The sequence below is a fragment of the Rhea pennata genome, chromosome 13, assembly GCF_028389875.1.
Source record: "Rhea pennata isolate bPtePen1 chromosome 13, bPtePen1.pri, whole genome shotgun sequence".
Taxonomy (NCBI): Eukaryota; Metazoa; Chordata; class Aves; order Rheiformes; family Rheidae; genus Rhea; species Rhea pennata.
In genome coordinates this window covers 8568384-8640019 of record NC_084675.1, presented here as the reverse complement: position 1 = coordinate 8640019, position 71636 = coordinate 8568384, and the positions used below count along the sequence as shown (strand labels likewise).

General features: G+C 38.9%; 2 protein-coding genes and 1 long non-coding RNA gene across 6 annotated transcripts in view; 2 read left to right on the top strand and 1 right to left on the bottom strand.

Annotated features, from left to right (window-relative positions):
* HEATR3 (HEAT repeat containing 3) overlaps nucleotides 1-5955 on the top strand; it is an 18713-nt gene extending 12758 nt beyond the window's left edge. For 3 of the 4 annotated variants that reach the window (XM_062586205.1, XM_062586202.1, XM_062586203.1), the window contains exons 10-15: nucleotides 242-324; nucleotides 575-711; nucleotides 3087-3175; nucleotides 4049-4192; nucleotides 4299-4475; nucleotides 5417-5955. In XM_062586205.1, the coding sequence (XP_062442189.1) occupies nucleotides 242-324; nucleotides 575-711; nucleotides 3087-3175; nucleotides 4049-4192; nucleotides 4299-4475; nucleotides 5417-5536 (750 nt within the window). In that variant the 3' untranslated portion in view covers nucleotides 5537-5955. The remainder of the gene's footprint in view (nucleotides 1-241; nucleotides 325-574; nucleotides 712-3086; nucleotides 3176-4048; nucleotides 4193-4298; nucleotides 4476-5416) is intronic. The other variant, XM_062586204.1, reaches the window with a different exon arrangement.
* A 6996-nt stretch (nucleotides 5956-12951) lies between these two features.
* TENT4B (terminal nucleotidyltransferase 4B) lies at nucleotides 12952-57619 on the top strand. Its single transcript, XM_062586307.1, has 12 exons — nucleotides 12952-13621; nucleotides 35449-35572; nucleotides 41212-41258; nucleotides 44029-44149; nucleotides 45136-45243; nucleotides 48494-48622; nucleotides 49411-49624; nucleotides 50441-50567; nucleotides 50654-50757; nucleotides 52383-52570; nucleotides 53148-53312; nucleotides 54616-57619. Exons 1-12 carry the CDS (start codon nucleotides 13068-13070, stop codon nucleotides 54793-54795), a joined length of 2061 nt encoding a protein of 686 aa, XP_062442291.1. The 5' UTR covers nucleotides 12952-13067; the 3' UTR covers nucleotides 54796-57619.
* LOC134146109 (uncharacterized) lies at nucleotides 53557-69043 on the bottom strand. The gene is made up of 2 exons (XR_009959777.1): nucleotides 68861-69043; nucleotides 53557-54963 (listed from the first exon to the last, which is right to left on the bottom strand). It is a non-coding gene; the product is annotated as an uncharacterized LOC134146109 (long non-coding RNA).
* Nucleotides 69044-71636: the final 2593 nt, after the last annotated feature.

Sequence of the window (71636 nt, the reverse complement as noted above, 5' to 3'; positions counted from 1 at the left end):
ATACTGTGCTAAACCGAGTCTATAATTGCATCATGTATGAGTAATTGAAGAAGTTTCTGACATTTTCAGCAGGTGAGACTTATGCTACCTGGAGAGCTTTGAAGAAAACATATATGAAATATGTAGTTTGAGGTATCTGTTTGACATTAAACTAAAATTTCTAACTTTTCCCCTGTGTACTTCAAAACCAATCCAAAACCCCAAAACTTTGTTGCTAAACCTTCTTTTTTTCCCCCCCTAGATTCTTGAAAAAACTGCTTTTCCGAACAGTGTTGCTCTAGACATCTGTATGCACAATCCATCTTGGAAACCATTAATTAAAAAGTAGGAATTTTGTTGTCTCTTACTATTTTTCATGTGTATTCAGTTGTTACAGAACTCTTAGAAGGACTGTCCATCTTTGAGTTACTTTAATACTTGGATAATACAGATCTGTGAATTTCAATAAAGAGGTACAAATATTTGTGTAAGTTGCACACTTGTTTGGTCTTACTTAATTAAAGATTCTTGTTTGTAGGTTGGCATTCGTCTATGAAGAGATCTGCTAAGTGTATTTTTTGTTGGTTTGTTTCAGACTGAACACAGTGCAGTGTAGAGCTTTGACATGCCTTCACAGCATTTTATTAGTATCAGATGTGGATTGTCTCGGTGGAGCTTCAGCACTTCAGTCACTTGCACAGCATCTCTCACAGCTAGTCTTTTCTAAAACAGGTAAGCCATTTAGTAAAGAGGGCTTGCTGGCCTATATTACGTGGATATAAGATGACCTTGCATATTGTTAAGTGGTTTTAATGCCACTTTATTAAGTTTATACCATTGGCCTTCAAAACAAGGGTACTGAACGGTGGAAGCACGCTGACAAGACAGTATATCCTGATGTAATCTGTTTATCCAGATTGCATCCTGAGCAAGAATGCTCCTAATGCAAGGATATGCTTTACATCTGGGTGTGCAAACAGAAAGGTAATTGATGAACCCTGCCTTGCTGTGAGACCAGAACTGTTTTGCTTGATATCATATTTGTGATAATAGTTGTTTCCAATCAATGATTTTATCATGAAGAAGGCAACACATTTTCGTTTCATGCTGACTAACCTAAACAGCCACCTGAAATGAAGCGTATCCAGCAGTCTTTTAAACCACTTTTTTCTCAGTCTCTTAGGAAATTGTCAAAAATGATTGCTTTAAAAATCTCCAGAATGTGCATACTTACTATAGTGGAAAAGATAGCAGCCTTTGTGTCTTATGGCATGCATTATGCATATGGTTGTTTAACTTTATTGAAAATATACATATAATAAGAAAACATGCAAAATTCTTAAGACTAAGTATCAGAGCTGCTTATCAAACTTCCTGCTGTAATGTTGATCTGATTTGAATAGAGAAGGCAATAAATTGGATAATTTTATTTTTCCAAAAATGACATGTTTAGGAATATCAAACATATCCTTAGTGGATGCTATAAAGCATCCACTGTAATTGCTCTAGTATACATTACTTCACAGAAATATTGTGATGGTTTCCCCATAGATCTACTAGTATCAGTACTAATGAATGCCGTAGTACAGATAGGCAGCAGTTTGTTTTGCCAGCTACCTCCTATCATCTCATACATGAGATTAGCATACTGGTACTAAAAAAATGTATATACATATGTATTCCTACAGGCTAGAAAAGTCTGCTGATTCTCAAAACTGAAAAACAAATCTTTTTTTGTAAAACAGACCTGTTGAAATCTCTGTGTACACATATATATATATATATATGTATGTATGTATATATACATACACACACACATATGTATATGCATTACTCTTTCATTTCCAATCTCTGAGAAGCTTGAGAAGTGGGATTTTTTTCCACTTTTTCAAGTGCCTTCATTTGTAGCCACAAGTGTGGTGTGTATATTGTTCTTACTCACTGTAGTATAGTTCATCATGGCATTAATAGATGCTTGAAAATGCATCTGCCTGCAAAACATACTCTTTTCTCAAAAAGTCATATTAAAAGCATATGATCTCTCTATGGGAACATTATTACTAAGAAAGCATATTTCATGAGAGCATAGTGCTTAAAGAACTAAAATGCAGGAAATTAAAATAAATATGAAGACATATGTGAGGAAATCTATGCAAAATATTTGCTTATCTCATGCTTGAATAGGACTACAAGGGCCTACATGTTATACTTAGCGAGTCTGAAAGTTCTTAGGTGAAACTTGAGAAGTGGCCAGCTGAAGAGAGAGGATAATAATAAATTAGTTTAATGACTCATGTCCATTTTTGTTAACACTTTCTTTTTTTAATAGTTAAATGCTATCTGACAAAGTACCAGATATAGCAGATAAGATACCAACATGTGATTAGAAGGAATTCTGTGGTTTACAGACAGGTCAACAAGAGGCATAAAGACTTAGTTGATTGAATGAGAAAGAGGGAGATATACTTTAAATTGTCAAGAGTTTCTGCTTCTGAAATAGTCTAGAAAATAAAAACCCATTAGAAGAAAATAAAAAGTTTCAAGAAAGCTAATAAAAAATGATGGCTGGTATTGATGAATAGTAATTTGTTGCTAAATGAGAATAATGCAGTGTTTGAATTGTATGTTTCTGAAAGGTTATTGAAGCATAGGAAAATGTTCTTTACACGAACTGTAAACAGTCCGGTGTTCTAGAAGTCTAAAAAAGCCTGCTTGCAAGACATAGGGAATTAAGTACCCACTTAGCTACAGTAGTTTTCTTAGTTACAGTATTATGGCCAAGGTGTGATACTCAGTTTTTAAGCTTCTATTCTGACTGTGATCGTTTGTATTATATGTTAGGCAACATAAGTGTCTTAAGCAGGGATGTGTATGAAATCAAGGATCATAAATAACTGTGGTGTAAGCTCCAGGTAAAATAAGTACTGAATTAAAAAAAATTGCTATGGTTACAACCTACAGAGATCAGTGTCTGAAAATCTAGCTTTTCCTGTTCATTGGTAGTACCTGGGGGAGCAATTAAGGGATTAAGGAATTCCTATTTCTTTGCTGCTTATATCATTTATCTTCCTGTTTAACTTTTAGCTTTGGGTTCAATTCTTTGACAGAATTCCCTAAAGATACAGAATACCTGGAAGCTGTAACTAGTGCTTTGAGGGCTCTCTTACAAACAATGGCATCAAAGAACATCTCCCAGGTAAGAGTTTAAACTCATATGTTCTGGTAGATTCAAATTCATGTCAGATTGTGCTGGAAAGTTTTTTGAAACAAAACTGTTTAAATGAAGTGCTAAACTCCTGTAACTAAACATGAAAAGTACAGATTTAACAGCATTCAACCTCCATGTTTTTCATGGATCTACTAGGAACAGTTTTATATATATATATATATATATATATATATATATATATATATATAAAATTTGTATGTATATATATATGTGCGTGTATATAACTTTCAGCACATGTAAACAAGTGAAAGGTATTTCAGAAGCAAAATAGCAATACATACCATGTAGCATCTTTAGGATTTTTTTTTTACTAGATTAGTGTCTAAAATACTAATTCTTTATCTGCAGATGACATGCAGTTGAAGTTGGTTTTCTTTCTAGAATCTTTATTGGACATGTGAATTAGTGAGCTAAATATAAGAGTGCGGCATAATAGTTTGTTACATAAGATGTAATAATCGATAATCTGCTGGTCCTTTTGGCTTTAAACTGGGGGAAAATGAGTTTCTGCATTGTACTTTGTAGTGAGCTGAAAACAGCTATTGAACTAGGTAAATTTGTGAAAACACCTTTGAGCTTGGAACTGTTTTCCTTTGGCTTTGTGACAGCCTTGGTTATGTTCTGGAGGAAATAGTTTAAGAAGTTGAAAGGGAGAGTTTAGCTCTTTTTCTTATTCATTAGATTTTTCAGGATTCATGGTTTTTGTAGTACAGGTTTCTGTAATACTGCTTCTCTGTTACAAGTTTGCCTGGTTTTTTTGTAGAAGCAAATGATCCTAATGTCTTACTTGGAAGTTTCCATGGAGGTGTAAATATATATGTTTTCTTCCTTATTAAACAGTGTATGACCCCTGAGCAGCTAATCGCTTTATGTGAAGCTGGTATTCACAGCAGCAATTCCAATGTTAGAGTGAACGTAGTTAGCATCCTTGGAATTTCTGGCAGTGTCCTGGCAAAAGCAGAAGATACAGCTGAAACGCTCAAGGTGAAAAAGCAAACTTTTCATTTCAAGCCTGAAACTGCTTTGATGCTTTTTTTCAAATTTTTTTAAACACTGTTGAAAATCAAAAATTTTTTTTTTTTTATTTCAGATGATTGGAAAATTTCTTCTTGAGGTTGCTATGAAAGAATCTTCTCTTGTAGTAGCAGGGGAAGCCTTGGATGCACTTTTTGATGTGTTTGCAGATGGTAAAGAAGCAGAAAAGGCAGCAGTTCAGATTAAGTTGCTCCCAGCACTGAAAGAATTTCAACCAGTGTTCAAAATGAGGGTAGGCATCAAATGCAGCCAGCTCAGGGTCTCAGCACACAACATTGAGATAAGTTTTGAGATCTGGGCTGCTAAAAGAGATAATTAAGCAGGAATACGTGCCTCTGTAAAATGGTGGAAAAAAGGGAAAGCATTGAAATTCCTGCTATCATGCTTTAGAGCCAAGCAAATACACTTACTTTGCAGTTTGTGTAATTGTTTAAGGTTACAGTGTAACATCTGCATTACACCATCACTGTTAGTGATGTCCAGATCACAGTATTATTCTGAAATCGTTGTAAAGTGAATCCTTTAGATGCCTCTGGAGGAGGACCAAGTACGGCTAATTTGGATGGAAAGAGAAAAGGGCAAATCCCTTCTGAAGTTACATTGACATTTTTTGTTTTAAGCTTGCTTATAGTTATGACTGGGCACTTTTGTTCTGTTGCTGGTTAATTAAAATAGATCATGTATTCTATATTTTCAAGAGTTACATAACAAAACTTCTAAGCTATAATTTTAAATATGTCTTTGACTTGAAGAACAGCCTTTAGTACATTGTTTCTTTAGTCAGATGAAGTCTGTGGACTGACTTTCGTGGTCTTAAAGTCACTGTACAATGCAAATACATAACGGACAGTGCTACGGTTGTTGAATTCATTAGATATGCCAGGTCTTCTATTAAAGTGGATACAGAAAATAAGTGTATGTTTCAGATTTATGACTGAAGTAGGATGCCAGCAGTATTATGGCCAGATATAGGCAGCGATGTTGTATTACAGTAAAATGCCTTGTGGAAATTTTAATCTGTGTATATGCATATTAACATGTTATTTTGGAGTTCTCAAGAGGGATGAGTGTCATGGCTTGCTAGAGGACATATACCCAATTATTATAAACTTAGATGATCTAACAGAAAAAAAACTTCTGTATTAGTTAAGTACATATGTTTTGGTTTTACAGATGCGAAAAGAAGGCAAAGGAGAATATAGTGCAGATCAGCTCTGTGTTCTTGACAATGTGAAGATGAATTTGAGAAGATTCATTGCGTATCAGGAGACACTAGTGAAAAACCCAACTTGAAACATCAAGGAACTTTAAAATAAGGTTTTCTTTATTGAATAATATTTTCCAAAAATACAACCATTTTGGCTTCTAAAATTTGTTGAGCAGAGCAGTTTTGCTTTCATGTTAATATTGATTATTTTTTTTTTGTTTACATTTAGTATTTTTATACTTCTGGGTTGATGCAATATGAAAGTAACATCAGCATAAAAAAAACAGCATTACTTTGAGATTAAATGTTAGGAGTGATAAGAATGTGCTCGTGCAGTTCTGAGATCTGTAAATAGCACTACTGACAATGTTTAGAAATCCTCATGTATCCTGGCGGAAAATTACCGTTGCATGAAAAAAGTAATTTAAGGAATGTCCTCAGTTATGTGCCAGATCAAGAAAAAGAAAACAGTAAAAAAAAAAAAAAAAAAAAAAAAAAAAAAAAAGCACCTCCGAGATATTTTCAGGGAATTTATCAGTGGCAGAAGCTCATATTTGGTATTTGTTCTTACCTATTTCTAGAATTGCACAGGCACTTATGGCAAGTTTCCCAAGAGAAGTGTATGACAAGTGTGTAGATTACTGTCAGCACTTGGATCTATTGCTCCCTGAGGTTTATCAAAGAGAAAATTGTCCAAGATTCATTTATGTTAAATTCAGTAGGGTAGGCTTTTACTGTGGAAATCAGTTTAAGAGGATCCTACTGTTAAACACAGTTCAATTCTTATTATATTTTGATTGGTATTTCAGAGAATCAAGTCTGCTAACTTACCTTCTTCCTTGTAATTCTACATTAGGATAAGTGTGAATTCAGGGAAGTAGTAAACCGAGTAAAGTAAGTTATTTTTTTATACTGAGTGATTATCTAAAATACTTTTATAATTGCTTAAAGTATCTTTTCAAATATTTGTGATAGACACTTTTAAAATATAAAAGTAGCTTTTTCAAAGAAATGTCACTGATTCATGAAGATTATATGTGGACTTTATTGTATCAAAAGTTTCACTTGTTTCTATAAACAAAATATTGCATCAAGTACACTGTTTTTAGAAAAAAATATAAGATGGAAGAAACTGAAGCACAACAAAATGTTGTAGTTGAACTTCAATGTTGATGGAAAAAAATGAACTTGCTTACAATTATTTCCTCTGTGTTTTTTCCCTTTAAAATCCATACTGTGGGGTATACAACCAGAACTGTTTTCTTGTGACTTCTGAAATGGGACATCCTTCCCCACCCTCCCCGTTAACCTGCTGCAGTAGCATAGGCATTGGTTTTGGGCAAAACTTTTGCTCACAATGTTAGATATGAAACTAAAAAAATCAAGTTTGTTGATTTTGATTCAAAAAAATCAAAAATCAAATTTGCTTGATTTCAGATCAAGAGATTTCAGTCTCTTTTGGACTAAAAGCAGGCTTAAGGACTGACTGGATAAAGCCATTGCCATTATTGGCAAGTTAAGACAGTTGAATCTGGGCATTGAAAGCACAAGAGAAGTCCTGAGAAAATGTAGCAATTGAAAGATTATCCTGGGGATTCATTGGGGGCAGCCAGAGAAGAGGGTCAGCTGAGGAAAGAATAGCTAGGTGGATTATGGCATAAGACTGCATAGTGTGTGGATTTTAATCCCAATGTTAGTAATATTTGTCATATTCTGAGGGTAGTATAATATTTAGCCTGATTAAAAGGAGCTAAAAAGAGCAGGGCTTCCTTCTGAGTCAGATCTAGTCCTGCAGGCCTTGTCCTGACCAAGTTTGAGCATGTCGAAGGATGGAAATTCCACAACCTCTCTGGACAACCTTTTCCAGTGCTTGACTACCCTCACTGTGAACATCTTTTTTCCTTAAACCTAGCTGGAATTCCCCTTGCTGTCAAACGTGCCTCTCCTACTTTGACTGCACAGCATGAAGGAGAGTCTGGCCATACCTCCTTTTATAAACCCCCTCAGGTAGTTGAAAACAGCAATTATAATCACTTTTCCTTGTGACTGAACAAACCTAGCTCTCTCAGACATTCTTTATACCTCATGAGCTCCAGCCCTCTGACAGTCTTGGTGTCAATGTCTGTCCTGTATTGGAGGCTCCAAAACTGGGTGCAGTGCTCTACATAGGGTCTCATGAGCCCTGAACAGAGGGGAATAATTACTTCTGTTGACCTGCTGGCCATTGCGCTGCAAACGCAGGCCGATATCTGTTAGCATTCGTTGCTGCAAGGATGCAGTGCTGACTTCTGTTCCCTGTGTCCACTAGGAGCCTTAGATCCTTCTCTGCAAAGCTGCTCTTTGGTCATGCAGTCAGCAGCCTGGCCTGTTTTGTGGGATTATTCTGTGTAAAACATAGGCATTTTACGTCAGGTACAGCAGTCAGAATCTGATCCTTTGGGAACTGTCACAACATAATCATTGTTTTTTTGGTTGCCATTTAGGTCACTAATGGGAAGAAATTTTTCATCTTCAAATACAAATCTTAAAGTTGCAGATAAATACATAGAAGATAGGGCATCCACTAGAAAGTCTGTTTTTTTTTTTTTTTTTAATATCATCTGTCAGGCCTTCTTTTTTAAATTCAAGCAGAAAGACTGTCATTTAGAACCTGTACTACTACAGCAATAGGAATTCCTGTTCCTTATTTATTTATTTATTGCTATGCAGTAATCAGTTGAATGGCTTACCAAAAAACCCCCCCCTCAAAACTAAAAACTTCATTTTTATCATAGAATGAGAGATGTATAGTATTACAAACCATATCTCTTGCAGAAGTAAATGATTTAATGTTTATGTATTTGTTTCTATCTTCTGGTATGCATGCTGTTTCTAGCTAATAACTAAAAGAGTAATGAGGACATATGAAGGCATTTTTGTTTCTTGTGAGCTTGTACTAAAACTCTAATGTAAAAAAAAAAAATGAAGTAGTCCCTTCACCCTTGGAGCACTTTGCTGGACCTATTCCACTGAGTGTAGGTGAAGACTGGCAAGTTGGCTGTGCCATCTCCAGCTCACCAGATGTATTTTGTTTGATAAGGGAGTTACTCTTGGGGTTTTCTTGTTGCTTTATGTCACTTCATCACTAATATTAATGAAAATTATATGTCATTTCTTAACATCCCATCACAATGTAAGATTTCTTTTTAGCAGTCTGCCCTTGCCAGTGTTCCATAGCAAAATGGAGCCCTGACCTTCCTTTAAGATTTCTGTGATGTTGCAGTTATTTAATAATATTTAGCCAACTATGTGTCTTGGAGTACATATTTTTGTTTTTTTGTTGAACGGAGAAAACCTTACTATACTACTTGCCTCGCTACCAGCTTTATGTAGCTTGCTCTTGGTGTCTAATGGAGGGCTTGTGACTGAATACGAGACAGTAATTCTGTATGTTAATTTAGAGAGTATGTTCTGCTCATAAGGGGCAAGATGCAAGATAACAGGATAAGTATGCAAGACAGTGAAGAGGCTAATTATCAGTGATTAAGAGAAGTGTCATATCATGACCTAAAAAAAAAAGAGATGTATAAGTACAGAAAAACTAAACTGTAAGATAGGGAGTATAGAAATTGTAACACAGCTGGGAAAATGGAAGCAGTAGAAGAAAAGATGACAAAAATGAAGTGTTTGAAATACACTTTTAACACTGACTTATTTAAGTAGATTTAAGGTAAGTGGGAGATGGATAATTTAAAGACAAGATTTTTGACAGCCTACAGAGCCAGTTCATGAAGATTTGGGAGAAGCCGGACTGATCTAGACAGTGCAGCATAAGTAAATAGATGCTGTATGTGCAAGTATACGTCATCAATTCATGTCATCACACAGATTAGACTGATACCAGAATAGGTTATCTGAAACAGCATTTGTTTACTCATCCTGGCTCCTAAAACATCATCTGTTTGAAGGGGAAAAAAACCCTCAAAAACACCACCACCACCAAAAACCCCCAAACGCAATCCTTTTAAAATATGGATTGCTACTTTATCGGTTTCCCTGTCTGACATCTAGCACAACAGTCTTGCACTGGATTGAGATTTTAATGCTTTGTTTGTAGTTGAGTGGGTTTATGACATTAAGTAAGGAGTTAAAGGAAGACAGGCTCTCTGCTTCCTCACCTTTTCAGAAGCAGTAGGACAAGTAGCATTCACAGCTTTTGTCCTCTTTGCAGCCTGCAAAGTGTTGAATCATAGACTGCAGGTAAGGCACTATGTTTGCTAGGTGGTTTTTTTTGTTTGTTTTTTGTTTTTTTTCTCCCTATGAAAAGAAACAAGTGGCAACATTTAAACATGTCATGAAGCACCATTTGTTTGTCATGCATTGACATTCAAATCATATAGTTAATAGTTTAACTATTTGACATTTGTAATGTGTTAGTTTTTTTTTTTAATGTGACCTTTTGATTCTGCTCTCTTAGATGAACAAGAATATCCTAAACTACAAATTGGCTCGTTTTTTCTTCTGTATTTTAAGCAAAAATTTTTAAAGAAGGGGAAAAAGCACTGTAGAATCACAAAATGATAACAGATCTGAGGAAAAAAATAATCTAAAAACAGTTAGTAGTTTAAGTATTGTAAATTAAATGTATATCTTATGTAATGTTAATGTATAACAACCAACCAAAAATGCACATAAACTCATGTTCTCCTTCCCTAGTAAGTAATTTTCACTGAAAACATTCTCAGAGGGTTGGTTAGAGACATCTAGCCTTACATTTTCTGTTGCAAATTAAAATCCCAACAATGTTAGTGGTAATCGAAAATCACATAATTGTTCCTTTCTGGCACACATGAAATGAGCTAATGCTCCAAATACAGTTAACACTGGACTTACTTTCAAGAAATGACATTGGTAAGATAATAGGCAAAAACTGAAAACTGACAATCACAGTAGATGAGAGAACTTGAAATTTTCCCACACAGGCTGAAATACGGCATTTCTGTGTGAAGGAACTTGTACTTGAATGTTTTATTGTCTACTCTTCTAATAAATTCAAACTGTTAACTTTTGTACGTTTCAGGAAAAATAGCATACATTTAAATCAATTCAGAACAATTTTACTATAACTTCATTTTGTTTCTCAACTGTTTTTAGAATTTCCTTGTTTCTATGAGAAGTATTTTGTCAGACATAATTCAGTGACCACGTAAACTAATCTGAGACTTGTACACAAAGGATATGGGTGTCAGGAGCTCCTTGTTTAAGGGCTTAAAATCAAAATTCTTGAAAACTGAAATAAGCTGTCATTGTAATTATTCTGTATGCTGTTAGAATTAGTGTGGTTGTTGTGTGAGACTTTTCAGCACAAAGGAATGGCTCTGATCCAGCCAGGGGTGCTGTGAGGGACCCTGTCAGAAGGGATGGTGGTTACATGAATGCCTCTGTCACTTTTAAAGACTTGGCTTCTCCTAGTTTTGTGGGTTTTTATGAGAAAAATCTCTGCTGGGATTCTTTGTTTTCTTTCTCCCAACACATGATTTTTTTTTTGAACTTTTAAGGGAAAGCGCATTGGCCTCTTTTGTCCCCCACCCCTCCTTTACTGGACAGTGAAGGGCACTTCCAGAATTTAACTAAGTAATAGCTGACTCAGCTAGAAAAATGCATGTTTCTAAATAACCTGAGGAGTTGTCTTTAAGTAAAACAGTTAAAGTTCAATATTATGACTTAACCCTCCCCTTCTTTTTTTGCTTTGTCTATGCTGTAGGTCCTAATACAATGCCTTCATGATATTACACTGCGCAGGGTTGTCCTGGCTTTATTTGCTAGGGACTAAGGTTGCTACTGAGAAATCCTGTAAATTAGTAAACCTCAGTCCTACAATGAAACTTGTTTATCTTTATATGCTAAGTGTAATACAAGTCATGCTGTATTCAGATTTTGTGGCATTAACTTAATTTTTCAATCCTAGTTATTATTTATGGTACTATTATCTCTGGGGTAACCTTTAAATCTTTTTTTTGTTTGTTTTTTGAATTAGGCTTTTGCTTCCCCCTTTTTTTTTTAAAAAAAGTTTATGAAATGAAACCTTTTTTCTTGCATCTTTTATGTAATAGGAATATCAGTCTTCATCTTTTTCTAATATGCCTATAATTCTCAGAATAATTGAAGAATGTGAGTATTGGAAAATAGGGGATGTTTGGGATGTTCTTTCCCAATTCCAGGCTGTGAAGTCCTACTTGCCATTTAGCTTTTGAGGGTGGTTCAAGGTACAGATGCTCATTTGCAAACCAGTTAGTGGGTTAGTTGGCCGGACGCCAACTTTCACCCTAGCGTAGGTGGGTTTCTCCTGGACGACCCGACCGGCTGTCCTACAGCATGAAAGGAGAGAGCCGAGGACGAAACGTTCCTGGGTGTCCTGCTCTTGGATGCTGGGGAGCGGCTGGCCGGGACAGCGTGCAAGACCTGAGCCTTGAGCCGCCATCGGGACGCGCGGTTAAGGCTTCTTTGCAAGCGTCCCGCCTCACGCGCTGGAGGAGACACGTTTTCCTCAATTCCTGAACCTCCCCAAGCCCACCTCCCTAGCAGGAAACCTTTCTCAAGTCAGAGAGAGGGAAGCACTGGCCTGGCCTTGCCGCGGGCTGGAAACGTGAAGGCTGTACTATGAAAATACTAGCAATAAAACCAAATCTGCCTAGAATTTGTTCTGCTGAATTTTGGTCTCTGCCGTGCTGTGTGGTGGTGTGCCCGCAGAAGCACGGGCTGCGCGGCTGTGGCGCCTCAGCTATCGGCCCCGAGAGGTTCACAGCCACCACAGAAGTGGGATTTCCAGGGCGCTTTCGAAGGCTGCGGCCAGCCGCGAGAAGGGTGACGGTGGAGGGGCGCGTGCGGCGGAGGGGCGCGCCGGACGCCCGCCGCCGGGGCGGCTACCTGGGCTACGGGGCCGGGCCGGGCCGGGCCGGGCCGCGCCACGGGGCCTCGCCGCGGCCGGCGCCTTCCAGCACCTTCTCGCCGCGCGGCCGTTGCGCCGCGTGCGGCCCCGCCCGCGCCGCCGCCTCAGCGCCGCTCGCGGGCGCCCCCCGGCGGCCGGGCGCTGCGGCGCCGCTGCCCCCCTGCCGCCCGCGGTGCCGCCGCCCTGCGCCGGGGCCGGGGCCGGGGCTGGGGCCGGGGCCGGGGCGGGGAGCGGCGGCGGCGGCGGGAAGCCCCGCTCTGGGGATAACGGTCCGCAGTGAGGTCGCCAGGGGCCTTCCCCGCGCAGGTGGCGCTGCCCCGGGCCGGCGCCGGGAGCGGCAGCGGCCGCCGGCGGTTTCCGCGCGCGGGCCGTGACAGCGCCGGGGCCGGGAGCGGCGCGGGGGCGCCGCGGCGGCGGGCGGGGGGCGCCGCGGCGGGGCGCAGGCTGCCGCCGCCGCCCCCCTTTATTACGCGGCCCGTGCGGCGGCGGCCCAGCCGGGCCCCGCCTCGCCGCGCTCGCCAGGAGGGGCGGGGGCTGTGGAGCGACGGCAGCGAGCAGGCAGGCGCGGAGCTGCCCTTCCATAGGAGCCGCCATTAGCGCTGGGACCCGGTGACAGGGTCTCGGCGTCGGCGGCCGCGGCGCGGCGGGCGCGGCGGGGAGCGGAGGCGGCCGGGGTGGGTCCCCGTTTGATGGATCCCCGGATCGCCTGGTTCCAGCCAGAGCAGCTCGGCCCCTCGAACCGCCTGTGGATGCAGATCTGGGAGACCACGCAGGGGGTCCGCAACCTCTACTTCCAGCAGCAGCAGCAGCAGCAGCAGGAGCAGCAGCAGCAGAGCGCCCCCGCCGGGGCCGGCCCGGCCTCCCCGCCCGGCATGTACCGCGCCCCCCGCGGCGACCCCCAGCCCGACTTCCTGCCGCTCGAGAGCGCCAACAACCAGCACAACCGCAGCCACCACCAGGCCTCGCCGCCCCCGGGGGCCGCCGCCGCCTGGGCCCGGCCCGCGCGGGGGGCGCCGCCCGCCGCCGCCGCCGCCGCCGCCTCGGCCGCCAGCAACAAGAGGAAGCGCGACAACAAGGCCAGCACCTTCGGGCTCAACTACAGCCTGCTGCTGGGGCCCCCCGCGCAGGGCCGGGCCCCCGCCCTGGGCGACGGGCCGGCCGCGCGGGCCCAGCCCGGCCTGGCCGAGCCGCTCTACACCGGCACCCCCTGGAAGAAGCGCAACTACAGCCAGGGCGTCGTGGGGTGAGCCGGGGGGCCGGGCCGGGCGGGCGGGGCGGGGGAGCCGCGGCTGCCGGGCCCCAGGCGCGGCCCAGGCCCCGCCGCGCCGCCAGTGGCGCAGGGCGGCCGGGCACGGCCGCGCCGCGCCGCGCCGCCGCGGGGCTCCGGCCTGGCGGGGGCGGCGCCGGCGCGGGCCCGGCGCGGGGCGGGCGGCGCGGCGCGGCGCTCGGCGGCCGGGGCCGGGGCCGGGGCCGGCTCGGCGGCTGTCAGGGCGGGCGCACGTGGCGCCTCCCGGGGTCGGTCCGCGCAGGGCAGGCGTGTGCCGGCGCGGCCGTGCCGCTCGCTCTGTCGGCTTCCCGCGTCCCTTCTCCCTTAACTCGGCGGGCAGCGACAGCCTTGCGGCTCGCGCGCACGCTCCGGGGACGGACGAGGCGCCCTGCTGGGCTGTCGTCCGCCCCGGTGGCTTGCGGTGAGCTGGGAGGGGGACGCCGGGCGCTCGGGGCGCGGCGGCCGCGGCCGGGGTGCGAGCGCCGGGCAGGCGCCCGCGCGGAGCTCTGCGCCCGGCGGGCGCGTAGTGGGAGCCGGAGCTCAGAAGAGCAGAAAAAATCTTCCGCTGTTACAGAAGAGCGCATACGTTGGGCAGATGCATGGGGAGTGCGTTCTCTGGGGTGTGACGGAGAAGGCGTGTGGACGTGCTGACGCCCTTTCTCAGAAACAAACCTGCGGGCGGGCGGGCAGCGCTACGGATTTCAGTATGGGGTTATTAATGGTTTTCATGGATCTGTGACCGTGGAATGTGTGTGCTGATCTGAGTGTTTTGTTCTTACTCTTTTTGTGTTTTGTGGGTCTCACCGGTTGGCGTTGTATGAGCACACAGCGATCGAGGGCAGGCAAGCGTGTGTCTTCTGTCGTGTTTACTCGAGAACTATTTTGAGCCCCTTCTTCTATGGCTTCCGTAGCTTCTATGGCTTTTTCTAAGTTTATGTTTTTCAGAATATAACCTTTGGCTTTGACCTATTGCTTTCCACCCCCCCACCCTCGCCCTGGACAAGAGCTTGTTGACCTGTGTTTGACTTGTTAAATATGGGTTTCTGCAGGGGTATATGCAGGTGTAGTACCCTTTCCAATCCTTCTCCTTTACAAAAAAGTCTGGCTTGGTCCCAGGGTTCAGATGGCTGAGGTGTATGGTGACACTAGAAGGCCAAGAAGAGCTCATTTTAGAAATCAGTTATGATTTGGGTGCGTCAATTTTTGTGTGTCCAACTGGAATCTAAAGGTCTTTCTGCCCCCTGCCACCATAAAGCATTGACCTCTTGTCTTCAAAGCTGCCAAAGTAAGAACTGTCAAAATGAATGTTCAAAGTTGCTGCTCGTTTTGGAAAACAAACTCTTTTAGCCTCTGGCTCCCTATTTTCTTGCCAGCTCCTATGTTACCTTTACTGCTGGGGTTATAATAATTCATAAAATGACACTGCAGAAGTGTACTATTTTAAGTTCTGTAGTCACTATACGTTGGAAGCTTCGATAACTTTCTTTGCAAGACTTGAATGTAATGTGATACAAACATACTAAATATTGAATTTTTGTAAGTTAGTTTTTGGACTCTGTTTATCTTCTAGCTTGTCATTTATTTACTTGGAGGTTGGGAACGTTTCTAAAAAAAAAAAAAAACTCACCACTTTTTTTTTTCCTTCTTTTGTAAATATGTGAATCTCTTCCCCATATTAAAGATATGGGGTGGGGGGAGATGAGCTTCAGCAAGAGACAAACTGTGGTTGTATTGAAGTATTCAAGGTGATGTCTGTCACAACTGGAGAATGTTAGTTGAAGAATCTGTTTCAAACCCCAGACGGAAATATGCTCTGGACTATATATATGTTTAATATGAATTAGTAGAGGTAAGCTTTAAACTATAACTAGATTAATTTTCAAGGTGCCAGTGATTTTTCTGGATCTTACTATATCAGGAGTAAAAACTCACTAATGAATCTATCAGAAAGTATTCAAATATGTAGGCCTACGGTTGGCTTGACTGTCAGGTTTACTGCGTGTGTTTACATGATGCTAAGGTTCTGGTTTAGGTATTTTCTTTGTTCTGAATGGGGTCAGGTCTCTGTTTTTAATCTCTTAATTTTAATACCATTTATTTTAAGATAAGCTTCTGAATTGCTGTGTCAAAATTATGGAAGTAAGCTGTGTTTGCTTCTTAAAAGCTGTTTATTCCAAAGGCTTTTAAGATTTGTTAGCCCACTATCTCTAACTGAAAAATTGTAAAAAACGATTTCCAAAAGGAGCTGAAGCCTCTTAGGAAAGCGTAGAAAACGTATAAATCTTCTGAAGATTGTAGTTTGACTAACTGGCAACTGGAAGGCCATGTGAAGCCTTTTGTGCAGCTACTTTATGCATTAATGAGCATCAGTCATTCAGTCATACGAGTTTATTTTTAATAACTGTCTGTTGTTAGGCATCTGTCTCAGGTCTTGAAACACTGGATTTTGATGATAGACAGAGATTTGTAACCTATCAAATGAGGTATTTGCTAAATTAAATGTTTTAAATTAGTTACTGCCAACATACGTTCCTGAATTTGTGTTGACTAGTTCTGATAGTCTTTGGAAAAGAGATGCTATTAAAAGTCATGCTTTTAATAGAACTACAGTGTGTTAACAGGTATGTGTTTTTTCTCTACCTAATTGTTTTCATGTAAATCATAAACAAGAGTAGTAAAGATTTGATGCTTTTCCCTATATAGTATCGTATATTTTTGTTCAGTTAATCACTTGAAATTTTGCGTCTGTTCCACAACATAGAGTAGTATTCAGAAGTCCCATTTGCGGAAAGGTTAAGCCTGACTTACTAGCAAAGTAACACAATTAAAAGTTGGCTTGTGGCATTCATATTTCTCGTGCAAGAATGTTACTTGTATGCACAGCTGTGCAGAAACAGTTCTGAACACACAATTATATTGATCAGCTGTCTGGAAAAACAAGCTAGTAATTCTTAGCTAGTTGAACAGTATATGCAAATGTTTAGCAGTATGAGAATATCTTAATACTAAGCTGTCTAAAGATTTAAGTAAGTTAAACATACGTGTGGAAATGGTAGAGATATTGGTTAAAAGCTAAGAATCTGTTCAGTCAATTTTTTGACAACTTTCTTTACAATTTTTTTAATTTTCATTAAGAAACGTAATATTTTCTTTGTTAATGATACTTGTGCATTTAATGCTAAACAAATAACTAAAAAATACAGTAGGTACAGAATACATATATACCCTGAAATGACATTTTTTTTTAATTTCAGGGTAGACTTACTATAAAATATGAACACTTAATGTTTATCAATATTGAAATTCTAGTATTCAACATGCAGCCAGTATTCACTTCCACAGAGTTTATAGTGCTATTGTATACATCTTATTGTAGAATATCTTTAGTAATTTTTCTTATGCTAAATGTTTTGATTTTCAATTCTGTTAACAATATAGATGCTCACATTACACATTCTGGATTTGGATTTATTTTGTTTTGGCATTCCTAACTCTGTAACTTCTGAAATATCATTGTAAATTAGCTATCTAGTGATATTTGCAAATTGCTTTGCACCAGGCAAATTCAGCTTGTATATCTTATGTGTTCTGTGGACTTTGTCAACACACTACAGTGCTGAAAAGAACAAACACCACAGAAAATGAATGGACAACTTTACAGAACATGTTATGATGTTGATGCTGACACAACACGTGCCTTTAATGACTTCAGTTGAATTTGCCTTGACATAATAATACTCTTAGCAGTAAAACTCAAAAGATGTAGAGGGATATGTGGCTGTGGGGTTTTCTGGTTCCTGGTGTCGTCCCCACTTCCCCCAAAGACAACAGTAAATAATGTTAGTACTGTGTCATACGTTTTTTAAAAAGTGTGGAGTGGTGGTGGCAGATAACGTTTGGGGTACTAAAATAGATGTTTTGTGGCGTTCACTGAGTTTAGACTGAGTCTAGCTAAAAGGCAATTTGAGAAGAGTTGCTTAAGCCAGATGCATGGGTTTTGATTTTTTAACTAAAACCAAAACCCCCTCAGATCTGAGTTTGGTCTGTCTTTTCATGTGCCTCCATGATTCTTGGACCAAAGGAAAGAATCTAGTTCATAAGTGGTTCCCAGGTAGAAGATGAGTATTTTCAAACTCTGTAGGGAGTTGATCAGTTTTTGCAGGAATCTAGAATCAGAGGGAAGAACACCATTTATGTATGAGTTTCAGGAGTACACCTTGCAGATTTTCCTCCTCAAGAGGAACCTGTGTCAAAGGGAAGATGACATATTTTGAAATATTGAATGTACCGTGTTTTGAAGTAGTAACAGAAGATTCCTCATGAAATGGTGAGAATCCTGCAACCCTGCCTCCCCCAGAGCAGTACATGCATGTGTGCCCACTCATAAGCTACTGAATTGGTTGGTACAGAATTCAGCAGGTGCTGTTATTTGATGTAAGTGTTTCTAGCGTGTCGTCCAGAATTACAGAGGATACCTTGAAAAAAGTCCTAGCTATTTCAGGAATAACATAGCATAAAGCCATACATGTTTGCTACAGAAATTACAGGGTTTGGGCTTTATTTTTTTGAGGGAGGGGGAGGTGTTGATGTGTAAATAGTTTGACTTCTCAGGTCATTTAATTCTTTTCTAAAAGATATCAAGTATGTTAAGGTGATCTTCCTAGGCAGGGGCAAGTTTATTCTCTTCAAGCTTTGAGCTGACCAGAAGACATGTAGCTGCACCAGTACAGTGTCCGGCCTGAGATAACTTACCCTGTGTCTCTGTAGGTCTTACGTGCCCAGCCAGGCCATGCATGTTATCAACCACCATAGCGTGATTTCCTTGGGGTTTGGAGCATGAGCAGGAAGAGCTGGACCTAAAACCAAGTGTCAGTAGAGCAAGTATGTCTACCTGTAGAGAAATGTCTAGCCCTACTATGTGCTAACTTAGGGAAATCTGATAGAATCAATAATCATGCATTTTTCATCATATACTGTTAAGTGTTAAAATCAAATGTGCTAGTGACATTGGTTTGCTCTTGCATTAACTTGATACGTACTAGTGCCACACACAAATAAATACTTTTATACCCAGACTTCTGCCTTCTGGTGAAACAACTATGAAGTATGTGCATGATTGTTTTTTTTTTCTTTCTTAAATACATTTTCAATTATATTAGTGACAAGTATTTTGGATCTAATGAAGAAATGTTCTTTAGAACATATGGTTGCAGTTGAATTCACTTTGTACATCATGCATAGAAATGAATTATTCAGGAAAATTCATAGCCATGAAACTGCTTGCTTGCTGAAAAAGCCTCTTAGAAGTATACCTAAGCCTCTTAGAAAATCTATTCACTCTGGAACTGTGTATGTAAATTTTAAGGTAGAAGTGCAAGAATTTGACTTGAATACAAGTTGTTTTCTTGCATACGTTTGGTAAGATCCACCTTGCTCTTTGTCTTCTCCTGAGTCATGCCATAACACAACTCTGGCAATACCATGTGATGATTTATGCAGATCTCAGTGGTGGTCATCTGGATTTTGTGGAAGTGAAATCAGATATTGCTCCACAGCTTAAAGTAGCAAGAAATTCTTCTTTTGTAGGGTGGGATGAGATAAACATATTTACTAGGAGATGCAAATGTTAGACTACAGGCAGTTTGAGAAGCCGTTTAGAAATACACTGTAAATATTATATAACAGTATTGTTTGATCTTGCAAAATCTTGGAAGAGTGCCAAAATTTCAGCATGTTTCATTTAAACAATTTAAAGAAGACTTCAGAGGCCTGCTGGTTTCTACACATGCAAGGAAACAGCATTTGAATGCATTTTATGAGCTGTTTCGTTTTCTCTTTTCCTTATATTCTGTGTTTGTGGCTTGGGCACCTGTTTACCTTGGGATGACTGTATAAGGAACAGAAGTTTGGTGAACTTTTTTGGTGGACAGGAATGTCTATATGCAGAGTATGTAATTCTCTAGTGTGTGTTTGCTGATTCCTGAGAGCTGATATATACTTCCCGTTAGCAGTATGCATTTGAAAAAGAGAATCTTCTCACCATTAATCTTAATTAGTATTGTATTAAACTGTGTTGGGGTTATAGCTCTGTTTTATTTTTTTAATTGGCAACCTCTTAGTATAAGGTTGATTTTAGGCATCTTGTTAGTTCTAGGGAATACAGGTGGATGGAGACCCATATCATAGAAAAATATTATTGTGTTTTCCTTTGCCTTTTTTTTTTTTTTTAACCATCTTAATGCTTTACTTTGCTCATTGGTACTTTTTATTCACTTACTAAAAGTCAGAGTTTGAGGTCTGTTTTTTTTTTTTTTTTTTTTTTTTTTTTTTTTTTTTACTTCAGAAATTTTTGAAACTTTGAAATACAGTTTTGAGAAGTTGTATACATAAGCTTACTAACAAAATATGCAGTTAAGTAATACTTAGTTTCTTTTTATTGACATAATGCCCTCATAATTTGATTCAGAATAAGTCTTTAAATATGGAGTATGTGCTCCAAAATAATGCATCTGCCAAACCTATAGATGGCTGCCTCTTGCTTTGTTTTTTTTATGTTGCATGTGATCTGAAACGGTGGTTCCTTTTTTCTTTTTGCTAGATGCCAGTGCTGGCAACAGGCAGCCTAGAGCCAGGTTATGTATTGTGTTGAGATGTCTGTGTGCCGTTAGTGATATCGCTGCATAGCTGGTGAAGCTCTCTTACAGGGAAATGTTTCTGAAGAAAACAGAGAAAATCTTGCCTAATGCATATCACAAGCAAATAGGTATTATTGCCATTCTTTTTCTTAGCAAGTGCTTTGCATGCAAATTGGTTGCTTGAATGTATTATGATCCTTAAATTGTGAAAGTTCATGTTTTTGGATGAACCACCAAAGAACCCTCAAGATGTTGGGTTATGTTTGAAACTTATTTTCTGCCCTTTTACCTAGAAGTGGGAGCTAGAGAAAATACTCCGTAACACAAGAAAAAGACAAAAACTAATGGCAGGATGATGGCTTGGAATATTTTCCTAGGCACAAGTAACTTCACAGAAGCAGAAATTTGAACTTTAATCATTTTGGAACTTTAACCTGCAATAGATAACACAGGAGGATGTTTTTCCAGGAATACTATGAACTTAACGATGTCAAAGCAAGATGGGTAGACCTGGATCAAATCAGCAAAATTCTTGTTCATGTGACTGTGCAGAAACCTTTCTAGTAGAATTCAACCTTGATGCAGGATCTCTAGAGCCTGCATAAATCTTTATTTTTTTTAAAGAATAAAAGATTTAAACTTTTTAAGTATATTTGTATCAGTGGTATTAAATTGTTGTGCCCTTGCAATTAATGTATTAGTATTGCTGCATTCAGTACAGTTCTTCTGAAATTAGCTGTCCCTGTTTGTTACCTTACCGACCCTTAAAGCTGTGTGTCTGCCTGAGAACCACAAACCATGTGTCATGGTAACCTAAGGGAAAGCGGGGCTCAGAGTTGGCTCACAGGTAAGAGGCAGCAGCTCTGTAGCGGTTCTGGCACTCGGTGCAGTATGAGGATGAACTGGACGTGTAGCTGGAGCTGAGAGTGTCTTACGCTGCTACCTCAGCAGCATCTCTTCACTTGCTTTCTCCTGTGGTTACGGCTAAGATTATTTGGCAACCCTCATTCCGGAACAGCCTGACAGTCTCTTAATGTCCTCCATGGCATGGGAGCTACATTTGAATTATTCAAAAGCTCTGTGCAGCTGAAGAGTCACAGTCTTGCTACAGTGGGTTGGAGAAGGCTTTCCAGCATGCAATTGCTCTGTCACTGTACTGTGCTGCACTGCGTGCATCTTGCTTTTTTTTCTTTTTTGCATTGCATTTTACAGGATTTTTAGATTTTTAGTATAAAATAATGGCAGTAGAAGACTTAATCTTAAAGCAAATATTCATGAATCTTGACTTTTTAATCTTGTCAGCATGTTTTCACTTATTAATTTATTGAGAGCCAACACCATTTCAAAAATGCTGTTAGGCAGCATGGCTGAAACCTTGAGTGCCGTGAGCCTACAAGTAGTGGGATGTAACAATGAGCAGCTGCAAGTGTTAAAGTCCTTTAGAAATTTCCAAATGGGGAAAATAAGGGCAATATAAAAAGAGATGCAGTTGCAGATGAAAAGGAACCTGTGCTCATCATCTTCACTCAGTGTAGATTTACATCCAGTTAGATTTAAGTACACGTGTTGATCACGTGTCTATTACAAATCCTTTGTTTATGGACAGAGTAAATTGTGAAAGAACTTGCATTAGCCTGTCACAAACATTAAGTATAGATGGGCCCTTTATGTAGCATGTTACTCTAATTAGATTATCACTAGAATGTGGCATGCAGGAATATCTTTCCATAAAAATACATTTTCTGATGATTAAGGTGTCAGTCTCACTGTTAAGTGTAAATGTGTAGTCTGAAAAGAACAAGTCTTTAATCAAAGTGTATTGACCTTGCCTGACATCTTGATTGAGCTAGACTGAGGAACTGTGATAACGTAACTTTTCTTTTAATTTTTTTTCACTATGTTGATTTAAAGCTGTTCACTACCTCTGTTACTTCAGAAACAGCTCATACATTACAAAAGAGAGCTTTTTCAATTTTTCTGGTTACAAAAATACATACATTTTGTATGCATCTACATTCCTCTCCCATCTCCCTTGCAAAGATTTTGGTTTTAATCTAAAATAAATATGTGTATTCTTTTAAGATTGTAAGAAGTTTTGCTATAGACTTGTATCTTTGTGCAGTGGCTCTCCTTTATGTGTTCAGAGATACTTCTAGTCAGCAAGCTTTCAACAGCTGTCAGTTAAAGTATGGAGCTAAATGTAGTGCAGTATTGGAACTATTTTGATCTGAATAATGATCCTGATCGCAAACTATTACACAGCCTTGGATCAACATTGAGTCAGGCTGAAAAAATCATGTTTTTTCTTTTTTTTTTCTTTTTTTTTTCTTTTTTTTTCTTTTTTTTTTCTTTGCTGTGTTACATCACACCGTTCTTTCAGTAGAGCTTTTCAGCTCATGTATTTGAGATTCCTCTATTTGCTTAACTTTCTGGTTGTGTTTTGGATACTAGTGTCTTATTCTGACCCATCCATTGGGATTTTCCTTATAGTCATGCTTGGCATATGTTCATAGGGGAAGAATATTTTCGTGTTGATTCTGCCTTGAAGAGCTAGTTAATTATCTGAGGTAAACAACTTCTTTACATGTGCCTTTGCTTCCAACATTAGGTGGAGAAGTTTGTCTCGCTGAGCTGCTGATTTCCTCTTACTTGATAGCTTTCAAAGATTGGACAGGAAGAATAATGTTGTCCTGCTTTTGTTGCTGTCTTGTCATTATGCTGTCTGTCAGCTGCAAACATTTTTGGCAAAATTTATCTAAATTTGAATTAACTAGCAAACTTTGGAAGCTCTTGTTACAGTTTTTTTTCATATGTGACACTGCATATATAGATAGTAAAAGATATTATTCCAGTAGCAGTAAGTAGCAGTATCAGTTCCCAGGTAGCAGTATCCTTGAGCAAATGAAGAGAATAATAGTGTGATAATAAAGTTGTATAAGCTAGTGTTTGCCCGTAGGCATTAAGTCACCAAACGTTACAGGTTTGAATAGTTGATTTTAGCGTTTGCTGCTCTGAAGCATACCTGCTTCAGGCATGCTGAAACATACCATTTTTTGTTTCTACTGATTCAGCAATTTGTAGAGCCTTCAGTGACCCTCTTAAGTTTCTCTGATAGCTGGCCAGCTAGTCTTTTTGCTGCATCTTCTACTTGCTTTTCTGGTACAGTGAACAAGTTTGCTTCATCTCCAGATTAGTGATTATTTTGAAATAGCGTTTTCAGTAAATTACTGGAGGAATCTTGGGTGTGTATTCTAGGAGCTTTGAATATCCTTACTTTCTATTCGCTACATCTATCAGGAGACAATACAAATTTGGTACTGTGCAGTATGTGCAAAGTGTGAAGAGGTGTGCCAGACGAGGACAGTTGCACCCTAGAATGGGTTCCAGTGCTGAATTAGTTGATATTATGCATAGATCCATTGTGAGGATTTAATTCTTTAATTATGAGAAGTCCATCTTTTATACAGATTTGTTTGTCCTTATGTCCATGCAAAATTCAGCAGTTGGTGTAGTTACATTAAATTTTTTATAAGTCATCCTTGAGCATATAATAGTTTTTAAGAATTTTAAGATTTTGGTCTCACTGAAAGTTAAGATATTTTCTAGGTTCGTATCAATAGGTTTCTGACAGACATACTGGCTGAATCTTCTTGGGATCGAAGTTATAAATCATGATTTGGCCCATAGAGTTAGGAGGAGGACAGGTTTCTCCTGGCACTTTGGAGGAGACTGGTAATCTACATCAGAGAAGGAAGCATTTCTTTCTGCTGAGGTTTTGTCCTTTTTTGGCAGCTAGTGTTTGAAGTCTTCTAGCTCAGAGTGATCAGGTGGATTGAAAGGAGGCTGGAGACTCTCGAAAATGTTCTGCAAGTCATATGCAAGTGTGGTGTGCTACTGCTCATATCACATACCCTTCTGATACCCATGCACTATGTCTTGCAAATTAGAGCATCTGAGCACATGGGAACAAACCAGAATATGAGCAGATGAGAATAGTTCCTAATATGTACCTTTAATAGAGCATATTATGGGGTAAATGAGTCCCAAAATGAATACTGAGTTGTTTAACCTGAGCAGAGTTCACTGCGCACACCCTTATTGTAAAGATAACAAATCGTCAAAGTAAAATGTTACATGAAATGTACCTTGCCATAGTGAGTGTGGTTCCTCCTCCTCCTCCTCCAAAATGCACCTGCTAGAGTGACTTTTGAGCATTTGGAAATTGAGAGGGGAATTACTTTTTGAGATTTGAGTTTTGTGTAGATGTGGCAGCATCACATCTAAACTCGTATTAATGTTGTAGCAGAGCGTCACCAAAGTGCAGTAAGAACTATTAAGTGTGTGATAAGCTGGTTCTGAACATGTGATAAACATTGGATAAGTTGATATTGTTGTCCATTCTGTTCAAAGGCTATCTATTTAACCTACAAATGCAAAACATTTTTCAAAATAATAAGTGATGACTTCCAATCTTTTCATAACAATCTTTGAATACTTCTAATATAGGAAGTGGAGCCATTTTGAGTTGGTGGCTCATTTCTGTATTCCTAGACTGGTCCAAAATGCTGTGCAGAATTCCTACCCCTCTCCCCCTGCCTGGAAATATAAGAAAGCTTTAGCAATTTTGCATTGACTTTCCAGGTGTCATAACTGCATTTCAGATTTTATTTGAAAATGTTCATTTGCTAGAGCAGAAAAGGCATCAACAAACTGCAACTGTATCTTGTTATCAGACTAAATAAAATAATTTGTAAGTTTTTTTGGGGGGGGGGGAATCTGACACAGAAAAGATCATCTTTGACAGTGTGAAGGCAACACAAGTTTAACTTTAGGCTGACACAATTGTACATAAACTTTTTTTAGTTTCAGGATTCAAAGTATCCTTGGTATGTGTAAAGAAGTGGACGCTTTTTGAATTTTAGATCTGTTCTTGGTTCTTTTGTTTATATGCTTATGCTATAAAACAGATCAGTTTGTGCCAGTGGACATGAAATGGTTTTCTAGAATTATCACAGTACCCTCTGAGGTGTGAGTTACTAATTTGTAGTGAAAAATGTGTGAGCAGTGCCAGCTTTAAGCAAGAACTCAGACTTTAAACAGCTTTCTGACTTTGCTTGAATCGCCTGAGCCTTAGATTGCAATTGTCTCTTTATTCTTAGAGACTGGTATGGATTTGTTTGGAGCGAATGCTTGAAAGTTTAAATCAACTCAGATGGAAGTGGACTGAAGTTAATAATTATACTGCTCTCCATACTTTCATTTAACTAATTTCTCAAGCATAATCAGTTATTCCTGTTTATGACTTGATAATTGTCAGGCAGAACACACTGAGTATGTGAAAGCAGAGGACTTTTCTCAGCTTTCTTCGGTTTCGGACAGAACCCAGTGTTTGGGGGTCCAGTTACAGGCTGTACTTCCACGGAGGTAGCTGGGCACGTGCGCAGCCGTTTGTGTTGCAAAATGCCTGTGGTGCCGGTTTTTAGCTCAGATCCAAGTCTTCAGATGCAGCTTTTTTTTTGAGCACGTTATTCCTAGGAAGCATGCCTCAGCGTTTAGGGAGCATGTTGATCTCTCCTCTGCCCTAATAGCATACAGTGTAATTTAGTGGCAGATCACAGATTGTTTATGTAATCATATGTACAACATTGACATAGTAGTAGCAATATACTGTAGAGGTCTATAAAGAACCTTTGCACTGAGGCAGCTTTATAAAAACAAATAGAAATGAGAATAAGCTAATCAACCATATACCTCTCTTCTGGTTTAATTGTAAACACCACTTTTGATATTGCAAAACTGATCTAATGAACTTCTTTAAAAAAAGAACTCCCTTCTCCTACCTGTTATATGTGATGTAGAAGGTGTCAGACATAAATCCAAACATCACTGTAAGATTCATCTAATCCAAGTTAGACTACTGCTAATAATCATAACAGTTACTTTTACTTATGATTAACCTCTTGTTTAAAAAACTTGGCTTTTTATCTATTTTAATGAAAACTTTTTGAGCAAGAAAAATCAGCAGAATGAGGAATTACTGATTCCTTACTATAGGAAATAGATATCTTTAACTTCTCTGTGGTTTTAGCTATTGAGAATTATACCTCAAGTTATAATTACACAATGTATAAAGTATACAATAACAATTGCACTTCAAGAGTTTTGTTAATATAAATCTGTCTTTTAAATTAGTTGGCCTCTATATGTAGCTGTATTCCAGCATTCTAATAGTTTTCTACAAACAATCTGAAGGAATACTTTGTGGTAGTAATATATCCTCACTAGAGGACATGGGGCAATTATGGTATGTTTCAAGATAAAAATACCTTATTTTTAGAAGTTGAAGCCTTTTTGTCAGTATAAAATAACAATTCCCCAGCTTTATCTATTCTTTCTCACTTTGTTTTTCCTGCAGAAAAACTTGCTCTCTTGCTTCATCTTGCTCCTCTGTTAATGCTTTTTCTTACAGCTGAGATAGCAATTTCTTCTAGTCCTGCCCTCCCCCCCCCCCCAACAAAACAATTTCTCTTTCCTTACTTTTGCATCCCCCTTGCCTGGGAGAGTAAAAGCAGAAGCCTCTGGTAGCCCTCAGTTACAGAGACGGGAAGGAGTGGCCACATGTGGCTGCTTTCCAGGGGAGAAATAGAAGGATCCATATGTATGGAGATCTGGCTAGGCTGTTGTATGTACAATATGATTAAAAAAAAAAGGGGGGGGGGAAGTGAAGATGCTTCTTAAAATGATATTTCTAGATACTTTGATATTTTTTGCTGCGAATGCTGTGAAAATGGAAATCAAAACCCAGCACGCATATGGCCTGTGTTGAAAAAACAGTCTGAACTTAACATCATCTTTCTAGTGAAGGTTATGAACTTGGTATTTTTTTTTTTTCAAAATAGAGGTTTAGAAATCTGTGGCAATTTGTGAACTAACTGCATGGCTTGAAATACTAGTTTGATTATTAACTAGAGTAAAATGTCTTGCTGTTTTTTAATACCTCTAAATCACTTGAACGTAGAGGGAAAAAGGAACAGTTTGTGGAGTTTTTGGATCAGTTTGTGGAATTATACTTCAGATTGCTTATAGGGAGGATGAATTCAAGCATTTAATTTTTATAATTAAAGTTCAATATAGACTTTTTCCTCTTAAAGGACAAATTTCTATAGAAAAAATGTTAAGGTGTAGTAGGGATGATGAATGCATGCATTGCCACATACAAGCAAACAAAAACCGTTCACTCTTACCTGGTCAGTGATAGTCTCTTATATTACTTTTTGAATAAAGAATATATCTGGACTTCTAATCACAAATACTGTGAGTTAATTTAAAGAAGATAGTACTCATCCTGATTGAGGCAAAGGATTTATAGAATAAAAACCTGAAAAGGTGGAGATACCTGTTAACATTTAGTATTTTTTAAGAAAAGGCCCACATTACTACTTCCTCCTCTGAATAAAATCTGGTGTCGTGTTTTCGTATCTTTCTCCTTCACTTGGCTATTTGCATAAGGCAGTGCTATTTTAGTGCTTTTTATCGTGTCATTAAAGTAATAAGTTAATGTTAAATCCAGAGCTAAATAGAAAGCTAAATTAATTAGAGGAGTTTGGGATAATCGTGTGGGGTTTGGGAGAGAGAAAGAGGTGGTTACACTATGTTTTCAACTATTTGCGCGTGATGGAAAACTTAACTCTTGTAAGTATTCTTTGGCATCTTTTTTGCCCCACCCCATTTGGGGAAATATGTGATCAGTTCCTCCGTGAATTGTTGAGGTGAACAAACTGACTCTGTTCAGGAAAGTATTTTCAAATTTAAAGTCAAAGTAATTAGATAAATCTTGAAAGACTGAGCCCTGCAAACAAGACCTGGTTCCTGAATGACTGAGGGGGCTGTGGAAATTCAACCTTCCTTCAGACTTAAAAGGTAATTCTGTGAATTACTCGGCAAACAACAAATGCTAGTTAAAAAAGTAAACTGTTCGCGGATAAATACCAAAAACTACTCAGATATCCGTTGTTTGCCAGCAGTGATCTTCTGGATTTAGCTACGCCAATTAAAGGTGTTTCTTCCTCTGGCTGCTTTTGCCCCTTGCCATGGGGAAATGGCTGCTCCCACAGTTCACCTGCGGGCTCCCTTTCCTGGCTTTGGGAAAAGATGGCTTGCTTAGCTTAACTGATTTAACTTAGCTAACTTTGCCTCAGGTGGATTAGGGAGGCCTATGTAATCCTCTTATAATAGACTCCCTCGAAGGGAAGCTGGGGAGTGGCAATAAACCTGGGTATAGTGGGAGAGACCAGAAGTAAGTCTAACTTGCCTAGCTTTTTGCAAAGTGAAGCTCCACGTGCGCCTTAGGAAACTGTTTTGTACATTACTAAAATCAGGATATCCAATGTGTCATAATCATAAGGCAGCAGAATACCTGCTTTTTCTGTGTCTGATTTGGGGTAAACAGTGAAAAGATGGCCTTGTGAAGCTGTGTTTCAAATAGGTGAACTCAGCTGAAGACAAATCTGAGTGATGAAGAACATCCCACCTGCTTAAGCTTTCTATTTCTACCAGATTAATAATATGGAAATCTTGTTGGATGTTTCATTTTAAAGTTCCCGTAGGGCGTATGTGGGCACAAAGTATGGTTACTATGTTACCTACTGATTCAGGTAGATGTTTTTTCAGTAGCTTAAGGCTTTAGTGCATGTTAAAAGAATTTGTCTGATACAGAGGCCCAGGTGGGAGGGAGAAGACCTCAGCAGATGCTTCATATTTACAGTTCCCTTTCCCTATTCCAAAGTTTGGCTTTGCTTGAGATTATAGGTGGACAAAATAATTTGTGATCTTTATAGTGTCCACTGTTCCTATTTTGTTACTCAGCACATGCAGATGGTAAGAACAGTAATCTAGAAATGGTTATTAACCTCTTGAGAGCTTAATCAAAATGGAGGTGAATTTGGGAAGCTGCTGGATTCCATAATCCTGTACAGTCAGTGTTTCTTTTAAAATTTTAAAAAGAAGGCGGGAGAGGGGTGGAAATGAGGCTCCCAGTGTCTTTCCTTTTCATTAGTTGCAACTTTATCTGAAGTCTGAATCCACTTCAAGACTAAAGAGCTCACTAACATGAGAGAGGCAAGCCTTGTTTAGTTCATAACACTTCTTAGGCCTCAGAATTCTGCTATAATTCTGTTTCTGTAGTTGCAAAAACAGTGCCTTCTTTTTTGAGTAGAGCATCTCTGGAAGCTTCAAATCAAAGTTATTTTCTCTTATCCTGTGCAATACTGGCCTTCCTGTCTGGAGGGGACTGATAGGTGCTGTTAAGTACTGATGCTTTTAAGAAGTTAGAATACCAAAGGTTCTTCCCTTGCTTTTCCCAAAAGGCATGTATAGAACTGATATGCTGGAATGTTTCTTTTTGTTGCATTTGATCCTTTTTTTTTCCAGAGAGGACTTGCAGTGTGGGGGAAGGGGGAGAAGGCAGCTAAACACTGATGTGTGGGAATTATTCATCCACAGAAAATTCAGGTACAAAAGGCTTGTTCTGTGCTAGAGGGGGGTACATTGTAAATATCCCATTCAAGTGTGGATGTAAAATCAATAAAGTTCCTAAGAAGTGAACTATATTAGAGCATATAGTTTGGGGAAGTAAGTCACCTGCGTGCTCATTGCTAACTTCCATCCACTGTCCTCAAAGGTTTTAAATAATCCATGTTTTCATCCTTCTGAAAATGAAACTTCCTTCAGAAAATCTTGGTAAAGAATAAATTGTAGCAATTGAGCACGCTATACAAGTGTTTTTGTATATGGCTAATACACATTGTTTTAAATTGCCTTCAGTAATTTTGTTACAAATAGCTTTTTCTATGCGAAGGAACGTATATGCCTAAGGCAGAGGGGGGGCTTGTTGGGGTGGCCTGGCAGAGTTTGTAATCGAGTTGTTCTTAGTAGTTGAAGCAGAAGCTGTGAGTAACACCCTTATGAAATAAATCAGAACATGCATGTCTGCATAATTTCTCCTGTGAAATGAAAAGTGAAGAGCCAGAGGAGGGTGGAAAAAAAACACAATTCCAGAACGTTAAAGCAGGAAACTTCTCAGTTAGAGTGGTTTTTTTTTTTTTCTTTTCTTTTTTTTCTTTTTCCCTTCCCTTTTTGATTAGGAGAATACTTTGTGTTAGCATGCAGGGGCAAGAGTTCCTGCTGTTCTGTAAACACCTGTGATGATAAGAAGTAAGAATCATTTTTATCTCGCTGTCTGTTGTGCTTGGCAAAGCCGTAATCCACACTCAGAACAAGAAAGGAAGATCTTAAAATACGTTCAAACTTGGGGCAGTTGCTGACGTGGCCAGGTGGACACTGAGTGGCAATCATTGGCTGGCTGGCTTCTGCGAAGCTGCCTCGGACTTGGGTGTGCAGTAGGCTCATCGTTTAGTCTGCATCAAGATCCTAGTGCAGAGAGATACTACTTTCCATATCTTCAGTGACTTTCCATGGAACAATGTGGTTTCCAATGTTGTTCTCTTGTTCTGGGTTTGCAGAAATAATGAGTTATGCTGCTTTATATTTCAGGTAACAGAAATGTGCTGTTGAGTGTAGGTGATTGTCCATGTATCTACCTGTCTCTGCATGTGTGCATATAAAACAAGAATGAGATTTTGTTTGTATGTGGTTATTTTTAATTTGATTGTCAGAGATGCAGTAAGATTCTTTCTCCAGAACAAGAGTATCATGGTTATATGTGGACTAGTTTGAGAAACCTGAGTTGCACAATTCAGAGCGTGCAAGCTGTGTTACAAAATAAAGTGAGGTGTGATCAAAATAAGTGAAAAACATAATGCATTGTGTTCCGTAGTACTTGCATTGGCACAAAAGTTGAGGGTTTTGACCGGAATGGCTTGAATCTGGCAGATTGCCTCTGCTTTCTGGTCGTGTTCTTCAGCAAGAAGTCCCTCTTGCTACAGTTATAACTTTGGGGAATATCATTATTTTTTGATGATACTTCATTGTCTGTGTCAAGTAAATATAAGAAACAAAGATCTTCTAGATGTAGTGGTTTCTTGTTTCTATAAATTTATTTCTGTTCTCTGTATAAAACTTCAGTTCTGTTTTCTAATGAACATGGAACTTCAGCCTGCAAAGCTTTAAAACATGCTGTTCTTATCTTGTGGTAGGAGATTATGCAGCTACCATTCTGTTTTAAAACATTCTCAGAGCAAATGTAATAGATATTTTCATGTGTTATTCTCAGAAATACAGGACAAAGACCCATTTGTTTACTGCTATTTACTGTAATAAATACTGTAAACTAATGCTGTTTTGGATTGCAGAGAATTCCCATACATCGTAAGTAGATTTTGTTTATATGTGAGTAGTGTCAGTAGCTTCCGTATTATTGTAAAGACAAATAAAGTATCCCTTGATACTGCAGTCAGGTTTATTACAGTGTAATTTTCTTCCAAAAACGATTCTCCTTTAAAAAGACTTTTAGATAAAGTAACTAATTAATGTAGTGGCATTAAATAATAAAATAGTGTTATGATGCCAAAAATAACTTCTGAGTCTTTGATCTTCATTTCATCTAAAGATACAGAATTCCACCAGAGACTCTTGTAAACAGACTCCATTAATCAGAACAAATTGTTTTGAAAAATAGCTACTATAATAAATGTTGATTTAGACAGTGAATAACCTTGAGTTTTAATTTTCAATACATCTCAAGATAACTCCACGTTAATTGGAGTCATACTACTAAATTGTGTTGTGTTGCTGTGAAACCTGCATATAGCTACATGTGTTTGTCTTGGTTTTTTAATTAATCATTCTTAGCATTGTTCAACAGTTGTTACTGGGCAGGGAAATACAGTTGCAGGTGTAGTCTTTAGCCTTTACAACTTCTATCTGCCTTTGAATAAGGTGCTTATGTGCAACACATGATCTTCACTGTATAGATTTTTAGAGCAGGTAAAGTATAGCTATGTTTGTGTATTTCCAACTGGATTGCTGGATCTTCTCTAGTAGTCTTAAAGGGATTCTTCTATAAGTGAGAAAGTTTAATTTTGTTTATATCCACATAGTAGTAAAGTTCAGTGCATCTGTAATGTAAGTTTCTGTGTTTGCATACTTCTTGTATTTGCCGTAAGACTTTATGTTGCTATTTAATAAGAATGATCCTATTTAAAGAGATGTAGACATACATAAAGGATACTTAGGTTGAGAAAAATAATGACTTCTGGTTCAGACAGCACATCATTATTGTATGTGGTTCTAAGGAATACACCAATTGATAAGCATCTCAGCTATGATTGTCAGAGAACTGAGTTAATAAAGAGGGAATCAAGCACAGGGAACTGCATTGTCTATAACTATTGGTCCTTTGTTCGCTTCAGGGACCTGATTTCTGGTTGTCTTGTTTTTTTCCAAGTTCCCTTCTGGGGAAAAAAAAATGATGGTAATGATGGATTACCTCTATCAAAGAGGAAGCCCAGGAGCAGTTGACTGCTGGGCCACTCCTGGATTTGTACCCTGCCATAGATGAATTTCTCCCTGAGGATAGTCCTCAATATTATCTCAGCAGGTTTTGGGTCATCCAGTATCCCTGGATGTCTTTGTGCCACTTCTGATGGCACACGACACAGGCAGTCATTTTTGTGTTACGAAGAGTGCCACTCTGGTCTCATCCTTCCTCGTTTGGCCTCTTTGTTGCTTCATGCAAAGTAAGTTATAGCATCCGTTTAGCTCTGAGACTTAGCCTAAGATCTCACTCTCTCATGTCTTCTGTGTTGTGAGTGTAACCAGTCTGTTTAAGGTAGCCTGGAGAAGCGCAGGCATAATTTATGCTGTTATTTATTTAAGTTCCCCCAGTGTAGTCTGCAAAGGAAGTACAGAACTTCCAAGATGCTATAGGAAGACTTGGGCTGTCTACCAGGTTTTCCAGTCTGTAGGATAGTTGACTGAATTACTCCTTTTAAAGGTGTTTTCTAGGGGCTATTTATTTATTTATGCCTGTTTCCTCCTCTTGTTGCTGCTGTTTTTGTATGTTAGCTTAATGGTCAATCATGCAGGGACTAAATCAGCAAGTCAATATGTGTGACTGGCACGGGGGGCAGAGGAGGGAACTTAGTTGTTGGAGTACTCAGCTTGGCCTTTATCCCACACTTTTCATCTGAATTAAATTTCTGCAAAAGAGGATAGCAATAAAGGAAAGTTGCCTCAGCTTGATTACCAACACACTGAAATGCAGTGGGATTGCTAAGGAAAAGTACTGGTTGAAGAACAGGAGATCCCTGAAAAGCCAGAAGTTAAGGAGTCAATGCCAGTATAAGAGATGGTAGTAGTATTTTGGAATGTGTATGTTAACCCCAAGTTGTAAACTTTAAAGATGAGCAAGAAAGCAGCAGCAGTAGAAGGTAAGAAATTTCCTAGCAGCATCAAAATAAATGCTGCAAATAGCATTTATCACCATGAATATTGCAGCTGCCTTGTCAAGGACCTCCTTGCAGTACCTGTGAATGCTGTGTTTGTGAACACAGTTTGTGCCAGTGTACAGCAGTGGTGGGAAGGGATGAGAGGAAAGGTGTCATTTTACATTTTTGGGTGTGTGTAGGGAATTGTGTGGGGTTTTTTTGTTGTTGTTGTGGGGGTTTTTTTGTTTGTTTTTTTTTCCCCCTTTGAGAGTTCCTCTCTAAACATCAGAGGAGGAAAAGTTTCTCTAAAAGTTGGTTTAGCACAGTTAAAGGGGCATCTGTCCAGCCCTCCCCTTGGACGGACCCTTCCGAGGAATTGCTCTCTCTACAGCAGCTGCCCAGAGCTGGTGGGGACCGTCACCTTTGGCTGGATGCCTTTTATGACTGTTCCCCTTGGGGGGGGGGGGGGGGGTAGAAGTCCAGTAAATGCTCAGTAATAAGTAATGTCAGTATTTTATTCTGCATTCCCTTAGAGAAGGAAATTTGTGTTCCTAACACTGCAGTATTGAAGAATGTAATGCAGATGGCTTGAGTTCTGTCTGTGCTCTGTGCATAACTTTCAGATATTTTAATATCTATTGATACATTGTACAACCCGCAGTTATTAACAATTGCTTTATTTAAGTGTATGTGCAATGGGAAACTATTAGATTCCACATCTCATCTAAGGATTTACTCTTAATAAATTGCTCTCTTTTGATTGTTCTTAGAGCTTTAAGTCAAGGTGCATTTGTACTTGTTAACAGAAAACAGTACATTTTTGTTGAAAATAACTGCCTGTTACTGTAATGGTCACTGCAAGAAATGAATGAAATTAATTTAGCTGCTCTGTGCCAGAGCTCTACTTAATTTTGCAAGAATTAAAGGATTGCACCTGTGGTTTCTTTTTCTTCATTATTATTAAAGGTGATGGTGTATTTATGATATTACAGAAGCATAGATATTTGTGGTGTGGTATGAAGATGTTTTTACTTTAACTGCAGTCATAGGCAATCCAAACATAGGTTACTGACTATAAGAAGCACATATAATATGGTAAACTCAGATCTCTCAAGTGTATTGGTAACTGCCTGTCAATCACGTGTTCTTTTAAGCCACTGCTGCATCTGTATTACGTATTCTCTTGTCACACAGAGAGAATATGTATTTAGTGTTTGTGTTGTCTCTAAAACAATGAAGGAAGCAGTTCTTGCAGCTCTAGTGCTGGCGCAGTTACTAACACCTTTTTTAAAAGCTTGATAACTGAATGTAAACTGATGCCTAAAACTACCTAACTGGTGCCAAAGGGCTGACTAGAAAGTGTTGGCTGAAAACATTCTGTTTAAACTTTTGACTGTGTGTACTTTGAGCTTACAGCTACATTCTTAGTAGAAAACTGAAACGCTTTTGTACAATGCTGACATTAAAATATACAGTGTGACTTATACCTTGAATTGAAAGCACTTGAATTTGGTTTTGCTTCCGCTTTTTTTTTTTTTTTTTTTTTTTTAGCAAATGCAGTAGAATATTGAACTATGACATAGTTTAGCATAGGAAAACTGATCTGAAATTAAATGTTAAAGTGCAAATCTGTTTTTTTTTTTTTTAAATTGCATGCTACTCTTAATTTGTCCCTTAATTAAACTAGGAACCTAAAAAGAATATTTGATACAGTAGTTGCTAGTTCATTATCCTGTTTTTTTTTTCCCCTGACTCACCTTCTTATTTTTTTTTTCCTCCTTAGTCTCCATGAAGAAATCATTGACTTTTATAAGTATATGTCTCCCAGACCTGAAGAAGAGAGAATGCGGATGGAGGTGGTGAACAGGATAGAAAACGTTATAAAAGAGCTCTGGCCTAATGCAGATGTGAGTAGAATACTATTCTAGCTGTTAATATGTAAAAACAATGTTCTGTGCTGTTGTGTTTATGAACACTGAATAATGAAAATACTGCTTATACCACATAGCAGAAAAAAGCATTTTGGTCAAATGAGTGACGTGGTCTTATTTCTAGAATAATGTAGCTCAATACTTCATCTCATACCTGGGAACAAAGACAAAGTAGACCTATTGTAACCAAAGAAACGGCGTAAAATGTGGCAACATTTAGTTTTGTTAATATTTATTTTATTAAGATCGATGGGAAGCATGAGTGTGGAAGGAAGTTCATAGGCGGACTGATAAAGAATAGCAGGATTTCTAGTCCACAGACCTGTGTCTTTGATGCATCTAAGGTGGAATACCATTGTTGCCATGCTCTGTAGACCCTACTATTTTTTAAGGGCAAATACATGAACTATCTTAAGTTTAAAAGTATCTGGTTTTGTATATGAAGAAAGAGGTCTATAGATTTCTTCTCTGCACAATGAGCTTAACATTGCTGATACTTTTTCTCGACAGAAGATAGGTTTTTACTAGGACTTTGGTCAGTCAAAACAAAGTTTCTCCTGTGCAGAACTATGTCTTTTTTAAATAAAACTTTGATTAAAGGAGAGCTAGAGAATTTATGGTTACAGCTCAAGCTTTCAGCTTTTAATTCTTCTGATGCAAATATATTAAGTTCTAGTTTAATTATGTCTGTCTACAAAAAATTTCCAGAATACAAATCTGTAGCCTTAATCATGTATGTATAGATAACTGAAACTGGAAAAAAATAGCTGAAGGTAAGGACCTGTTAACCAAAACAACAATCCAGATTCAAATAACTAACTTCATAGTATCAGAAAGGATCTTTGACCCTGTCACAGTAAAAGATAGTATTTTCATGTAGGTAATTTTAACCCACTGTTTCATTCCAGATCTTAATCTGTTTTTTGGAACATGTTTAAAAGATTGGCAGAGTATGGCTACTGGCATTCTATATAAGCTATATGTATCAAGTTGTATACAAGTTATATGTATCAACTTGTTGTGGATGAAGTATTAATCATACATAAAATAAAAAGGAAGGAGTACGCTCTGCTCAGTCAGAGCCCTCTTTGTACGGTTATATAAAGGATAGATACAGTCAATACAACACATACCTGGTCATTTCCCCTTGGAGGTTTTTAGAAGACCTTTCTAAAGGGACTGTGTTAGAGACTTTATGATATCTCAGCTCTCCCTCTAACCCAGGGAAAGTGTTGTACATCCTGCATAAAAGCAGGAATAGCGAGTTGCCACTGTGGCAGGAAATAATACAGGAAACAGTGCAAGTATGAAATAGTCCTTAATATGATATACCCTGTCAAAGTCTTGTAGTAGGTGATTTCATCAAAATAACTAATTGCTTCAGCCTAAATAGGGTATCAGTATTTCCTGGACAAGTTTGCATGCTATGCGCTTAGTAGCGTAATGGAGTGAATGGACTTAATAGTATGAAATCTTTCTTTGTTACTACTAACACTCTGGATGGGACACAAGGACTTATGCTTTCTGTAATGCATACATTGTATTTGTGGGACACAACCTGTAAATATTAACCCTTAAATATTGTTCTTTTATTAAATAAATTCCCCCTCCCCCCCCAAAAAAAAGTGCTTTAGGCTCTGAGAAAATACTCTTTATTTAACTTGCTCAAATTGTTTTTTTCTAGCCATAATTTTTATAAGAAGAGGAAGCAAATTGCAAGCCCTCATCTTTTAATTCTTCTAATTCAAGTACATATTTTATTTCTTGCTCAAGTGTCTACAAAAATTCATTACGAAATCCAGTCGTCAGCCTGCCGGGGTAGCATCCCGTAGCATCTGTGTAACCACACTGGATAGGTGGACTCCAAAGAGGGTTAACACCTCGCTCATCTACTGGGCTCAGAGTTAGTCGGTCAGTTGTAACCAGCTGACAGTGAGACTTTCAAGTATCATTCCTCATGGGTCAGTGCTGGGACTGACACTGTTCAGCATCTTCCTTGGCAACCTGGATGGTAAGGCAGAATGCCACCTTGTAAAGTGATACCAGACCGGGGGGAGCTGTTGACATGGCGGAGTGTTGGGCCACTGCTCAGATACTTGGCAAACTGGAAAAATGAGCTGATAGAAACTTGTGAAGTTCAGCAAAGGTAGATGTGAAATCTTGCACTTGGAGTTGCATGGTCCCAAGTGACCAAGTGCGTTCTAGAGACTGAACAATCGAGGAGCAGCTTTCCAGGAAAGGGCCACGTGGGTCCTAGTGAACAAGTCAAACATGATTCAGCAGTCACAGCAATGGGGACTGACCACGTAGTGACAGTTGACTGCTAGGCTTAGCTGCAACATCACTTAGAAGATGTACCAACAGTGAGGTTGAAAATTGAGGTTTCACTTTGAATTAGTGCTGAATAAAACTGCCATCACCCTCTTTCTTCACTGTTCTTGAAAATGTAGTGAGCAAGAGCATTCCAGTTTTCTCAAATCAGTAACTACTCTACCAAGACGTAACTGTTTTCTGTGTTGCTACAAAGTGTAGAGGAAGAATTCTCCACTTGTCTGTCCTTCTGCTTTCTGGAGGCAATTGAACAATGATGACTGCATGCCAAGTTATAACCTGGTAGTTCCTGTAATGTCCTTTCAGCTTATTTTACACATCTGTTTGGAATCTGATCCGCTATGTTCAAGCTTGACAGGTTTTTTGTTGTAATCTTCTAGTCTTTTGAGTTAATCACTAACCTTTTGGAAACTGGTATTGGTTTTGCTACTTTTAAGATTTGAGAGTTGAGTATGTGCTCTCAGAAGGTGGAGTGGTATTCAGTCCAATGTCCTTAGCTTTAGCTGTAGTACACAGCAACAAGTTAATGTTTAAGCTGTTCATTTTGAGTCATAGATGCAGCAAATCTAGTTAAAATAAACTTTGAAATTAAACATACACATTTATTTCAATTTCTCCCAAAAGCACTCAAATTTAAAACATACTCACGCTATGAAAACCAGATACTGAGAAAAGTAAATCAGGCTGGATGAACCAAACTGAACTGTGTGGAATGTGTGTGTGCACACGTACTTTTTTTTTTTCTTGTCCTACTTAGGAAAAGGCTGAAAAAGCAGATGGAAAGGGGTAAAACTAGGTACCCTAAACTGCTACTTTATTTATAGAAGTTAGCAATTGTGTAGTTGTCATTTGCTCTCTTACTAAAGGGAATGTGCTTAGAAGGAAACATTCCTAGTAAGTGAGAACTGTTCTTGGCATTAGCAAGACTCTGACCGTAAGAAAGGCTTTAATTACACTTAAACTGAACAACTCAAAATGTTAAATGAAAACATGCTAAGTCAAAGATATAAGCAGTTGAATATTAAAATATGTCTTGAACATAGAGGTAGTTGCACAGTGGAATGTAGGTTAATGTCTTCAGCTTTGTGTCTGAATATTATGTGGCCTGATAGACCTGAAGAAAAGCACTGTTACATACCTGAAGAAAAGTAATGTTGCATACCTTGTGGGCTTCAGTTATGAAAGTACTATGGTTGGAAATAGTAAAAACAAAAAAACCCAGAAAGATTAGCTCTAGGTTGACAAACTTCAGAAAATTCAGTGTTTCAACTTCATCATGTTAAGGAAAGGAATTTAAATTGGCTATGGGTAGGGTTTTGTTTTGATTGGGGGGGCATTTTGGTAGCAAGGACTTTGCAAGCTTGAGTGGGTTTTCAAGATCTGTTGTGCATAGTGAGGATGTATTTGGACACATGCCAGAATTAATGTTCCTTCAGGATCTTTAGGCAGTTGTGAGCAGATTTGCACAACTGTAGGATAAGTACTAGTTACAGCAATGGTAGTAGTTCATTATAGTATTGTGAGCTGTTAAGTTTTCCTATGAATACAAACATACATATCTAGCTACTTAAACTAAAAACATTATCAGCAGTGCTTAGCACATCACAAAAACTAATGCCCACATTTCTCATGACATAATAGTATCTTGTATTGTGTGCTTTAAAGATGTAAATGGCTACAGAGCTACAACAATTTAAGTCCTGATCAGATAATAAATCAAAATCTTTTAAATTTTCCATTTTATTTTCCCCACTCTTCTTCTTCCATCTCTCCGGAGTTGATGAGAGAGGGATTGGCGAGTGGGTGTGTGTTTCTTTTATAATAATTCAGTATTTCTCATATTTCAATTTATTGTACAATAGCAGATGTTGTCTCATTCCTTTCAGAAAAGGTCATATATGTTGTATCAGTAAGTTTATGAATACTTTTAGGCCTGTTTATTCAGTAAAGGCTCTTTTTGTTGTTCAGTTAAAAACTATTTTTGATAATGTGAAAGCATATTTGGATTTCTCCAAATCCCTGGTTTTTGTTTTTTATTTTATTTGTTTTATTGCGCAAAAGCATTTTAAAGACATTTTTGGTGGTGGAATAAATCATGGTTTGACTGAACCCAAATAGAGTTTGATGGAGGATGTCTTTATTGTTGTTATGGATTAAAACAGTCATTATTATTATTATGTTCTTAGTTTTGTGATGCTTTTATACTTTCATGAAAATCTAAGGAAAATTTGATAGTAATTTTTTGGCATCTCTTGCAGTCTTTAATGTGAGAAGTTATGAACTTTTGAATTTAAATTTACTGAGAAGGTGTGCTTTTTGTTGGAGTGCGTGAAATGATGTAAAATAACCGAGAGGGAGCACTCCTGTTCCTTCTTAGAGTCTGTATTAAAGTGTCTAGACACTTGCTTGCAGAAGTAAGTTGTTTCCCACCTCCTTTTTTTTCCAGTCTCCAAAGGGAAAAGTGTAAGAAGTGGGTCATTTGATGTTTAAATCAGTGGAAATCGAGGTAGTATATGTTTGGCTAAAAATTAGTCCAAAAGTGTGGAGATTTTTCCTTTAGAGTCTCCACAGTGCCCCTTTGAGAGTTAGCGCATGAGTCTAACCTCCCTGTGAGCCTTGGCAAAGTTTGCAATGGGTACCCAGTTGTTTAAACCTCCAGTGTAAGTAAAAATCTGGCACGATAAACTATATCTATGAGATAAGAGAATTTCTGAAAATAGTGGCTTTTAGTTTAAGCAGAAATAAATTGAATTGTGCTACCTGCTGTATAATGCAGAAAAAAAATGCATCTTGATTTGAAATTTTTTTTGTAAATATACAAATATGCCAAAAAAAATTAAACCTTAAATTTAGAAAAACATGTTTAAAAACCGAAGATTATATTTTGAGAGATGAAAGAAAAAATAAATTGAACTAATACTGTTTTTTATGTTCTATCATTCTTCAGTGTGTAAAACATTTTGTTCCGTGCTTCTATGCCAGATTTGGTCCTGGTGAAAATTCTTATATTAAAAAGAAGGATTTGTAATACAAAAATCAATATAGTTATTAATATTTTCTGTACTTTTGTGGAAAATAACAAGGAAGATTAATGTGGTATAAAGAAACAAAGATGTAAATACTTAACAGAAAAGAGTACTTCTGTTCATGATGTGCATGTTAGCAATACCAAAATCTACCAATGGAGGGAAGCAATAATCAACCTTTACAAGCTATTTAGTAGAGTTTGTTTGACTGCTGAAGCATAAAAATTTGTTTTCTAATATCCTATTCTTGTTTTTCAGGTGCAGATATTTGGAAGTTTTAAAACTGGTTTATATTTACCTACAAGGTTAGTTATTTTGCATGTAAATTCTATACAAGAAAAAGATATCCTGTGGAATCTATACCCCTGTAGTGATTTTTCTCCCAATACTTGTGTTACTTGTGTGTATACTTGTTAAATTAAGAAAATAATAAGCTATTCTGCCAAATGATTGGAAATATAGTAATTAATCCTATTAACTATAATACAAGTGTCTATATAGGTTTTGTGCGTGTTAGTTAAAGATCTGAATTACTGCATTATCACAAAAGGCTTGTTTTGTGTTTGGGTTCATTAAATGACTGAACCAAAAGAAAAGGTTGGCTTTAAAGGAAAAAGTAAATTTCATCATCTCCACGGATTAAATCAAAACATTTAGTATTATCTCACTAATGCTAGTGTTAGCAATGAAGATAAAAGTAGTATATATATATTACATATAAACCTCTGTTTTGTTCCCTCAGTCTTCCTTTGTGAAACCTATACTTTCAAACCAACTTTCAAAATCCATTACTAGTTTTCATAAGGAAGAGTCATACCTGACTGAGACTGGAATCTTCTGTGCAGATATTTCTAAGTACTTTTAACAATGAAATAGAAATAGAATGACAAGGCTTAAATGACTGCTGAGGATAAACACATATAAATAGGAGAAGACTGAGGTTAATGCTTGAATTTAGTTTTGTTAGATATTCCAAAATATTCTCTGTGAACACGAGAAATTAATACCTAGTACTGACTGCAAGTGAAAGATACCTGAGTTGTTGTTTCATCTCCTTTTGGAAAGAAAACATCTGTAAGATGGACAGAGGTTCTGTATGTGGATAGGTTTTTATCTAAGGAGTTGCAAGAAAAGCTGAATAGCTCAGTGTTTTTCTGGAAAGTCAGAAGTAAGGTCTGCGGATAGACTTTTTTGCCTTTTTCATTATTTTAAATGCATCTGATCATTCATTATATATGTATGTATTTTTAACATCAGTTTCAAAACAGTTTGCTGTTGTCTGTTTGGCTCCATATACTTTCTTTCCTGGTTTCAGCTGAGTTTTTGGTGGAGAACAACTTCGGATACTTTAAAAGCAGACATGCACAAACCCACAAAAAAACCTTTCCTGTGGCAGTACTTCTCAAACTTCACATGGTTATTATTAATTCACTGTTTACTTCGTAACAAAGCTTCCCTTTGCCCTAATTTTTTCCCCACTCTTCAGTAAAACTGTATAGCTAATCTAGATTTCGGGATCTTGGATTCAGAAGAACCTGTGCTTCTGCTGTGTTTCTAATTCTGTTACTCTGTGTTAGAATTTTTCTAATATCCTTTTACTTAAGCTGATGTTGAAGATTTTGATACATGATTGCTCACCTGCTGGATCTCTATGTGATCTTGCAGGTACTGTGTATACTCAAGGTGATAACAGAATTGCTTTTTCTGTTCTTGATGTGCAAGAAAAATCTCTCCTGTTAACAGTCAGCATCAGCACTGGGTTCTTCACTAAGTTGGTTTAGGTAGACGAGAAGTGTTCAGCACCGTTTCGTGCTCTCCAGGCAGGTCTGAATGCTTGCCCGTCCTTGTCAGCTCAATGGTATGCAGCTGAACTGGTGCTGAACTTGCCCGTTGCTGACACTAGTTGTCGGCAAGAGAGATTGTGTCTAGTGCAGCTGGAGTTTCTTTGAGCGCTTTTGAGGTTGTTAAAGCTGTGTTACTTGTGAATTGGCAAACCTGTAAAATCTATGTGAAAAGAAGTATTCCTGACTACTGGTGTTTTTGTATCATGCAGTTTTCCATATTGCTGAAGTGCCCTGCTAGTGTAACTATAGGGTTATACTCTCTCCCTTTGCACTCCCTAGCCAAGCAGAGATAGTGGAAGAAAAAAGTCAGAGAAGCAAAGAGAATGAGTTCAGGATCTCATTCAGTGAAGATGGAGAAGGCTAAGTTCAGTTTGGATGCCAGTCATATTTTGAATTGGAGTTTAGGCAGTAAGCTAAGGTCTCACATCCCTGTATAATCAAGTGAGGCAAGGGAGCATGGGGGGAGGGAGGCACTTCGTCAAGGAACTGAGTTAGAGTGAAGTTAATTAGATGGTTTGATCTTACTTAACAGCCTGTTGCTTCCTGCAGTCAAAGTTGCCACACTTGTCCTTTCTCTTTCCCTGCTCCCTGTTCTTGGCGCTACACCCCAGCTGCTTGCCATGTGCCACTTCTGATACTCCGATCACTCAGAAGACCAACTCTGAGCTACGATGTGGCAGGGAATTAGCCCCAGAAGGTGGCTTTTGAGGGGTTTGTTTCTTGATGTGGTGGGCTGGGTGGGTTTTGTCAGGCTAGTATGTTGAATTGGTGTACCGTGGTTTAGACAAACCAGACCTGCAGTAAAGCAGAAGGCAGGATCTGGGAGTGAGGAGGGTGATCAAGGCTTTCTCTTTCAGTGGCAAGTTGTTAAATTAGCCTTAGTGATTAATGCAGCTCCAAGGTGGTGATTCACACCTTCATCTCCTGCTCTGAATCGCTCTCTGGAGAAATCAATCCCTCTCTGCTGACAGTGTGGCCTGAGGAGACGAACCTCTGACTTTGGCAACCCAGTTGATCTGTATTTACATCTCTCCCTTGGTAATCTGAAATAATGCTGTATACCCTTAAGTGTAAGGATTTCTACAATACCACCCTGGCCTAGGAAAACTAAGAACAAATTGTTTGTTTAAGCTATATTCTGACAATTTTTTTCTCATTATGTGTGGAGATCAGTTGTTTTTAAGTGTGTTAGTCTTTTAATTTGAATACTTCTATTTTCTTTTCATTTCAGTGATATTGACTTAGTTGTGTTTGGAAAGTGGGAGACGTTACCTCTTTGGACCCTGGAAGAAGCTCTTAGAAAGCACAATGTTGCAGATGAAAATTCAGTAAAGGTTTTAGATAAAGCAACTGTAAGTTTGGGGAAAGGGTATTTTCTTGTTCTAACCTAAATATGTAATCCAGGATGATCTCATTTAAACAGGTAAATTTCCATAAGCAGAAACTATTTTGCATATACATTGAGACTAGAATGTTTTTTATTTAGTGATGTTTTTTACTACTGTCAAAATAATTGATACAATTCAAATGGAAGTATTTTTTCCATTAGGGAAATCTCAGGTGCGCAACATAAACTTGCTTTTGTGGTTGTATTAGTTATTGAGATGAACTAGATCTGACTTGTGAATTCCTGAGCTGAGTTTGTGCACAACTCAGCAGACATAAGACATTTTATTACTGAAGTAGTAAGTTCAATCATGTATAAATATATAATGATATTTCTTGCAAGATAGGATTTATTGCATGCTAGCTTTCTACTTTTTGTGAAAAAGCTAATTGTTAGAACATATAAGAGTACTGGTATTTAAACAAGTCTAACTGATAGCTATTACTAATAGAGAGATTTAATGTGGAAACCACTGAGGTGGAGATGTATTGGAGTCATCTTAACACTTTGCAATTCTTGTTTAAAGATGGTTTTGATAAGTATTCAGTGTATGGTTTGTTCTCTTAAGAGTACATATAGTTTGTAACCAGGTATCTTTTTCTTAAGTATTTGTCTCCCTCTGGTGTTTGTTTTTCCACTACAACTATACTTCTACAGCAGAAACTGACTCTAAAAAGCAATGTAAAATAAATTACTTTGAAGCGGAAGTGTTACGTTTTGTTAAACAGTATAGTAAATTGAAAAATAGCGTTTATGAGCTGAAAAAGCACAGTTTATATAAAAAGACTGGTAAGGAGAGAGTTCTTAAATAGACAAGAGTCCTGTTTTCTTTATCTGCCTTCTCTCTATAAACGCATAAAACATTTCAATTTTACTACTGGATGTCACTGAATGAAACCAAGTGTATCTTGGAAATGTATGTTGACTTAATCTCTCTCTTTCTTTTTACAGGTACCTATTATTAAACTGACAGACTCCTTCACTGAAGTAAAAGTTGATATCAGCTTTAATGTGCAGAATGGGGTTAAAGCAGCCCAGCTCATCAAAGATTTTATCAAGGTTAGGCAACACTTTTAATAGAGTTAGAGTTGAATATTTAACTTAATTAGATTTACTCTTTTAATCTGATGGCATCTCCACTACAGATACATTCACTCTCCTGTGTTATTTTTTGCCATACTACTTTATGAAGTTCTTGGGTGTTGGGTATATCGCTCTAAAGGCCATGAAGATAGTAAAATAAAGGCAGAAAATACATTCAGAGAAGATTAATGATACAATGACAAAGGAAAAAATGCACTAATATCAATCTTGAATGTTATACTTCTATAACTGAGGTTGCTTGAACCTAAAATTAGTGGTACCATATGTTGGTACAAAAAGGAATAATCTTGTTCTCGTTTGAATGCTGTTTCAGCATACAAATGCCAATTAGCTGAAATAAGTTAGATTTAGGAATTTATTCTTCAGAGAGTCAGTTACAGCTGTAGCATAGATACTGTTGCAGTTATTTGTTTAATATATAGGCTCGTTTTGTTTTCATTAATGTGTTTTTGTGCTTAAAATTTTGAAGCATCTTTGTACTCTTTGCCTTAGCTTCCCTCATTCAGTGCATTGGACATACGTGGTAAATGTTTTATAAAGTCAAAGGAAAACTTTACTTCAATTTGCATGTTCTGTGTAGATATGTGAAGTACAGTTCAGTCTTATTTAAGTGTTTGGGTATTATTTCTCTGCTGCTAATTATTTTATTTTGTTTTTTGAACCAAACTAATAGACAGCAGGAGAGTCAAAGTATTTCTACAGTTAGACAAGTAAACTCCTTCAGCATGTTCCATAAATCTCTTGAGGAAAGCAAGCACTTTCACTCATGAGGCTTAGAAGTAAGGTACATCTACTTTGGTAATGCTAACATGTCGCAAGCCATCTTCAAAATTACTTGGGAGCTTCAGTTGTTTATGAGCTGGATGTATAGCCTCCTTACTTCCTTTATATATGCTTAATAGCAAATACAAAAGTAGCTCACTCTGCTTCTACAGTGTCTACTCCTTTAACCCTTAGAGAACACAAGAGGGGAAAAAAGAATTGTACTGAAATAGTTCAGTTCCAGTAGGATATTCTGTGTATTTGTCTTCTGTGTGATTGTATAAGCTTTCTGCTTAGATTTGTGCTTGACTAGCCTTCTCTAGCATCCGTGTTCCAGAGTAAAAGGGTGGAGGGTCCCAAAGACCTTTGTTTCTCTCGGCCTGTGTCAGAAAAACAAAATTTGATTATGTTGGCCAACAGCCCTCCGCTAAATCAAGAACAGTGTTAGTTCTGCACTAGCTAGCTCTGTCAGGGAAAGAAGGTGCCAAAGTTCTTTGTCCCAGGATACTCACCTGCAGCGTAACTTCAGTGAACTTCGATGTGCCCGGGCAGTGCATGGGTCAGTGCCCTGCGGTGGACAGGCCGGCCACCTTTGTGTTTCTGCTGCAGACTGCCATATTTCTATTGTACTCTGTTTATAAATTTAAGCATGGTAAGCCCAACGTGTGCCCAAACTGCCTGTGTGCTTTTTAATTTCAAGATAGGAGGCAATCTTCTCTTTCTGAGAGAGGCTAAACTGAAGAAGCATCATGTGCGTTACTCGGACTATGTTTAACCTTTTGGACAGGCTGTTTTGGCTTTGGGTCAAGGAGCAGCAAGAGTGGGCTGCACGGCGCAGGGCGGTGAGCCACGTGTGACCACGGGGCAGGCGAGGGCAACATCCTTGCCGCTGAAGGGTGCCGTCCCGCAGCGCCCGGACAGGAGCGGCAGAGCAGGTCCTGTGGCAGCAGTTGGGGCTGGCAGCAGGCAGCAGGCGCAGAGAGAGGAGGGCAAGGCTCAGCGGTCAGGGCTTGGCTCGGCAGGATACGTGGCAGCGTGCAGGCGTGGTGAAGGGCGACGTGAAAAACGGCTCCCATGCGACGCGGCGGAGGCCCCTGTGAGGCTTCTCACATGGCAGCTCTTTTCGTCCGTCTGTTTTCCAGCAGCCCTGGCCAAGGCCACACAGCTGCCACCACATCAGGGCTGGCCTTGGGCACAGGCAGTTGAGCTGGTGTGTGGTAAGGAAGAGGCGTCAGTGCTCCGTACTGACACAAGGTGGGCAGTGGATACTGTATTATGGAAGGTGATTTATTTAACTTGGAGGAAATTAGAGGTATACTCGCTCAGTGACTTCCTTGGCATGCCTGGGGATGTCTGTATAAAACATTTACAAGGCACTCTGTTAGTTGTTTTGTCTCACTTAACTTTAAAAACCAAACGGAGATGTCTTGTTCCGTATTACCTTCAGAAAGATTTGTTTCTCTTCATCCATTCTAGTCAGGAAGTCTGAGGCAGTTGAAGCCTTTATTAAGGGTTTACACACATCTGGGAAGAATCCTGTCTCTGGATTTTGGTATATTCTTATAGTCACAACTCAGAGCACTGAATACAAGGCCTTAATAGTTTAAAAAGGCAATCTTGTGATCTTTGGTTAAGTAGGCATTGTGCCAGCTACCTTCTGATGCTCGCTGTAAGGCTTGGATAGCTAAGCTCTTGGAGAAATCCTTCTGTTCCCTTTGATCTTTGTAATCATGGGGACCACGATCCATGCCACCTTTCTGCTGCTGCCAGACGTCTCTAGCTCTGTGTTGATAAGAGGAGTGATGTTGCTGGGCCTCTTCCCCCCTCACCTGCAATGGGAGGGTGCAGAGGCAGGCGTAGCCCCAGCACCCACTGCTGGCCAAACGTTTCCTGTTCTCTGCTTGTGCGGCCTACGCACACCTCTTGGGGAACCCGGGGCACAAACCTCTTGAAGGACCGCTTACCAGTTACCATACGGTAAGTAGTGGCTCTTCTTAAAGTATTTTTTGGATGTAGTCATTAGGAAGGGCAGCCTTGAACGCTAGGCTCCTCAGGTGTGATTACTTGCTGGAAAAAGTCTCAGTTTGTTTTGGGATACTGCCTTTGTTGCAGCTGGAAGGTTTTTTTTCTTAGACTTGGGTATTTCCATAATTTTTCATTCATTTTTACTGTATGAGAAAAGAAGTATTTATGCTTTCAAATAAAATTGCCTTTATTTTTGGAATTGAATTAGTAACTTTTTCCATTGTTAATATCTGTCACCACAGTTGAAGAGATCTTGATCACAGGCAAAGCACTCTGCTTCTCCCCTATTTTTAAAAATAGTGAGTTAGAATTATACTTAGTTTTGAGACTTACAAGCAGCTAGCTTTAGTATATTTTTTAGCATCAGTTGTATATATTCACTACAGTACCCTACACCTCTATCTTTTTTCTTTTTCAGAAATATCCTGTATTACCATATCTAGTTTTAGTATTGAAACAGTTCCTGTTGCAGAGGGACCTTAATGAGGTGTTCACAGGTGGAATTGGTTCTTATAGTCTTTTTTTAATGGCTGTTAGTTTCCTTCAGGTAAGCTGAATGAAAATAAAATGTGTGAGATAATTCTGTATTGTGTTTAGGGGATTACAAAAATACAAAATAGTTAATCATTTTCTGGCTTTATCAACTATGTTTTTTCTTGTACTAAATTTTATTGCATAAGTGTGTATGTATTTATGAATGTACATACCTTCCTAGTATATAGTATTTTTAAGTTTAAGCTCTGAATTGGAGCTCAATATATGTTGAGCATTATTTCTGTTGGCTGCTGAGAACAAAACAAATGAACGCAGCAGACATCTTTTTGTAAGAAAATCCCCCAACTCTTTTTTTCCTCCTTATTGTGACTAATGGCATTTTCACTTGCAAAAAATGATCTGATATTCAATCAAGCTTTATATCAATTTTTATATCAGTTTACCATCTTTCAGGCTGTATACTTAACAGAAGAGGGAATCATTTAGATAGCTGTGTATGTTAAAATTCTATTTTTAATTCCAAACCCAGGTTTGTGAAGTTCAAATTCATTTTTTATGCAAGCTCTGTGGTTAGTACTGGAAGTTCACTTACTCATCATGAAGTTCTAAATGTGAAAACATTGATAGTTGGCTGCTACATTGTTGGACAATTGATTTGTAAATGTTTTGCTAGAGCCTTTTTTTATGATACAGAACTGCTTTATTAAGGAAAACTACTTTTTTAGATATATTTGCTGTGAAATAGCAAAGAATATAAAACAGAAAAGAATTTAAAGTCACTTGAAACCTGGAGTCTTAAGAAAATGACTTTTTTTTCTCTCTTGTCTCTCCTTTTAATAGCTGCATCCCAGGGAAGATGCCTGCATGCCCAATGCCAACTATGGTGTTCTTTTAATAGAGTTTTTTGAATTATATGGACGTCACTTCAATTATTTGAAGACTGGAATCCGAATAAAGGATGGTGGCTCTTATGTTGCCAAGGATGAAGTACAAAAAAGCATGTTGGATGGCTATAGACCATCAATGCTGTATATCGAGGATCCGTTACAGCCAGGTATCTCCATGAGCCAAGATTTAACATACTGACTAAGTTAAAAAGTTACAAAAGTGATTAATCCAAAGGAGTTAAACCAAAGAATAACTTAGAATGAACCCTCCAAAAAACAGAACAGAAGACCTCATTCATTTGGATGAGCACAAAATGCTGTCTGAATTAAATGATTCCCTTTGAGATGTGTTGCTAGCAGCAGTTACAGTGCCATCCGAGAGCATGCCTATACTGCAGTCAGGCAGTGGGGTATGGGAAGGCATGCCAAACAGCTTTAATGTCTATTCTGAACACAGCAATAAGGAGGCAGTAGTATGGGCTAGATGTACATGTATATATACACGTTGTCCCTTTCAAGGTTTTGCCTGCCTGTATGACTGTTTTACCTTATGATACATGTGTACTCTAATGCTCACTGTCCTGTTTGATTTTTGTAAGGTCACATAAATTTGTAGTGATTTCATTCCACATTACTGTGTTTATGTTCTGTTAAGGTTGAACGTTGATATAAATGGATAACAATATTTCTGATGTGAAAATGTCATCCAGAATAGTAATTTTACTTGTAATATACACTGTACATGCATTTTTCTTCATATATTGCACTTTTACCTGGAGAATTACTGTTCTGGACTTCAGTACATGTAAATAATCTGTCGGTCTTCTCAACTCTTTCTTATATTTGTGCTCATTAATATTTTTGTATCATACAAGACATGACAGTAGTGAATTGGGATTTAAGAGCAATTAAAAAAGACTATCCCCTGCCTGAAAATAACCATGGTTTCAGTTTTATATGTCTAATTGTATTCTTATTTTAAGGTAATGATGTTGGGAGGAGTTCGTATGGTGCCATGCAAGTGAAACAGGCTTTTGATTATGCCTATGTTGTTTTGAGCCATGCAGTTTCCCCAATAGCTAAATATTATCCTAACAACGAAACTGAAAGGTAAATTTTGAAAGTCTAAATTTCAGATATTCATTGCGTATATTTCTGTGTACTTAAAGCTGATTTTTGTTTGTTTTGGTTTACAGTATACTAGGTAGAATAATTAGAGTGACGCAAGAAGTGGCCACGTACAGAGACTGGATATCAAAGCAATGGGGAATGCAAAGTAGGACTGAGTCTTCATGTAATGGTAAGATTAGATTAAATATGGCTGCACAAAGGGAAACTTCCTGCATATTTGGGCTGTGTAGATCATTTTTTGCTGTTGTTGCTTTTGACTCACATAAGTCAATGCATGCATTTTAATATGGTTTAACTTTACCTTTTTTGCTAAGTGATGATATGATGTACTTCTTCCTATGCATTTTCATCCAGAACAATTTAGAGTGGTACAAGAATGAAAAGACCATAGTGTCTTTATTTTACTGTGATAGATTCGGTGAGTGTAAAGGTCTGTAAAGAGTGCTGGCTTACAATAGGACGCTTTTAAAATACTTCTGATTTAGATTACACACGCGATTACTGTTACTCTTCCTTTGCCCTTAAATTGTGGACAAGGTTTTAAAAAGTTATTAGGGATGCTAGTTGAAAACTATATCCTTATTCCTCCAATTGTCTTTAAAATGAAGAATTGACTTTTACCATGTTTTCAGTCTGGGGAAATGATATTTAAAACAGGTTTCTTCTGACCCCACCAGCCAGTTGCCAGTCTGTTTTTTGCTGGTGTATATACTCTCTGGAAGTTACCAAATTAATTTTATACTCTTGTCAGAGATGAATCAGAGAAGGTGACATAGCTACCCACTCTTCATGCTAGATTGAGTTTTTCTCTATTTGTTTTTAAAGTGTTTGTCAGTGAGTAGCTTCCCGCACTCTCCCTCTAAATGGAAGGTGCTTCTGGACTATTAATATGTGTTATTAACCTGTAGACTTTTGTGGTGGCCACTTGGTAACGGCAGTCAGTCACAGTTCAGTCCTGCAAGCTCCGCAGTAATAGGTAACTGCCTGATACAATGTATATATTAAACTGTGTATATAAATGTAGCTAATGGCTACCAAATATATAAATTTATCAGAAAGCCAAGTTAGTCATGACCCCTGTTGCTGATCTTGCTCGATGTTTGCTTTCTAACGTGTCCAAAAAGAAGTAGTCTTTTACATGGATACCAGTTTCTAGAGAAAAAAGAAGAGTTAATAGATGTCATGTGAGATAGAACAAGGTTATAAAAATAACCGTATTATAAACATAATCGTAGTAGTTACAGTAGTCATCTTTCAGATTTAGTTTAGATCTAAGTTCTGATTCTTACTACTTTTATTTTAAGATAGCAGTCATTCAGTTTAGGGCATCATACAAAGTAACCAGACTTACCTAGTGTTCTTGTGATCCCAGCAGCTCCAGTAGAGGACTAGTAGAAGCTGCTGAATACTGAGCACGCAGGAACAATACTTAAACCTATATAGTTGAGTGCTGTTGAAGCCTGTCGTGAAGTGGTCTTATGCAGAACCTCTGAGCTCTGTTATTGCCTTCCTCCATGCCTTTGCTCTTTAATTTTCATCTTGAACTGTGGGTAATTCAGGGTAATTTTCAGTGATTTCCCTGCTGTGAATCTTCCCTCCATCCCGCAAAGTAGTTGCTTGCTGCATGTGGTACAAATTCAGACGTGTGTATGCACGTATTAAAATTATGTACGTGCACAAATGTCTGTCTGTGTGATGCTGGGTGTAATAGATGTATAGCATCTGGCTCTGGGCATATAAGAATGCAACATTTTGGCAGTTTGTGTGGTGATGTTTCTGTTTTGGTTTTGATAGGTAATGGAGTAACCTTGATAGTAGATACTCAGCAGCTAGACAAATGCAACAATAATCTCTCTGAAGAGAATGAAGCACTGGGAAAACCTAGAAATAAAACTTCAGAAACACTTAGTAAACATTCTTCAAATTCTTCATCAGGTCCTCTATCATCATCATCTTCTACGTTGTCCAGCTCTAGTGATGTAGTAAGTATTGGACTTTCTTTTCTGTGCTTTTTTAAAACATGTATTGGCACAGAATACACTTGGAAAGCTCAGAATTCTAGTGTGTTTTTTTATCCAGAATCCTAATTTGCATAAGTGTTACCTCTAATGCAATTTTGTACGTAAATTGCAGTGTGATTTTGACACAACGTATATAGAAAGTGAATACAGTAGATACAAACTTGCTTAGCTCTCTTCTCTGGAAAAACTGTATTTCAAGGACTGGTAGCTGTAAGCCATATATATTAAAAGAAAACAAAACAAAAAAAAAACCCACCACCAACAAAAACCTTGCACTACCAAATTCCTTGTAAACGTTTGCTTGAATGAAAATTCTATTTAAAAATGAACAAAGGACAAATCCCAAAATCAGAACATGCATCAATATTGTTTTTTGAACCTGTTTCTTTGGAAAGAATTCTGGATTGAAAGAGTTTTGATATCTAATAAAATAAACACATTTTAATTTTTAAGTTTTTTCCATTACTGGGTTTATTTTTAAGAAAAAACTCACTTATTCTTAAGAAAAAAATCACTAATACTTTAAATTTTCCTGAAGGATTCTGATGGAACACCTTGCAAAACCTCTAAACAATTGAGTTGTCGTCAGTCTACCACAAACAGAGTGGGGTCCCAAGAAGTATCACTGGAATCCTCCCAGTCAAGTGGGAAAACACAAAATAGCCAAACAGCCAATACATCCAGCAACACGAACAAATCTCAGGTTTGTGAACTGTAAAAAACAAAAAAGCAAAAAACAACCCCCCCCCAACAACTGTATAGATTATTTGAATATTACAGATGCCCTCCATGGAAGGGTAGCTTGTTCTGGGAGGAAAATGCTGTATTTTTCTCCCCTTCACACCATTAAAAAACTTTGAGCACTAATTATATCTAAAATCACCTTGTTCTCTGTATGGCTTACAGAGAAGTTTGTAATAGAGGTTTTCACAGTCTTAAAACAGATAAAATTGGATTGACTTTTATTTGATATTCTAGGAAATCTAGGTTTGCCAGCAGCATACAGTTGTGTTGTATAAAATTACTCTATGCAAAAACTGTGTCAGTCTGGTCTTTACTGCAGAATATGCCAGAGCTAGTGAGACTTACGTACAGTTAGTGAAAAATATTTAGCAAAAATATGTACTGAAACTAAACTGGCTGCTGTCTTGACTGTTGATCCTTGTTGAAGTGTATTTGATTAAGGGAGATGGAGATGCGTAAAAGTCCCTCTCATTTTCCCCCCAAGACAGATACCAGTGATGAGAACTACCAAAAATGTATGCATTTTGGGAATTTCTCATGTAAAAGAATACATCTATGACAACTCAGTAATCTGAAGAACTGTTATTTCAAAGCACCTTTGGATATATGCAGTTATGAAAGATAGTCCGGAATCTTTTTGAGTATTATTTTTGCAAAATAGTTCCAGGAAAACTTGCTGCCTCCTACTTACTAACAATCTCTAGCTGATATCCAGACAGTTTGCAAAACAGGCCTTACATAAACTATTAGTCTGTGCTCATGTGTATTAAACAGAGGTTGCTCTGTGCTAAAAGAGGTGCTGGAATGTAAATATGCGAATTTGGAGATGGTCTTAAGTCTTTAAAAAGATGTGGTATAAAATTAGTCTTGGTCTTAGAGGAGTGTTGACTAAATTTTGCACAGATGTGATTTGGGCAATCTTCAACATCTCTTCTCTTGGATTATGCACTTCTGTTTCTGTAAAACATTGTACAGTTGTTGCACTTTTTTGATTGCATTGTGGATGATTGTCCTTTCCAAAATTTAGAGTGCTGTAGTTCTCTCTCACTTGACCTGCATGGTTTTGGGGCTAGAGATGAGCATTTGTTTGCAGCCACAGAAGTGAAAGATTGCTGGTACTATGCTGCAGTCTAAGCAATGGCCTAACTTCACATGTACAACCTTCAGGAGTTAGCATCCTCGTTCTCTAGTAATACAGAACTGTGTAAATGCATACTTTTTTCTTGGCAGCACTGACTTAGCATGTTCCCTTCCTTTTACAGCATGGATCAGCACGGTTATTTCGCTCTTCTAACAAAGGCTTCCAAGGTCCAACAAACTCAAGCCATGGTACCTCAGTCACAAACAAACAACATCAAGGCAGCAAATCACACCATCAGTATTTCCATGGCAAAAAGAGGAAACACAAGAGGGATGCAGCCCTTTCAGACCTTTGTAGATAGTTGCTTATTTTATGACTGTTCTTCTGTGTGCAATGATCTCATGCTACAGGATAGTTTGATAGTGACTCCTTGGATCTCTTCCGGAGCTTCAGACTGTTCAGACATTGATTAGCAATTGCATTTTTTTTTTTCCCAGCTCGCCACGGAACGGATCATGAAGATTGATCACTGCAAAAAAAAAAAAAAAGAAAAAGAAAAAAAAAAAAAAAAGAAAAGAAAAAAAAGAAAAAAAAAAGAAAAAAGAAAAAAAAGAGGAAAAAGGCTGCTCATTTGATAAGTCATATGCTACAACAGGGTCATTTAGGATATAAAAGCTTGAATGTAAAATAAATGTATTTCCCATCAGCTCATGCTGACCTGTAGGGGTAGTACTCAGTGTGTCTAGGGGGTGGTAACAAACAAATAAAAAATATAGGAAAAAAGCAAAAAATTGTATTTTGAGGGAAACCCAGCCTTTAAAGGTGAAAGTAATTTGTGCATGATTTTTTTTTATTATTTTTGCATATACTTACCATTTTATTGTGTATATATAGATGACCATATAGGAAAACTGACATTTGTAATAGTGGATTTGTTAATACTTTTTACATAACATTACTGTTTAAATTGTAAACATAAATTTTTCTCAGGATTAGTTTGGAAAATAATCTGAATTGTCATCTTAACATCCATATAAAGAGACATTACTAGTTACATTGCTCAGAATTTCTTTTGTTGGCATTTAAAAGATTTAGTAGAACATTGATCTGCAAAAGTTGTTCCTCTGAAAGAGAGGTTTATGGTGGCAAATGAAGCTTTTCATTTGTATAAAGTGTACATGTACTTTGTGTAGATTCTGAGCTTGTCATCTCTGAGAAGTAACCTTCACCTTGTTTTCTAGAGTGCCATCATTTCAGGCAATGGGGTTTTATAGTTGCACCCCTTTCTTCCTCCTCTTAGTGGTGTCCTCTCCTGCCCCCCCCCTTTTTTTTTTAATATAAGCCACTTGGGGGGTTTTTGTTTGGGTGGTGGTGGTGATTATTTTTGTTTTGTTTTTCAGTTAAAAACAGACAGACAAGATCTTGGTTCGTTACAATCGTTTGCATTCCTAGGCTGCTTTAATTCCATGCCTCTGTTTGTGCCTTCCCTCCCCCCTCCAGGTCTGAATTTTTCTTTTGTTTTTTATATTTGTTAACTCCTGTAGGAGATGATAACTGTTGAAGCTTTAAGTAAATTTTACTATTAAAATATTTTTTCTCACTCCCCTCTTAGGCATTTTTATATTTACACTTAATTATTAAAAAAACCTTCAAATAATGAAACATTTTGTATTGCCTTAAAGACCCAAACCTCTCATATCTCATAGTATTTCTTCATTGAACTAGTTATCATTAATTTAAACTTGACATTTGTCTGGTTCAGTCACATGGTAAGTCTAGGCTGCACGAAGTTTGATGCCATGAATGCAAATTAAACATGTAATTACACTCACAGGTATAGTTTGGAAAAGGAGTTGGGACACTTCAGTGGTAGAATGTTAAGTGGCATTTACTTTTCACATTTCTTTAAAGAGGGAAAGAGTCTGTATTCAGCATACAGGGCTGTATTTAATGCAGCTGTTCTGGAGATGATGCTTTTATAAAAAGTACTGTTAGATTTTAGAAATGTTTTTTTTATATACATTTGCAGAATACTACAGACCAACCTGACCTTTAATGGGCACTAAGGAGTGCAATGATTTTTAAAGTTAAATAATGCTAAAATAAGACCAGAAGTGATGTCATCACTTAAATTAATAAACATTTTCAACATGTTAAAGTGTTTTACTTCAAAAAGGAAAATACATATATTCCAAAAATATGGAAAGTCATAACACTTACTCAAACACTAAGCTTAAAAGTGATGTTAATTTGACAATGTTTTTTTAAAAATTTTTAGATTCATGTTTTAATTTGATCAGATAATTTTATCAACAAGATGTTGAGCTTTTGTTCATAGAAAGTAGTAAAAGTTGTACCACATTATGCATAATCACAGTATTTATTTTGTTTTAGATTGTGAATGTGTAGACTTATGTTCACCGCTTAGGGAACAATTATTTATAAATTATATTAATCCAGTATTGTTAGCTGCTATTAGCAAAACTGTTCCAAAACTTAATACTTGCAAAGATCTGTATCGCATTTACCACACTGAAGTGTTTTTAAACGAATCACCCTCATCGTTGAAAGCAAATGTACTCTTAGGGTGCAGATATTAGTGTTCCAATAAGCATGTGATAATTTTAAGGTGGTGGTAGCGGGAAGATAATCTTGATTCCATTGGGAATCTTAGGTTTGCCTCAATTTATGGTTTTCATAAATTTAATGGAAAATAGCTTTTCCTGGACTGCTCAAGTTTCTTTTTGGTAAACAGTATCTTTCTAAAAGAAAAAAAAAAAAAAAAAAAAAAGCATGAAGGAAAAATTGAGGTACTTTACATTGCCTCAAATGACCAGCATTGTATTCATAAAATACTGTATATCTTGCAAATCTTTATTTAAACAGAACAGTTGAACTGTTCGTTTTTCAATCTGAAGTAAAATACTTTCAAGACCTTTTAGTTTGCCTGCTCATTTGTCTTGTACATTTCATCTCTGTATTTGACTCGAGTCTAATTCCTTTTTGAGTTTCAATACTTTTGTGAAGATTTTGTGAATATATGAAAAATAAATGTTTAATCTAACTCCCGCAGTTTATCACCATTCTTGACGCTTTAACCCTGTTTTTCTCTTCGCAGTACTGTGGAAAGAACAGACTATCCAAACTGCTTTGTAACATTCTTGTTGTACCTGGGTGCTTTTCTAGCTGATTACCAGGCCCAGCTATGTGTAATTTTGAAGGTTGTTCAAGTAGGCCTGGTCTGAGTACGTGCTTTTTTCTTTTTCTTTTTTCTTTTCTTTCTTTTTTTTTTTTTCTTTTAAAGCAAATGGCAAAATCTCTTATTTCTAGGAGTAAGTAGAAGATACATACATGTAAAGATTTATAATGTATAATTTATTTCTCTTTAACCTTTTTATGCACTATGCATACAAAACTTTTGCAAGAATCTGCTTATTCTGTTCTCTGTTCCGGACTTCCATTTTGCTTAGTATTTCAGTTCAGTAAAGCTGTTTGAAATTGGGACTCTCAGAAGGGCATTGTCAAAATAGGCACTAAAAGAGTCTCATCTGCAGAAGTTAATTTGAGTTATCTTTAGCTGGAATCTTTGTTTACCATTATTGCTGAAGCGTAGTTCATTTTACTGAAGTATATTCTTAACTCTGGTTATCTTTCTTCCCTACATAAATCGGTAGGGAGACGCATATGTACTGAAAATTCCTATAGTCTTTCTCATGGTAGTTTAACAAAGATTATCAAAAGTATTCAAATAAAATGAAATTTTATAAGTCTTCCTGTTGGACATTAGATTGTGCTATATTGTTTGGCCTATTTTAAAGACAAGTCAAATTTAGAGTTAAAAGATGAGGAGGGGAGTTCCTCTTTGTTCTTCTGTGTGTTTGTTTGAAATCGCCGGTCTTCCACCACGGGGCAGAAAAGAAGCTGAAATGTAAGTAAGTCTTTGCATTTGAAACATGACAGGATTCTTTTTACTGACCTCCATGTTCTATGCAGCTGCCTCAATTTACAACTCTGGCTTTTAAATTTGTATAATAAACTTGTTTTCCTAGAACATAATCTTTTAAAAACAATTAGTATTCCAGTAGCCAGTGGCAGCTTTTTTCCTTTCTTTTAATATATTTTCAAGATGGACCTTTTCCATGTGTGCTAAACACAGTGCATGATCAGGTGATTAGAAACCAGTCTAATCTTGAAAATTTATTGTAAATAAAAGCAGACAGCTATTTGACATCTTGAGGGATGTTAAAAATCACAAGAGATGTTAAAACTCACTGTACAACTTCTGCTGTGTTTCCTGAAGAGAAATAGCTACGGGCAATTGCAAAGTGTGCTATCATTCAAGAAGGGAGGATGTTTATCCATTTAGAGGCTGTGAAGGGGAGGAAGAGAGGGGGAAGCATTTCACTATTCCAGTGACTGTTAAACTGCAAAAAATAGCAATTATTTATTCTGGTGATTTCTATAACTTCATTTCTTTCACTTGGTAATGCAAAATAAGTTTAAAAAAATAAAGTTTTATCATGTCTTGAAACAGTGCTTCTCAGTCCTAAAAGTGCGGAATTTGATAGTTCTATTTAATTTGTAGTGTTTCCACAAGATTGTAAATAGTTTCTCAAAAATGTTTCCCAGTTGCAGCGACCTAAATGTTAGTGTCTTAACTACATTTCCATGAGTCATTTACCAGCAGTTCCAACAGATACTTATTCGTAGCTTCATCTGTAAGTTGAAACCGGCTTTGCAGTTCTGATGGCGATAGAATATATCACAACTGCAGATTTTTCTGTGGTTTCTCCATTTTCTAATTTGCTTTAAGCCTAATTAACTAACCTTCAGAGGTTTTTTGTAAGGATGCTGGATGGTTTCGCTGAGATTATCTGCAACATGGAGAATCCTCTGCAAGTTGCTTAATGAACAATGTTCTACATTGCACAGTACAGTTCAAGTGGCCTTATGGGGTCTATAAAAGCTCAAAGTTTGTGGCAAGCACTAAGTAAATGAACAAACCAGGAAGTGGCTTTTACCTACATACTAAAGTATCATTGTAGTGGTAGATCAAATTAAACTAAACTTTCAATTACTCCTTAGGTTATTTAATTTTGAACAGCTTTAATTTTTTAACTCTTGGTAGATGTAGCAGTTTCCCACTACCACAATTTTGTTGATTTTTTAGGCCCCACAAAAACTTCTAGCTGAAGTGTGGTGCCTTTGTGAGACTATTGACCACAGACTTGCTTGGGGTGCAGTTCCTTTCCATTGCCAGTAGCTGGCTTTGAAAAATTTCCTGTTCCCACTTTCTCATCCCTGTCCAAGTTCCTTCCTGGTTGTGTTGGTATAATTATGAAGCTGGGGGGTGGGGGGGAAATGGAACTCCCAGAATCTGAATACAACAGATTGTTGCACCAAAATTAAGTAGTACTTTTCTTACAAGAAAACGCATTAGGTAATTTAAGTGAAATGTGAAGTAACAGTTGCTGTTAGTGTTTCCCTCCTATATATAACAAGTCTTTGCATTATCCCTTAATTGCCTGTTTCCAAACAAGACTATTCATTCTTAGTTGATTAGTGTTGTTCCCTGCCCCCTCCCACTACAGTGGATCTTGAATCAAGCTCATTTGTAGTTGCCTGGTAATCAGTACCTGTGAAAAGACCATTCTCAGTCTGAAAAATCAATGGCTAATCCAATGGCAGGTAGAAATCTTTCATATTTTCTTCCTTCAGTGCTACCTTGTCTATTTTTTCTTTTCAAAAATCTTTAAAAGTGCATGGGAAAAACTTCAGAAGTTTGTTACAAAGTAATGAAATCTTTCCTATGAATTTTTATTTGTCCTAAACTGTATCTCATTAAACTTATGTCACGAATTTGACTTCCATCTATCAAGGTAATGAAACCCAACTAACTACTGAAAGCCTCAAGTAGCCTGAGTGGGGTGTGTGCATTACTTTGAATTACCAATGAATTACTTTGGTGCAGTGTCTAAACATATCCCAGATACTAAGGGATGTTTGAATGCTTCTGTTTGGCGATGTTGCTTGTACAGAGATTGCAACTAGTATCTTAAGGCGGTAGTAGTAGTTTATCTGGAACTTTTGAGCTGCTACCTACACTCCTTATACATCCAAAATCCTGCAGAATCCCACTACTGTAGTTGAGTAATGTGTAGTAGGAAAAAAAAATAGTGTTTTAAAAAGCCTAAATGGTAAGAGCAGCACCTGTTCCCAGAAGCAGGGGCAGTTGTGGAGTTGTGATAACTGGCTGTCCCAGCATCTTCTCTGTGATGATCCATTAAAAACAGAACAAACATCTCAGGCAAATAAAGATGTTAAGAGCCTGGAAGCTGAAGCACTAACATAAAAGGGAAGGAGCACAATTTTCACAATTTTTGCAGTTGCGGAAAGTGTTAGTCTGGTAAAATCATTGTGCATGGACAGTCTGATTTAAAAGGAATTAAATCTTCAAATAGTATTACTGCACTTTGAAGAAAATATTTTATATTACAATGGTGATTTAAGAGGGGTATTTTTTAAGTACAAAAAAACAATTCTTGAAATAATGCTAGTTCTATAGTTTCTCTATTTGTACTTTTTTCTAGCTACCAACACTTGTTCATAAAAATCTCTCCATGAAAAACAGAATATTTGAGTTATGCAAACTAACTACTATATTTGTGTCTTTGGGAGAGTCTGAGTGTTCTAGTGCTGTTTGTTAAGGAAAAACTAAACGTAACAGCGTTGATGAGCTGCTGCAATACTAAGAGGGCATAAATTAGAATTTGCTTATTTTTCTGACCTCCTCATTAGAAAGTTAGCTTTCATTTCTTGTTTCATGTCCTTATCTTGATTTTTATCTACTTTCTGTACTTTCCACCTCTACATATGGTCTGTATAGGAAATCACAATTTTTCCATATCCTAACTGACTTAATTTTATGAGATGGTTCTCCGTTAAAGAACGGCAAGTTCTTCATCTTCAATACTACTTTGTTGCAGGCTTGCTAAGTTTCTCCTCTGTTTGATGGTCTACCCATGTGAAAAAGTTTCATCATAACAATACCAATACGACCATCCTGCGGACATCTGAAGTACTAGACAATCTTCATCCTGAATTAATCACTTTCCAGATGATTTCAGTTTATAATGCATTGCATGGGAATAGTGAGGATGCAGTATGAACGCAATTCCAATATTATATCAATATAAATTACATTATTGGATTATTATTGCAAAGGAGGGAAGCTTTTCCTGTTTGTAAATTAATCTTCTTCAAGACCGTTTCACAGCAGAGATACGGTATAGATTCAGTTTTCTGGTTCTGAGCTTGGTGCTCGTCACTGTAATTTGAGATAAGTCACTTTTCTTACCCTAAGAATTACAACTAAAAGCCTAGTTCTGTTAAGGGGAGTTTTCCCACTGATTTCAGTAGGTCCTGTTTCATTTTGTTTTTTTCTCTGATTTTCTATCTCTCGATTTCATAGCTTCAAACACTTCTAACTTAATTTTAGGGGGGCCAAAGCAAGTGCATATACATCAGCAGAGAGATTAGAACTATGCAGACATCTTGACAAGTTCTAAGTCCCCCATTAACACTGCATCTTCAATCAAAATTTGTTTAGAAGGCAACAATCAAATATGCAGCCAAAATGTCCATAATCATGCCAATCGATGAAATAACTACACATAGAAAGTTTTTTGTATGACGTTGCAATGAATGTATCATTCTAGAACTGGTGATACTTAGTAACAAACTTCTACAGGGAAATTCTTTATTCTGTGAGCTACTTCTTTGTTTTGATACTCTTCAGCTATATTTTGTGATAGGGCTGAATTTCTTTAATCACTTTGACATTCAGACTCATTTGGACAGCCTGCATCTTCTAAAAGCAGGATTTCACAGCCTCTATCCCCAAAAGTTTCTTGGTTGTTCCCTGATGGTCTGTATCTGCAAGGCATACCACAACACAGCTATGGGGGATACACCAATACCAGAGTGGCAGAACTTCATTCTAGATACGCGCAGTACAAGCTGATACCAATGTTTTAGCACTTCCAGGTACCATTCTCTGACAACACTACTTTTGTGCTCCTCTCTGCAGCGTCCAGTGCTGCAGTCACTCTGCCCCTTCAGTTCTCCTCCACAGGTGAGGTACCCTGCATTGCCTTCCACACCAGTAACAAGGGATGCAAAGTGGTCTCTCTCCTCCCAAGCACTCACTCACCTTCCTCCTACTGGAGCAGCACTACGGATGCCCTTCCTGGAGGCCCTTGCTCCAGCTCCTTGTGAACAGGGAAGGAATTCTAGCGCTGCAGACTCCTCCAAGGAGCAGGTCTCAGGGCACAGACCAGGTTTCCCTTTACTAGCCAGACTAGATCAAACGGCAAGTGGAAAGTTACTGAGGGGAAACAGACTCTTAAAAACTCCTTGCCCTCAGGTTTAATAGCTAATGGTATCTGGTGAAACCATGATGTTTTTTGATATTGGACTGTGAACAATTAAATGACATTATCCATCATTGCTGCAACATAACTCCAAGATTTCAGCATAGATGAACCTAAAGGGGTAAGAAAAGAATTTTTTATCCCTCTCAGCTTTGGGATAATTAGTAGTAGTATGTCTGGAAATGCCTGTTGCTTGGAGAAAAACATAGTCCACTTCTCACTCCTCCTTTATTTTCCTCCAAGCTATATTATCGCCCTACATATTTTTTAATCACTATTGCCATCTAAATAATCTAATATTCAAGAAGCCAGAAGCTTCCTTAAGCACAATAAATTAATATAAAAGGCTTAACCCACAGGTAAGAGATCACTTTTGCTCCTTTGGCTTGAATTTAATGGATCTCTGTTGATTTAATCAGGAGTGGGCTGTCCAAAATTTTTTTAAATTCTGATCTATAACGGAAGGGAAAAAAATTAAGTTTGTGTTTCCCAGTGGATTCTCTAGATTTTTTTTCTGACTTAATATAGCATTCTGATTTATGTAAAAGCATTTTTTCCCTAATAATATATCCATTTGTTTCTTACTGATTCTTCTAAAGTATTCTGTTTGGTTTATAGTATGTCCTTCTGACTGCTCATGTAAAGATATTGGAACTGCAAATTGAACACAGTCAGCTAAACAGTTTCATCATTCACTGTGAAGTAAAACAGTCTGTTCCTTTTTTGGGGGTTCCTTAAATCAATAACATTTTCCATTTTATTATAAACTCCATCTGCAGAGTTACTGTACCAACCCCCCCCAACAAAAACCAAAACCAAAACTAAAAAACCTCTTTCTGTTCTTCTTCCTTTGTGCAACTTCTTATCAATTAGCTAAAATAAAGAGTAACCTCTGAGACCATCAAAACACTTCTTTAAGAAGTGACAGACCATATCTTCTGTCACTTAACATGGTTGAGAATAATTTGATTTGTAAAAAAAAAAATTGTTGTAACACAAACAAGTTAACTTTAGCATATAGTAATACTCTGAAACAAGTTTTATCTAGCAATTCTATAAAGAACATAATAAACAGCAGCGAGCTTTGAACCAAATTTGTAGCCTTTAGTGCAGTACACATCAAACCCGTAAGTACATGTAAAAGGCTTAAGCAAGATGCCAAGCACTGTTTTTTAAGGCACAGTGCATGTTCTTGCTCTGTCTTTGAGTTTCCCCTGAGAAAGAAGATTAGGCACAAATAGGAGAGAAGACAGAGGTTCTGGTTCTTAATTTGAGAGGTCAAGCAAGCATCCTAACCAAAGCTCTGGAGCTGAAGAACATCAGCGGAACTTCAATTCTTAAGTGCTTCAGTTACTTGGCATACTTAACGGCATATTAGCTCTTCACTCACATAAGTGCTTTTGGGGAAAGTTAGTACTTCTCTCTCTCTTTTTTTCTTTTTCTATTGTTTCACAATATTGGGAGTTGCATAGAGTTTAAAGTTTCCTTTGTAGAAAAAACTCTTGTAGAAATTATAACTATAGCAAGTCCCACTGACTTTCATGAAATCTGTGTTCCTAGAAAATATGATATTGGTTTCAACTCAGTCAGACACTTAGAGAACTTTAAAAGAAATAGCAATTACAGCAAGAGACCTGAATAACTCTTCATTTCCCTATGGATGCATAAATTCATATGGCATTTATTACTTTATTTAGAGGAAAGCAGCAAATTATTCCCAAAAGTTCCTTCAATTGATCCAAAAGCCCAGAAATGCAGACTCTGTAACGGCAGTGAAACTCCACCTTGTTTTTGTCTTAGTGCAATAAGATTCCTGCATTTAATAACAAATGTAATGATTGTCAGCAATTCATTTTAATACAGTCCTGTAAGAAACGAGGATAATACCAATGTAACAGTTTAAAATGATTTATCATATCATCCGCCTGGATGCAACCCTGTCTAACATGCTCTAGGTGACCCTGCTGAGCAGGGAGGTTGGACTAGATGATCTCCAGAGGTCCCCTCCAACCTCACTGATTCTATGATTACTTCCTTCCTAAGCGCATAGTGCCTAGCACTTTGGGATTGTTATATTATTAGCTATCTTTGAACTTATTTAAATTTACAGGAAATAGCAAATAATATACTCAAGACATTTATCTTGTTGTTCTCTAAATTGATCAGAGGCCAAAGAGAGGCATGTGTGCACAAGCACAGTAGTAAATACATATTAAATCTAATTAAAGATGAAGAAGTGTTTGTTCTAATAAATACTTACTATTCTTATTGTAGCATTCATTAAAGACAACATTTTATTCCCTGCTTTCTGAATCAGATTAATGACATTAGTAAAGGTAAGTGGAAGTTAAGGTCGTCTTGGTCACTTGTTGTGGATATTTGGTGAACTGCAAACATACAGCACGATAAAACATGTTTTCTTAAAGTGGTATTGCAGGACTTCAAAGGAATATTAAAAAGAAGTGAATATATTAAAAATTCTACCTGCTAATTTTAAAAGTACATCTTAGGAACGAGTTGTGCTACTTAAGACTATATTACGTCTAACCTACAAAATATTATACTGCATAATGAATTTACTAAGTATTTCTAAGGATTTAAAAGAACATTTTGTAGCTATGTTTTTGATTTTCCTTGTTCATATATTTATTTGCTCAGCAACCCTCCTCTGAATCTTAATCTTTCTACAAAGTCTATAGGGAACCACTTAAAATCTCAATGCTGAAACTTCTTGCAAATAAAGTAATTTAAAAGTAACTTATTAGGGCTAAATTTTCTCATCCTTTTTACTTACTGTGAACAGTGTAAGCATGCACTATCGCATGAACACTGAAGGCAGATATGACCCACAATGACTTAATAAAAGGAAAATCTAACCACTTACAAGTCCATCAAAATTTATGCTTGAAGATCACTGTATTTTGCTATTTCAGTTTATTTTAAATATAGTCCTTTTTTCTTTTTCATAATTGTTCATGGCACTGGGTTCTATTTACATTTAAACGTATCTGAATTGTACACAACACTCTTGTAATACTCTAAATTATAAAACAATTTGTAAATTGCAAATTTAAAGCAGTGCAAATACACTTGCTACAAACAACATAGCTAGAAATAAATATAAATTTAGAAAATTGTGTTCTATTGATTTTATGAGCAAATACATTCATTTCGTTTTAATTAAAAATGGAAAATTATGATGTTATAGTTATCTAATTCAATCATTGGAAAGGTTACATTTGTGTGTTTAATAATCTAATTCTATATGTTCAATATGTGCACTTTTATGTTGCTGGGCATATTTCTAAGTGAGTGTTTAAAATAATGTTTATCTGAAAAATTTTCTTCATAGATGCAAATAAAAACCTATACGTTGCTGTATCCTAATTTGGACAAAATAATTTTAGATGAATCTTTGATTAAGGGCTGCACTTTCACAGTATCAAACATATATGCTTATCACATACATACAGTAAATTTATATCAGATTGATAAGAGTAAAATGATAAACTACTGGTTAGGTGCTATCACTCTTCCTTATCCAGGAGAGAAGCCGATGCTTCAGGCAGTCCTACGGAATCGGCCAACCAACAACGTTAAGCGCTCCTAGTAAGGGGTGTGGGTGGGTGCCCTCTGCCTTGTCAAAGTCAGCCCTAACTGTACTTTAAATGTATTGCACTTGAGAGAAAAGTTAGCAACAGAAAAAGGAAAGAGGAAGTGTGTGTGTGTGTGTAGCATACGCAGAAGCCATTTAATCGTGTATTAATTTCTGTATTTCACACTTTTTATATGCATTTTGCTAGAAATATGCAGATTACACTTTAGAGTTACCATAACACAGCAGTGTACCTGCAGCATTTACTTAATGTTTTAGAACTAATGATAGAACTGCTGCCATTAAAAAATTACAATGTCAATTGCATTGAATTGTGGGGAATTTTAGATCTTACTCTAGGATAGCACAAGTATTTGTAGGTATACAGAAATGATGTTGAGCAATCTCTGCATACTGAGAAGGTCCACAAATTTTGCTGAAGTGGTAAATGGAGTCCATCTGTTTTGAAATGAGGCCATTTATGATCTCAGCAGAACAATGTATTTTCCATTTCCTGCATTTTTTGAATCTTGTTATTTAATCCAAGCTTCAGTGAAGAAAAAATCTTTTAACAGTCTTTTTACTGTGTGATCTTTCTCCTCCCTAAGAAATGGCCCGAATATAGTATGCAATACTTCCATCTGAAGGCTCCGATAATTTTCCAGGGCTTTTCAGAGGCATGACGTCCAAAATAGGAACAGAAAGACCTAGGTAAGATGGCTCAAGAGCACTCAGAAATGTTATAGGGCAAGGAACAGAGGAGCAGAGTCCACCTCACTTACTGCTTAGTTCTGTATCTTAGATCTATAATCATTTCTTCTCCAGCTCTATCTTATCTCCAGCTGACATACCTGTCTCAAATTGCTAAATTGGATTTAAATTCCTTTCAAAGATTGCTAGCCCTAATAGCCAAAACAATTTCAATTACTGGGCAGCCTCAGAAAATTTTCTATGGGCCCACAATGTTCAACCAGGAACCTAGAGTATCAAATGAGGCTGTCATGCTTGCGGTATATGTGCTAAACTGATTCTCCTTTTGAGAGGATGAATTCAAGTATGCAACTCAGGCCTACAGTACAGCTAAAATATCCTAGCAGTATGCTAACAAAAACTGTAGTATTTAGTAACACAAATTTTGCAAATTGTGTGCATAAACAGAAATGCAACTTTATTATCAGACTAACAGTATGACTGTGGATCACTAAGGCATGGTTTTAACATGCTTCACTGTATCTCGTAATTTCCTTTATTTTCAGGACAGGCAGTGATTTTCTGCAGCTGTGGGCAAACTGGCATATGCCTACCTCTCACAGACTGAGTGCGATCACCTGTGACTAACGTTTGATGATAAATTCAGTCCAAAAATCCATGGAAATCAAAGTCTTTCTATTGTCTCCAATGAGCTTTGAACTAAACTTACATGCAGAGCCAGACTTGGTCTGAATTAGCGACCAGACGTTCAAGGCTTGTTTAATCACAGTTGACACACTAAAGAATCATTATCAGCCCAGTGAGATTCAGTCCAAAACATACTGAGAAGATGGTAGAGTAACAAGTAAATGTGGACACGAGAAATAGTAATCACCTTTCTTATAAAGGATGCTCATGGTTGGTCATTTAATTTGCCTTTTAGGTATGTAAGTTACCTAAAAGCAGTTAAGGAGTCTTTTGTGCAGCAGGACTGTTATTTTTTTCATTTAGATACTGCACTGTGAACTGCCTGGTTATTTGTGTCTTGCCAACTCAGCATGACACTACCTCAGTATCCTACAGGTAGGGCTATTTCTTAGAGCCACTCAGAGCTGGAGAACAGGTAAAAAAACTGTCACCAGTAGCATTGGTGAAGACACTGCAAAGCTGAAGTGAATAAACACCAGTGGCCCAGGGCTGGCTCTACAAAATCTTGCAGGAGATGGGTTGTTCCTGGTTTTCTGAAGTGCAGCGTGGCTACCACAAGTTGGGATGCTCATCTAAAGCCCTTAACAGCTACGCAGAGATCATTTGCACTGGCTGCCTCCCATTTTCCAAAATACTCTGACTTCAAAGTACTTTTGAGAGGCCCTGTAGCACAGATTTATAACTTAACTACTACCAGCAAGGACAGACAGTAGGGTTAGCTCCGTTTAAGACAGAGTCCTTGTAGGCAGGTGGATTTAAAATGAAAAGAAATACAGAAGATGCCCAGTAATACACCTAGCAGGTAAGGTCTCTCTCTATGTCCCTTCTAAAACGGGAGAACATGGCACGGAGAAAGCACTCTACAGACAAGTATGACAGTAGTTATTTTGCCACGTCCCAAGCGCCCTGCTCCAGGCAGTTCGGGCCAGCAGCTATACACGCTGCAGGAGACGTACACGTTACAGCTTTGCAACTGTACGGCATCCACGGCGCCCACGTACCCGTTTTCCATCACGAAATGCACTTCTTTTCTTTCCCCTGGATTTCGGTGCGGGCCGGGAGCGGAGCGGCGGTTACCCCAAGCGCTGGCAGGCGGGCCCGGCGCCCGCAAGCCCGCGGGAGCGGGGGGAGCAAGCGGAGGCCCTGGAACCCCCTTCCGGGCCGTGTTCCCAGCCCCGCCGCGGACTCGCTGTCCCGCGACTCCCGCGGGTTTCTGGAGCCGCATCGTCTCTAAACGGTGCCCGCTACCGAGTGGTGACTTTGGCCCTTTTCTCTCTGTTTTTTTTCCCCAGAGAGGAGGCGCGCGCTGCCACGGCCGGGCCCTTCCCAGCGGGGTCACCCTCCGGAAGGCGGCAGAGCTCGGCGGGCCGGGCCGGGCCGGGCCGGGCGCGCCCTGGAGCCTCCGCGCTGCCGGCAGCCGCCCGCCGCCGCCTCGCGGTAACGGCCGCGCGGGGCGGGGGGCGGCGACCGTTGGCCCCGCGCGGCGGGAGCGGCCGCGCCCCCGCCCCGCCCCGCCCCGCCGCCTGCCGGAGGGTGGCGGCGCCGCGCCCGCCCGCGCGCGGTGGCCGAGGGGCCGCTGCGCCCCGCGGGCGCCGGCGCCGCTAGGGGGCGGGCGGCGCGGCAGCGTCCCGCCCCCGGCCTCCCGGCGCGGCGCGGCGCGGCGCGGCGCGGGGGCCCCGCAGCACCGCGGGCGGCGCAGCGCGGCAGGAGGCGGCGGCGGCGCGGCCGAGCCCTGCCCTGCCCCGGCGCCCCGGCCGGCTCCTCTTCCGGCGCCGCAGGTGAGAGCGGGGCCCGCGGGACCCGGACGGGCGCGGCGCGGCGCGGCGCGGTGCGCGCCCTGCCCTGTCAGCGCCCCGCGCAGCGCCCGCGGCGGCAGGGCTGGCGGCGCGGTCGGCGCGCAGCGCCGCGCGGGGACACCGGCCGCCGCCGCAGCCCTTCCCGCAGGCTCGCCTGCGGCGCGGGGGGCGAGGGCGGCCGCGGGCCGGTGCGCGGGCCCGGTGCGCGGGCCCGGTCGCCGCGCACCAGCCGGGGAGAAGTTCCCGGCGGGTCGGCGCTGCGCGCAGCAGCGCGGCGCGCAGCCCGAAGCCGAGCGGCGCGGGCGGCGGCGGCGCTTCGGCTCCCGTTTTGGCTGTGTGTCTTGACATACCGGCGCTTTCAGCCGCTGAGCGGGACGCGCGGGCGCCCTGCGGAGGAGCCGACGCACGTGCAGATGGGCTCGCGGCTCGTCCTCGCCTCGGGAGCGGCGGTGCGGGCCTGGCCGCGCAGGCGGTGCCGCGGCGTCGCCGCAGGTGAGCGCTCCGCGGCGCGGGGGTCCCCGCCGGGGGCGGCCGCGGTCGGGGCGGAGCAGCGCGGCGCTCCGCAGGGCGCCCGGTGCCGGTGCCGCCGCGCCGCGCCGCTCGGGGCCGGGCGCCCGCAGCCGGCGGCGGCGGGAGGGCCGCGGAGCGCCGCGCACCGGGGAGCGCCTCGGGCGGCCGAGAGCAAACGCGCAGCGTTGTGCGCGGCCGCGGGTCGGCGGGGGTCTGCGCGCCCCGCTCAGATGCGTTATTGTCCTACCAGCTGTGTTAACGGGGCGTCTAAGGTGCCGCGCGAGGGAAAGGGCGGGAGGGGCGGTCGGGGCAAGCGCACCCGACACCCGAGTTTTCGGTTCTGAGGAGGTTGTGCTTTGTTCTAGGAAGCAGTGTCGTGGGCTGGACACGGGAACGCTAACAGTCCCCAAAGGTGAGGAGTAAGGCGCATCTACAGCGCTGTTTGTGACCTTACTGCTTTGGGCTGTGTTTCGCAATGTTGGGATCTTCAAAAAGTGGGAATATGAACTTGGTTAGTTGGTCTCTACAGAGAAAAAATACCAAACAGAAATTCTGTAACAATTATATGCTTTAAGGATAAATGAGAACAATGTATATCCTTTTAACAGGATTCCCAGAAGGGAATTTTCTAGGAGGATTGATTATGATTAGGTCAAGAATATATTATTATTATTGAAGATATCCCAGTCATTAAAATGTTGAAGTCCTAATTTGGGAATTTTAAAGTGATCTTTCCATTCCCTGTCTGCAGAAGAATAGTGTTGCAGATGTATGTTAAAACCCCTGATAAAGTGTGCTTACAGCATGTTTGTGTGTATAGTGAACCAAGAAGAAGAAAGAAAAAAAAAAGCATTTGCATTGCAGTATTTGCCAAAGTCACCTCACAATGACAATTTTTCTGCTATCCAGGAGTTTAGAATGAAAAATGGGATGCATGTGGAATACCATGCTGGAAACAGTAGGCCAATACTGATTTCTGATGGCCGTTACATAGCATGTTACTTATACTTCCAGAAGCTATTGCTTGCAGCAATTAGGATCACTGGGGATTCTTGTAAAGTAGCCATTAAACTTACATTTTTTCTTAATGAAGCTAATGTCAACACCATTAGGAGTAAACAAGGAAGATGCTTCATTCCCTGATGTATGTGGATATTTATGTTCTCATGGTTTGTGCTAAGTGAAAGAGCAGGTGCTGGTTAAGAGCTAATTAGGTTTAGATATTAGCCTGGAGATGGTTGATCATTGCCTTGTGTTAATGTGATTGTTTGTGTAATTGCCAGTTGCTCTTAGCTTAAAAAGAATGGGAAAGAAAAGACAATATCCCATGTGGAATTAAAAAAAAAAATCTGATTTTGATCTATTACAAATGCTTCAAAACATGGGCTGACATATTTCACCCAGTAATTCCGCCATCAGTCTCGTGATTTCAGTTTGAGCTACATTTTATCTTTCTAGACAAGCATCCAGT

Excerpts from the sequence above, each read along its gene's own strand:
- TENT4B (XM_062586307.1), top strand. The coding sequence starts at position 13,068 with ATGGATCCCCGGATCGCCTGGTTCCAGCCAGAGCAGCTCGGCCCCTCG. Across the intron at positions 35,573-41,211 it reads AGCTCTGGCCTAATGCAGAT|GTGCAGATATTTGGAAGTTT; the intron begins GTGAGTAGAATA and ends CTTGTTTTTCAG. Across the intron at positions 44,150-45,135 it reads AGGTTTTAGATAAAGCAACT|GTACCTATTATTAAACTGAC; the intron begins GTAAGTTTGGGG and ends TTCTTTTTACAG.